This window comes from Podarcis raffonei, chromosome 8, assembly GCF_027172205.1.
Source record: "Podarcis raffonei isolate rPodRaf1 chromosome 8, rPodRaf1.pri, whole genome shotgun sequence".
Taxonomy (NCBI): Eukaryota; Metazoa; Chordata; class Lepidosauria; order Squamata; family Lacertidae; genus Podarcis; species Podarcis raffonei.
The window spans coordinates 75989594-76060649 of record NC_070609.1 but is presented as its reverse complement, the minus strand read 5'-3'; the positions used below and the strand labels follow the sequence as shown (position 1 = coordinate 76060649).

Sequence of the window (71056 nt, the reverse complement as noted above, 5' to 3'; positions counted from 1 at the left end):
ATCCGTAAATCTGCCTTTGCCTCCCATGATTAAAATTGAGGCCAAAAATTGTTCCTTGCAATCCTAAAGAGCAAGAGTGGATCTCATGGGGTTAAGTTATGGGGGGGTGATTTTGACGGAATGCTAGGGGGCAATTTGTGGTGGTAAAAGCATTGAGACAATGGATCTAATTCCCTAAGGATGGATGTTTGGGGATGAGAGGGTGAGTCTGCACCTAGTCTGGTTGACCAGCTGTGAGTGAGGATATCATGCTACAGATTTCTGACATGGGAAGGCATTAGACTAAAAGTCCCACCCAGATCTCAGATTCTGTGATTGCTACCTGCTTGGTAGAGATAGTTTCAGCTGATCTCTCAGAGGTATGCCTCCCCTCTTCTTTTTCCTCACAGGTGAAGAGGCAACTCTGGTCATGGAAAACTGAAAAGCAAACTAGAATCAACCCAAATGCCAAGCAGGTTCACCAAAATATCTCAAAGGCCTAGTAAATGCCACCTCTGCTTCCTTCTTCCTTTAACCCAGAACCCAGATTTCATGGGCACCCCAAACAACACCCCATTGCCTCAGAGAACCTGCCAGAACCATGAAATGGCAAATAAATCATGACCTTCAAACCTGCCGTTTGGTGTATTGAGTTTAAACCTACAATATGTCTGTCCAGGAGTGCCAACAGGTTTTTCTGGTCCCACAGACTCTCCTTAACATTGATTGCTTACTTCAGGTCCCCACGAAAGAGTTCTAAAACAGGCAACTTGAAACTTACATTGCAAAATGGGCAGAATGGGTATGGGCATCAGGTGGGTTGGAAACTTTTTCAATCCCAACTACCATTGAACCCAACATGTTTTGACTACCTCCCATTTTGACTTTAGGCAGTGTCACTGGAACTTAACCCCACCATAAGCTGAGAGTCACCTGTACCTACAAATGAGACACGTCATCTGCTAAGGAGGTCTCATTCCAAACAGCAATGCAATTTAACAGACGAACCATAACACAGGTAGAATCAATAGCCAGGACAACCTTGGCAAGATGGGGTGATATGGGGCGTCTGTTACAGAAAGTGTTTGCAGCATCATTGGGCCAAGAATGGTTTTGTTCCCTGCCTTGTGGTGCTTGAATGAGCTGGACATTGTCTCCACTTTGCTGCACACAGGGAAATCCAGCAGAATTGAGAACACATTGTCTTCTTCCTTGTCACCAAACAGAGGAGCAGAGGCAGTATTGAGAGATGCCACATGGACTGCAGGTGGAGGAGGATCTTGGGGTGAAGGATGACTCCAGCCCTGGATCCTATCCATTGCCCCTCTGCCTGACTTAAGTGCCCATGAAGAGAGCTGCTCAACAGCTCCTGGCCACTACATGGACTCTCCTTGGTGCCTGCCAATCACAGGTTGAGGGGGGTCTCCTCCAGGTGATGCATTCAAATGAGGCTTCCTCCCAATTTCCTTCCACAAAGCTCCGAACTTAAATGTCAAAAATCCCTGATAGAGGACAAGGATCCTGAGATCACGTTAAGGGTAGCTAAATTCTGTGCTATTGCCAGAAAACTTAGGAAATAAGCTGTGCTATCATAATAATTCGCCTGCCAACCTAGCAGTTCGAAAGCACCCCCAGGTGCAAGTAGATAAATAGGGACCGCTTACTAGCGGGAAGGTAAACTGCGTTCCGTGTGCTGTGCTGGCTCGCCAGATGCAGCTTGTCACGCTGGCCACGTGACCCGGAAGTGTCTTTGGACAGCGCTGGCCCCCGGCCTATAGAGTGAGATGGGCGCACAACCCTAGAGTCTGTCAAGACTGGCCCGTACGGGCAGGGGTACCTTTACCTTTTATCATAATAATTAAGGTTTTAAATGATAATTTTAGGTTATATGTTAGTGACTAAGTTTTAATTTATATATTTTTTAACTGTTGCTATATCTGTATTGTCCCTGTTATACCTAATTGCAAATTCAAAGGTATCCCTATCGTGTTTTATGACTTCCTTGATATCGTATGTGGGCTGGAACTGGTCTGTGACCGAAATAATAAAATTCATTCATTCATTCAATCAATCATCATCATCATCATCATCATCATCATCATCATTTATTTATACCCTGCCCATCTGGCTGAGTTTCCCCAGCCACTCTGGGCGGCTCCCAATCAAGTATTAAAAACAATACAGCATTAAATATTAAAAACTTCCCTGAACAGGGCTGCCTTCAGCTCACACAGAGGTCAGAGGATATCTGGCATTTATTAAGCATCCCTATTGGGGATGCTGTGTGGACAGTGCATGACAATTAGCATTCACCCCACATTCCTTCCTGATTTTTTTGCAAGGTATTTCTACACCTTCCATTTCATTATTTGTCCATGCCACACTTTGCAGGGCATTTTCACGTTGCAGTTCTAGCCATAAAAAGTGCATTTCTTTTCTAAAAATTGTGTGTTTGTGTGTGTGTGTGTTTGTGTGCCAGGGCAAGGGCAAGGGTGGCGACCCTCCAGCCCCAATGAAGCCCACTCAGACTCCCCATTTGGTCGGTGACACCATTCTGGGCTAGCCCAGTGGCGTAGCGTGGGTTGTCAGCACCCGGGGCAAGGCAAGTAATTTGTGCCCCCTAACCCATGGATTTGCGCCCCCTAACCCTAACCCCCAGATGTTGTGCACGGTGCGGCCGGGCCCCCCTGCACCCCCCACGCTACGCCACTGGGCTAGCCACACCTTTTAGCAAATGCAAAGGTGGCTGGGAGGGGCCAAAGAGAGTGTCTACAGCACTGGCAATCAGCTGATCAGTGGCCCTATGGAAGCCACAACTGTTGAGCTTCAACATGCAGAAAACCAGGAAGTGTCTCTTGATGTTCAGCTGAGCTCTCCCCTCCTCTAGCTTCATTCCGTAAGATCTAGCCCTGCTGTCTCTAGACAGAGCAGAAGAGAACAAACCTCCCCCCCCCTTTTCTCTTTGTTGGGTCCTTGTGTTTTTGAAGCATGCAATCACCGCTCCCTCTTCATCTTCTCTTCTCTAGGGGGAAACGTGCCCAGTTGCTCCAGGTTTTCTAAACCACTAACCGTGTCATTATTTCCATACCTCTGACCGTCTCAAATAACACTTCAAGCTAACAAACACAACAACAACAGCAGCAGCAGCAGCAACAACCTCTATAGTATCTTTATTAACCTCTGAGTCACTCTGGATTTCCCTTCAGATAAGGAAAAACACCACCTAAATTGTAGAATAACATGCAACTATAGCAAAGAGGGGACCCAGTTCCTTAGCATAATGAGCATGGATTATTATTAATATTAATATTATTCCATATGAAAATGAAACACAAAAGTAATATTGATTAAAGTATAAATATAAATTAACCTGCCTCCCTCCATGAACTATATTTCAGGATTCAGAATACATTTCTTTAAAGCACAATAAATTCTACAAGTAGGATTAATAATCTTCTATTTAACATTACATTCAATCTCCTGTAATTTATAAGACTAACTTTTCCTTGACAGCATTCATTGTTTTCTATAACATATAATCAAAACAAATGTCCCCATTAATTAGATCCACCAAATGTTATCTTAATTCGTCTAACTCTTTTGGGTCCTCTTTTTTCTCCTTAAAATACCAAAGTACTGTATGTTATATACATAGTTGGAACTGCTTTACCAGATTCCTGGCTATTTATAAAATCAAGACACAAATGCCAGTCCGCCCCAAACTTGTCTCTTGCTCTTATTACTATGACGTCTATAATTTTAGCTCATTGCCTACTCTTCATTCTGAGGTCCCAGGGCATGTTGCAACAATTGAAAATGCAGTTGTAAAACTTACAGTTACAAATAGACTTGGTCCTGAATGTGGTATAATCAGCCTCATATAACCAACAACCTTAACTCTAATTAGTGCATGAAGGGGTTAAGACCATAGAGTAAGCTGTCTGTTAGGTCACTCCCCATCACAATGGGAGGAAGTGTTATCAAACCCTTTGTTCCCCCATTCCACCAGGTGAACTCTACCAGTAAGGATGTCTAACCTGGCTGCTCTAAGCTTAGACCACATAGCTTAAGCAAGCCATCTTTGTGTTTCTATACAAATACTAATAATTTGGAAACTCTCACCACTTTGGAACATAAATCTTACTGCCTGTGTTTTCTTGCTGCAGTATGGAAAAACATGTGAATCTGACTTTTAAAGAGTTTGCAAGTAAACAATTTTTAACTTTGGAAAGAACTTGGTAGGGGGTATTTTAAAGGTCTAACAGTCTATATTTTCATGCTTGACTTTGCTGCATATTTTGTGATTTTAAATCTCTGCTGGGATTCTCTCACCAAAGACCTGGATCTAGGCATCCGAGGAATGCTCCCTTTTATTATTTTAACCAGAATCTTTTTTAAAAAACAAAAACAAAACAACAGCAGCAGCAACAACAACATTGAAAACGTACATCACAGGTGTCAAAGACCAAGGTAAAGAGGTATGGCTTCACTGCAAATTGTATAATGAGTTTGCCCTCTGTGGGGAGGGAGTTCCACATCTTAGGGGCTGCCACAGAGAAGGCCCTTTCCCAGGCCGTCACCCCACGAACCTCTGAGGGCGGTGGAAGTACTGATACCAAGAGGGCCCCACTGCACCTGAGAGTTTCTGTAGGGAAGGAGGCAGTATTTCAGTTATTTGGGGCCTGAGCACCTTGAATTGAGCCTGGAAATGAACCACCAAACCAATACAGCTGTTTTCAGATGGGAGTTATATGTGATTTAAACAGAACTCCAGCCTGTAATCTGGACACTGCATTTGGGGACCAATTGAAGTTTCTGAGTTGGAGGTGGGTTAAGTTCCTTCACTCCACACCTGCTGTGACCCTAATAATTATCGGGGACACCCTCAACCCAGCCTCTGGCTAATGCTCCCGTCCTTATTATTTTTAAACCTGTATGTCAAATGCGAAAAAATGCATTGAACTTGCTCATCTCGTCAACAAGAGCTTTCTTCCTCTCTTCTGTGGGGGGGGGGGGGGAGTGAAGCAGCTCTCTCCAAGGTGCTGAAACTCTGTAATTTCAAAGACTGCTATCACATTGCCTTTGGGGCGTCTTAACTGTGGGAGTCTCTTATCTTGACACTGCTGTGGAATGGAACAGGAGGCAATATGCGACAAAATAGCACAAATCCGACTCTAGACCAGGGCTGGCTAGATTGACATCTGGTACAAAATCACAACACATCACAAAATCAGCATCACGTTAAGCAGAAAGTTTTACCTCCAGTCTACTCAGTGCTTCAACATTGTTTCACTGTGTGTTTTAAAGGATGGATGTTTGCATTTTCACGTTTGTTCAATGGATTGTTAGAATTCATAAATGGCTCAGAGGCCTGCCATCAAGTGATATATACATTCATAATTTTATTGATTTATTTCGTCTACCAAAATTTATATACTGCTTGGTTGTAAAATAAATATATAAAGAAGCCTCTAGGCAATTTGCAACAATATGAAATAAAACATTAAAGTCATTGATTAAAACAGGTATTAATAATATCTAAAAGATTATTAAAAACGACAGTGGCTAAAAACAATAACAAAGCAGCAACAAAGGCAACAATAACCCACTGTGTATCCTTTACATGTCTGGATAAAGGTAAAGTTAAAGGGACCCCTGACCATTAGGTCTAGTCGTGGCCAACTCTGGGGTTGCGGTGCTCATCTCACTTTATTGGCCGAGGGAGCCGGTGTACAGCTTCCAGGTCATGTGGCCAGCATGACTAAGCCGCTTCTGGCGAACCAGAGTAGTGCACAGAAATGCCGTTTACCTTCCCACCGGAGCGGTACCTATTTATCTACCTGCACTTTGACGTGCTTTCGAACTGCTAGGTTGGCAGGAGCAGGGACCGAGCAACGGGAGCTCACCCCATCGCGGGAATTCAAACCACCGACCTTCTGATTGGCAAGTCCTAGGCTCTGTGGTTTAACCCACAGCGCCACCCGCATCCCACATGTCTGGATAGGTTTGCCTTAAAAAAATGTTTTAGGTGCTGAATAAAAACACTGTGAAGGAACCTGCCAGGTATCAATATGCAGGGAGTTCCAAAGTGCAAGTGCTGCCGCACTAAAAGATTGGTTTCTTACAACTAAGGAAAAAATATTATGTGCCACCTGTAACAGTAATAATTTTGGGTTTCGTCCAACTAAGTCTTACGCTGTGGCCCATTTAAATTAATGGACATAAGTTAGCCACAGTCCATAAACTTCAGTGTGCTTACTCTGAGTAAGATCAAAATTGAATACAGCCCCTTGTTAGCAATGATTCCCAAAGTCTTCATTCCTTATGGGTAGCATTTTTTAATATGCATTGAGCAATCCAATCCGCCCCCCCCCCCGTGTTCTCTTTTCAAAGGCTTACAGAGCTTAGCTGGGAGGCAAATTTGCAGTTGGTCACCCAGAGTTCCCCTTTGCCGACTCAAACAATAAGCTTGAAGGTAAGCCTTGCAGTTAATTAAATATGCAAATTAACCCGCAGCCCTTCATCGCGTCCGTTATTACGGGGAAAGGCGGGGTTCTCCAGAATCGCACAGCGTAGCTATGCAGTTGTGAACGCCTCCTGGTGTGTTGATGTCTCGGGAAGTGACATGCAAGAAGGATCCCCCATAGCACACAGGGCGTGGCAGAGTTCCACACGACACATTCAGCCAAGCCAGAGGAAGGACTGAATGCTATGGCAGTGAGAGCCCATCTCCTTGCTTTAGCTCAAGGCTATAAAAGACAGCAAATATACATAGGGTGATATATACTTCCCTTAAAAGAATCGAACCTGTAGAAAAATGCTTTGTATCCTTTTCATATAGCAGGCCCAATATTGTCAATAATAATAATAATAATAATAATAATAATAATAATAATAATAATAATTTGTACCCCGCCCATCTGGCTGGGCTTCCCCAGCCACTCTGGGCGGCTTCCAACAAAATATTAAAATACTGTAATACATCAAACATTAAAAGCTTCCCTAAACAGGGCTGCCTTCAGATGTCTTCTAAAAATCTGGTAGTTGTTGTTCTCTTTGACATCTGGTGGGAGGGCGTTCCACAGGGAGGGCGCCACTACCGAGAAGGCCCTCTGCCTGGTTCCCTGTAACTTGGCTTCTCGCAGTGAGGGAACTGCCAGAAGGCCCTCGGCGCTGGACCTCAGTGTCCGGGTAGAACGATGGGGGTGGAGACACTCCTTCATAATAATAATAATAATAATAATAATAATAATAATAATAATAATAATAATTTGGTTTTTCAAATTAAAATTTTACAGAGATATATCAAACATAAATCATAAAAAACAAGATTCCAAGGAATCTCCTGGGCTTCCATCCACCCCTTTGTGGGTCCTGTTTTTTATCATTTCTTTCTGCATCTTTTATGATAGCCCAAAATCTTTTCCATCTCCATTGTATCCAGAATTCACCCTTAAACTATAAGTGATATTCCAATCCTACTAACGGTTTTAACTGTTTGCAATGGTCTTTAAGATAAGTTATAAATTTTTCCCATTCCTTATTAAAATTTTGGTCTTCTTGATTTCTGATTCTTCCCATCATTTTAGCCATTTCAGCATAGTCCATCAACTTCATCTGCCATTCTTCTCTGGTGGTGACTTTGTCCTCTTTCCATCTCTGGGCCAATAACATCCACGCAGCCGTGGTTGCATACATAAATAGTCTTTTCTGCTCCCTTGGGATTTCAGCACCAGGCCCAGTATTGTCTACACTGACTGGCAGCAGCTCGCCAATGTTTCTTTCACAGCACTACCTGGCTGCAGACTTTTAGCCTTTGGCTAAAGTCTCCAATTTAAGTGCTCTAAACAAATACCTTGTTAAGCAAAGGATCCTTCAGAAGTACAACTGGCTCCCCCTTCAGACTTCGCTGGTTGGGACAGTGCCAGATGAGCAGGCACAATGTCAGGAGTGGTGCCCCACTCACTGCAAGCAGATTAAGGTTTTGCACATGGAATAACTCTCAGAAGGCACCGCAATAGTGTGTGTGTGTGTGTGTGTGTGTGTGTGTGTGTGTGTGTATCAGGGGAAAGAAACTCAATTTAACATCCTACTGGGACATCTTAGGTAACTTCCTCTCATTTCCAGGCCTCCAGTTATTGAGTATTTAATATTTACATTGCAATCACGAAGAGGACAATATTCTTTAAAACCTCTATTTATATGCAAGTGCAATTAGCTTTCATATGCTCTTTTTTAATAAAAATAATAATAATAACTTCAGCAGCCAGGCCTTGGATATCCTTTGCTTCATTTCACATACTTTATATTCACAACAGGAAGCACAGTAGTAGTTTTAAAAATTAAAGAAAAGAACAACAGGTGCCATCATGGTGCAGATGAAGAGGGGAGCAGGGGCCAGTGGGGTGTTCATGGATGCAGAAAAACAAACCTAGGCATTGCTCTCAAAAGATTTCCAGCCTAATGGGGAGATTGGCAGATTACAGAGCCTCTGTTGCACATTAAAGAGAGATGGTTTGAATTGTGGATGGGCTTAAAGCAGTCTTCCCCAACCAACCTCCCTCCCTGGCCATTGCGACAGTATCTTTTTTTAAAAAAAAAGATATTTATTAAAGTTTTCAATTTTTTATGCAAACAAAAGACAAACAAAAAATTTTTAAAAAAACATATAGTTCATAATACATAATTCTCAATAACATATTTCTCTGACCTCCTCATACGTCCCCTTCTTGTATTCCATTTCAAATTATTTGTTCAGCAAATCCTTAACTTAAAGCATTACAGCTTATAATAACACCTTGTTTTCTATCCAATCATTTTTTTCATATTCCTTTATACCATTACAGCTAGAAACCACTCAATTTCAATCCAGCATCATTCAACATTCCTTAATTTTACAATATTTCTGTAAGTAGTCCTTAAATTTTTTCCAATCTTCTTCTGCCAACTCTTCTCCCTGGTTACGGATTCTGCCAGTCATTTCTGCCAATCCCATACAGTCAATCAGTTTCATCTGCCATTCTTCCAGAATACTTTGCGATGAGTATTCTTGCTGCTGTTGTGGCATACATAAAAAACGTTCTATCCTTCTTTGACACCAATTGGCCGACTATGCCCAGGAGAAAGGCCTCTGGTTTCTTCAAGAAGGTATATTTAAATACCTTTTTCAACTCATTGTATATCATTTCCCAGAAAGCCTTAATCCTAGGGCACGTCCACCAAAGGTGAAAGAATGTACCTTCATTTTCTTTACATTTCCAACATTTGTTATCGGGCAAATGATAGATTTTTGCAAGCTTGACTGGGGTCATGTACCACCTATACATCATTTTCATAATATTCTCTCTTAAGGCATTACATGCCGTAAATTTAATCCCGGTGGTCCACAACTGTTCCCAGTCAGCAAACATAATATTATGTCCAACGTCTTGTGCCCATTTAATCATTACAGATTTAACCGTCTCATCCTGAGTGTTCCATTTCAGCAGCAAGTTGTACATTTTTGACAAAGTCTTAGTTTTGGGTTCTAACAATTCTGTTTCCAATTTAGATTTTTCCACCTGGAAACCAAATTTCTTATCCAAATTGTAAACCTCCATTATCTGATAATAATGAAGCCAATCTCGCACTTTATCTTTTAATTTCTCAAAACTCTGCAATTTCAGTCTGTCCCCTTCTTGCTCCAAAATTTCCCAATATTTTGGCCATTTGGCCTCCATGTTAAGTTTTTTCTGAGCCTTAGCCCATTGCGACAGTATCTTGAGGGCCCCAGGGTTCTCCAGCCTTCCTCAATCCAGACTGAGTGCCTGCCAGATCTTTTGGACTACTGCCTCTATCCGCCCCAGCCAGCGCAAGCATCCGGAGGGTGCCTGGTTGCCTAAGGCTGATGCAAAATAATGAAATATGTGAGGTTTCATTGGTAGCTCAATAAAGAAGAGGCTAGCTGATGGATAAGGCCAGTGGCCCATCTAGTCCAACATCCTATTCTCACCGTGGCCAACCAGATACCTGTAGGAAGCTCACAAGCAGGACCTGGGTGCAACAAGAACTCTCCCAGCCTGCAGCTCCCAGCAACTGAAATTCAGAAGCAAATTGCCTTCAGCAGCAGAGGTAGAACACAGCTATTGCGGCTAGTAGCCATCAATAGCCCTCCCCTCCTCCATGAATTTGTCTCTTCTTTTTTTAAAATAATTTTTATTCATTTTCCAAACAAATTTTATACAATCAACAAATTATTTTGCACTCATTCTTCAATTTTTGACTTCCCTCAGTTTCTCTGTCAATCTTTCGTAAAATTTCTATTTATTGACGCATTTCTAAACATGATATTGCCTTTCCCAACTCCTTTTCCTCTTACTCTCTTTTTTGCAATATTTCTTACTATCTCACAGAGTCTCTTCAAAACCAACAAGCGTTGTCTGTACATCACATATATTTTTCAGATATTCTGTAAATTTCCCCCAGTCCTCGATAAACTTTTGGTCTTTCTGATATCGAATCTTCCCAGTCAATTTGTCCAATTCTGCATATTCAGTCAATTTCCTTCTCCATTCTTCCACTGTTGAAATTTCTTCCTGTTTCCATCTTTGGGCCAGAAGTATCCTTGCGGCAGTCACTGCATATTGAAACAGTTTAGAGTCTCTCTTATTAATTTCGTTTCCTACCATTCCTAATAGAAAGGCCTCTGGTTTTTTAACGAACGTATATTTCAACATCTTTTTCAATTCATTGTATATCATTTCCCAGAAGTCTTTCACCCTTTTACACTCCCACCACATATGATAGAAAGTACCTTCTTTTTCTTTACATTTCCAACACTTTTTGCATGTTTTATACATTTTGGCCAGTTTAACTGGCGTTATATACCATCTGTAGAACATTTTCATTACATTTTCTTTCAACGCATTACATGCCGTAAATTTTAACCTTTCATTCCATAATTTCATCCAATCATCATACTGTATATTATAACCAAAGTCTCTTGCCCAGTGTATCATTAATGCTTTTACCTCTTTATCTTTTGTATGCTACTCCAGCAACATTTTATACATTTTAGACAGATTTTTATACTCATTATTCAATACCTCCACTTGGAATTTTGATTCTTTACCTTCATACCCACAAATTTTACAATCTTTTTTAAACATTTCATTAATCTGAAAGTAATGTAACCAGTCGTAAACAGATTCTTTCACCTCTTCATAAGTTTTCATTTTCCATTTCCCCCCCCCTCTTGTTACCAATTCTCCATATGTTATCCACCTCCCCCTCATATTAATTTTTTTCCACACTCATCACTTCTAATGGTGAAATCCAATGGGGGAGTCCATGAATTTGTCTCTTCCTCTTTCAAAGCATCCCAGTCGGAGGCCATCACTACATCTTGTGGGAGTGAACGTCATCATTCAACAATGCTTTTTAATTACTCCTGGATTAAAACCCAGAAGCAGGCTTTCAAAGGACACAGCACGAAAAAAGAAAACAACAGCAATCAACCTAACAGAGAAGAGAGGAAGGAAGTTTGCAAAGTCTGGGGCGACATACCCCAGTGGCAGTCAGGGGTATAAATATACTGAGCTAAGAGTGTGTCTGCTGAAGAGAAGAGCGCTAACCTTCAAAGGGGGGAGTGGTTCTGAACACAAGAGCCACACTGCATTCTCCAAAAGCACTTGGGAACACATGGAAGTTTAGGCATGGATCTGCACAGAAGGGTATCTCTGTCCCAAGGGGGAAAGCACATGTGTTCTGTTGCAGTTAGATATCACAAACAGGCAGCCCACTGGAGAATGTTATTATCAGATCCTGGGATGAAAAAGAGGTCCCTGAGTAGACAGGCAGCAACACCTATGGGGCAGCAAACAAAGCAGTATCCAGGGCCCATCCAAGATCAGAGTCCAAGTAAGCAGAGTCCAGGTTAGTGTCAAAGTCAGAGCAGTCCATGGTTGGGTTGTGCACAGAAGTGATACAGAGACTTTGTTCCAACAACTCTTCTATTTCTGCCCTGGGGTTTTTGATGTGGAGCTACTACAGCCACACCCCAACTCCTGTCAACTCCCTTCCCTCCAGAGGTCTCCTTAAGAGGAAGGCCCTACTCCCAATGTGTCCTTAACTGTAGTTGGGCATTCCTCTGGCTAGGCTGAGTTCCCATCCACCCTTCCCTTGTGCTTGGGACCAATTCTGCTTTGATGAATGAATAAAACTTTATTAGCGTCAGCCATAGGCCATAGCAACAAAAGAACATTGCAATATACACAGAACAGAAATAAAAAGTTGATTATATAAAACACAGCTTAGGGTCCTGAATCAGCAAATGGTGGATCTTATTCGGATTGCCCCAGCTACCTTGCAACCTGCTCATCTTGATCTGCCAAGAGAAAGGACACCCTGGCAGTGGTTGGGCGACCCAGAATGGGCAATAAAAGAGGGGTGATTATAATCTCATTCCTCAAGTCTTTATAAAGAGTGAAAGCCAGAAGGGGATGCGCCACCGATTCAGTACTGCCATCTTCACAGGGACATAAGCATTTTTCGTGTGGAATCTGTTGGAATCATCCCTCAAGTATAATACATTCAATCTTGCGAGAGTAAAAGCGCGTCTATATTTTGGAATTGCTAGGTTATGCAGATAGGATGCCAGAGAATCAAAATGGGAAGGCATGTCTTTCTCTGATGTCATTACAGATAAGGAGTGAGCTGTACATAGCAAATAAGCGAAGGGGAAATGGCTGCTGAGCTGCACCCACCATTGTGAGGCCTGAGGAGGTGATGATGATGATGCCTCTCCAGCTGCTGTTATTGGCTGTGGACGCCCTGTGATGTCACATAAGCACATGGCAGCTCAGTGGATATACAAAAGCGGCCCAAGGGGAAACCCAAGGCAAAGCTTGAAAAGAACACAGTGGACAACAGTTGTGTTATTCAGTACTTGGTGATCTCCTTCCGCATGGAGGTGAAGTGTCAAATGGAAGGAGGCCATCATCCATCAATGAGATGCCATGGAGCAACGAGAAGGCAAGTGTACCTGCTGAGCTTGAAAGCAGCAGATATCCATGGTTGGAAGCTGGTGATGGACCTGGCAGAAGCTGTGATTAGCATGTGGAAGCCCGGGATGCCGCAGGGCTGAAGGAGGCTGAAGTTTGTGCACGTAAGCTGGTTGAAATTCACCTTCAGAAGGCCACTGACAAAAGCTGTGTGGATATTTGTGGGCTAATTTTGCTGAGCTTTTAGATGTGCGTTGTTTTATGTTGCTTTGATACTGCTTCGATGTCTGAGGCTGAACTCACCCTGGGTGCAGTTGGCCCCTACTTAGCCTCATTGCAGGATCCCAGCTTCTCATTGCAGGATCCCAGCTTCTCATTTGCAGATGGAGCCTGAACCAAGGTAAAGGCAGAGCCTCCTGGACTCCCATTCCTCAGCTGAGACCTGGCAGGAGGCAGCAGCTAGTTCTGCAAGTGGTGGCACAAGAAAGGCTATGATCCATTGCAGGCTTACCTGGGAGCAACCCTCAATGAGCACAAGGGGACTTACTTTGGACCAGTCTTGCTCTGTACTGACCTGTATGTGTAACCTAGATGGGCTATTGGTCTGATCCAGCAGCCAGACTTATTATGTTCTTACACCGAAAAGAAGGTAGGACTTTCTCATAATACTGTGGAGGAACCATCCAAAGAAGCTGAATGTTGGAAGGTTCAGGGCAGGAAAAAGTACCGTATTTTTCGCTCTATAACACGCACCCAACCATAACACGCACGTAGTTTTTAGAGGAGGAAAATCCGTAGGCATGCCACCCGTAGGCATTCCCTCCATAACACGCACAGACATTTCCCCTTACTTTTTAGGAGGAAAAAAGTGAGTGTTATGGTGCAAAAAATACGGTAAGTATTTCTTCACATGATGCATAGCTAAACTCTGGAACTCCCTCCCACAAGATGCAATGAAGACCACCAGCTTGAATGGCTTTAAAAGAGTGTTAGGCAAAGTAATGGAAGGTGAGACTATCAGCTAACCATGATGGCTATGTTCTGCTATCACTCTAAGAGGCAGTATGCCTCTGCATGCCAGTGTCTGGGAATCACAGGTGGGCAGAGAGCTCTCATGCTCAGGTCCTGCTTGCAAGCTTCCTACTACGGCATTTGGTTGGCTCCTGAGAGATCAGGATGCTGGACCAGAGAGGCTTTTGTCCTGATGCAGGTTCTTCTCATGAGTCTGATTGCTTCTCGCAACTCAGCAAGATATGCATACCCTCAAAGCATCTCAGTTTTCCCGGGACCATCACGGACTTATGAAAGCCATCCCAGCTTCAGATTTGATCCCGGAATGTCCCTATTTCTCCCACCAGTGATGCCTCTGCTGAACTCGGGGAGGAGGTGGTGACGACTGTGAGGGAGCACCCTGTTGCCTCTCCATGGCCACTGCTGCCAGCCTCCTCCCTTGGGCAGCTTATAGAGGTGAAGAGAGGCCGCGGCCACTGAGGCCCAGCCCCATGTGAGGGCCAGCTCTGAGGAGCAGACAGAGGGCAGGGCCACTCTGGGGTGGGAAGAAAGGGGGAGTGGAGCAGAGCAGAAGGAGTCTTGATTTGTATTTATTTAAAAAAATGCTTTGTGCAGCCACGTCTGATCTTGCCCTCTTCTAAAATTTATCTGTCGGTGTGTGTTTTCCTTTTTTGTAAACCTACTGAAGAATACAATAAAATGAGGGTAAGGGGTTTTTCTCAGGATGGTGGAGGGTGTGTGTGCTGTGTCCTATTGGTGTAGTAACGGTGGCACTTGCCCTTCTTCTGACAGGAAATGCTGTGCAGGTGGGTGGACAAAGAAATGGGGGTTGGGGGGGGTCTGTTGGGGGTGAGTGAGAAATGTCCCAATTTTCATCTGAGCAGCGTTGGAGGGCACGGCTATGCAACCTCGTTCCAACTTCCGATGCATTTTAGGAGAGGCTAAGTAAAATAAAACGATTGCACGTCTCCCTCTGTTGTTGTTTTCCCTTCTTTCAATTCAAAATGTGCCCCTGGACTTGTCATTCCTCCGGATCACTAGTCTTCACCCACGGAGAGGCTCGTGCTGACTACCCACCAAAGTGCCATTGGCTTGCCGGGTGGATTTGACTGCCTGCGTCACTCAGGCACAGCTCAGGGAGGGCTTTATAAAAAGCAGGTGCCGCATCCTGCTCTTGAGGACAAGACTGGACTAGGGAACAGCTCTGTCCCTCTCAGCCTTAGAACCAAGGAGCTTCCGGGGGAACCTCTGCCATGCAGCTGGTGGCCAGGCTGATCGCTGTTCTGTTGCTGGTGTGGAGCATGAGAGCATCCGCCTTGCCTGGGGAGGATAAGTTTTCTGTACAGAGCAGCAGGGTGAGTTGAAAAGGGACAGCGTTCCTTAAAAATTCTAGGGTTTTGTGCAGAAGGCTTTTAAGGTTTCTGGTGCTTTAAAGGATGGGCAAAGCTGCCTGGTGGAGGAGAAGAGACTGTGCACAAGAGGGAGGCTTTTTGGAGAGGATGGAAAGGGAATGGGAGTACGAACAGATGTAAATAATGGGGAGATCTGAGGAATAAAGAAAGTGAGCAAAAGGGGAGTAAGTCAAATACCGAAGAAGGGTTTTTTCCAAGGTTACTGTCTTCTTTTCTTGAGTAAATAATACCAAACTCAAACTAAGGACTAGCATCGGAATGCAGAGAGAAGGAGATATTTTGCAGTGCAACCCCGGAGTCCTGCCTGGCTCAATTAGCAGGACTTATTCCCAGGTAAGTGGAGGCTGGATAGCAGGCTAAGGGAAGGAAGGAGAGGAGAAGAAACAGAAAGAAGGAGAGGGAAGGAGAGTGGGTCCATCAAAGCAAGAGAGAGGTGAGAAGGGCTTTTAGTTAAATGCATGCCTCTTGTTTAGAAAGGATGTCAGCAGTGGCAAAACAGTCCTCTGGGGGGACACTGCAGCTGAGTGGTAGAGCATCTTCTTCGCATGCCGGAGTTCCCAGGTGGAATCTCTGGCATCTCCAGGAAGGGCTGGGAATATCCCCTGCCTGAAACCCTGGATAACTTCTGCCAGTCAGTGTAGACAATACTGAGCTAGACAGACCAAAGGTCTGATTCAAGATAAGGCAGTGTTCTTCTAATGACTACCGTTTGTTTTCTCCTTTTCCTGATCGAAATCCAACAGGTGTGGTTCCCCAAAAAATTTTTTTAGAGAGGTGGGGACTACACCTGTTACATTTCTCCCTGTGGTTAAATGCACCACTGGGAAGTATGTGGGCAGGAGGGGGTACGCAGTACAGTCCTAAACATGTCGACTCGAATGTCCTATTGAAATCAATACAGTTTGCTCTCAGGTGTTTGAGATTGCAACCATAATTTACAAAGGCACAAAGGGCTAAAATAAAAATTGACTCACATATACTAAGGGTAGTTAGTGATATTAGCTTACTGTTGTGTGCCAGGGAATGAGCTAAGCTATTACTATTTCCAATTTTAAATGCCTTTTTTCGCTGTCACGCTGCGCAAATTAGCTCTGTCTCTTATGAACTAGCATCTTTATTTGATCAGGGAGATTAAACTACTAGGCAGTGAAGCCTGCATTCCATTTCCCTTCCACCACACATGCATTCTTTGCTAAGCATTAAGTCTATGAATCCTTAACAGCAGGGTGAAATGCAGAAACCCCATCTATGTAGCTTCCTGGGGGCATTGCCTGTGTCGAATCCCTGTTTGCTGTGCTGTTCTGAAATTATATTTATGTTTATAAAAAACCATTTGCATGTTTCTTCTCAGTCCAAAAAAGCAGCCCCCACCAAAGTGGCTCAAGTGAGGGAGGTGGCTGGATATATTATATAGGATAAAACCAGGAACAGGATAAAACAAGCAAAGCATGAATATCAGGCACAAACTTCAAAGGAAGCTAAAAGTGAGGGGGGGAGGAAGTCTTGAGGAAGGGCTGTAGCTCAGTGGTTAGAGCAGAACTTTTCAAACTAGAGCATCTGCTTTACATGAAGAAGGGCCCCAGCACTGATCCCTGGCATCACCAGGTAGGACTGGCCCCATGCCTGAAATTGCTTGAGAGCTGCTGCCAGTCAGTGCAGACAATACTGAGCTAGGCAGGCCAAGGATCTCGCTTGGTATAAGGTGGCACCCTATGTTTCTGTGTCTTCAGGAAAGGGCCATAGCTCATGCTTTGCATGCAGAAGGTCCTAGGTTAAAACTGTGGCATCTCCAGGTATACCCTCTGCCTGGAGAGATGCTGCCAGTCAGTGCAGGCAGTCCTGAGATAGATGGACCAACAACCTGATGCAGTATTGCAAAAGGCTGCAGTTCAATGGCAGAGCACCTGCCTTGCATTAAGAAGGTTTCAGATTCTATCCTGGCATCTCCAGTTTTAAAATATCAGGTAGAAGGAGAAGTGAGCATCCGGCTGATGCCAATTATGATAATATATTTCAATCCCACCTTCCTTCCAAGTAGCCATACCTGGTTCGTCTCCCCACCCCATTTCATCCTCACAACAACCTTGTGAGGTGGGTTAGGCTGAGAGAAGACAGGTAACCTAGTGAGCTTCATGGGCAAATGGAGATTCGAACCCAGGTTGCCCAGGTCCTAGTCCAGCACTCAAACCACTACACCACACTGGCTCTCAGCCTTTGTATGACCTGGCTGACTTTTCTGAGAACTGGGTGCTAGACAGTGATGGATCTTTGGTCTGATCCAGCAGCCAGACGCTTCTGACGTTCTCCATGTTTTTTATTTCCCACAGTGACTCTCTGTTTTTAAAACACCTTTACACTCTCCAGCAAGGGGGGAGTGACTCACTTTCCTGCTTTCTCTTTGCCCTCTGCCCTACTGCTTGCTTTGTGATTGCAGGAGCAAACCAAAGCCCGAAAAGGTCTGATCCTGAAAATGCTGGCAGATCTACTGGATGGGGTGGACGTGAGCCGTGATGGGACGGCTTCCTCCGATGCGGAAGACCTGTTCGAAAGCAACCTGGAGGAAGAGCCCTCTGTGTTGGGGAGGTTACCCCAGCTCACCCAGAGGGATCGCAAAGCCCCCTGTAAAAACTTCTTCTGGAAAACGTTCACTGCCTGCTAACACCACCAGCACCAAGCACTCATTCCCCAGCCTTCCCCTTGTATTTACTCATGGATCTGGGGGAGGGGGGCTCCGACTCTTCTCTCACTGTGTAGGGTTGCCAACTTGGTGGCAGGGGTGGGTGGGGATTAATAGGCCTGGCCTGCTCCCGTCTCTTTAACAGAAGTTTGATCTGCAGCTCTTCCTCCTCCCCCCTAGTCCCTCTTTCCTTTTGTGCTATGTATTTAAAACTGTAAGCCTGAGGGCAGGGATTGTCTTGTTTCAATTAGTTCTATGAAAGCTGTTCTTGGAAGACTTCTTGGCTGGACAATGGGGTACAAACGCCCTAAAAAAATAACAATGATAATAAATTGCGTCCAACATTAACTCCACCCAGAGTAGATCTGATTTGCACTTTCCAAAACAATGTGTGACCCGAAACACAGTCGTCTTTCAAAATTTGCGCTTCCCTGAATTTTGGAAATGCAGTTCTCCAGCCAAGAATTCTTGCAAATATGTTATATCGGGGCAAAGTGTGCATTTAAAAAATGTATTGTGTTACTGAAAAAAGCATATAAAAACACTATAAAAATATTAGGGGCAATTCCTTTGCAAAATGCTTATATCAGGCAAAACCATGTACAAAAAAATGTGTATATCAGAAGAAATTTGCACCCAAATGCTGTTGAATGTTCACGGAAACTTGTAGTGTGCTCAACATAAACTAATGTGGCAAATGGAACACAAGAAAAATAAGAAACAGTGAGAAACTGAAATTGACAATTTCACCCATTCCTCAGGCTAAAATTATTATTTGATTGTAATTACGGTAATCATGCAACCCAAGGACTGTAGGCCCCTAGCCATAGAAACGTAAGGGAAAGTAATGCATTTGCAGAAATTGTTTCCCTCCACTGAACGAAGAAAGAAACCTTTCTGGCTGCTGATGTCCCATCAGAGTTGCCAACTTTGTTACCAAACTATGCTCCTCTGCCTTTAACCATTGTTTGATGTGCAGGCATTGGTATATAGCACTGCTTATCTCCATGCTGCAAAAAGCTTTCACCCGCTGCTTTCTGCAAATCAACAGGTGCTGTTAAAGGCATAGGAGCATTCCAGATTATTTCCCCCCATGAGTTGGCAACGTTATCTTCTACACGGCTCCTCAATTCCCACATCTGGGATAAATCACTGGACTAGGGGTATTCAGGATTTGTGGGTTGCAGTCAACTTTTACTTAGAGTAGACCCACTGGAATGTAAAAGCATGAATAAAGCCACATTCACATATTTGAAGCACTATGATACCACTTTAAGCAGTCATGGCTTCCCGCAAAGAATTCTGGGAGCTGTGGTTTGTTAAGGGTACTGAAGGTTGTTAGGAGACCCCTATTCCCTTCTTGGATCTACAATTCCTAGAGTGGTTTAACAATCAAGAGGGAACTCTGCAAACTGCAGCTCTGGGAGGGGAAGAGGGGTCTGCTAACAACCCTCAATTCCCTTAACAAACTACAACTCCCAGGATTCTTTCGGGGAGGCCAATGACTGTTTAAAGTGGTATGATACTGTTATGATATGAAGGTGGCCTAATTTAGGTCCATGCATTTCAGTAAGTGTACACCAAACAAAATTTAAAGACGTCCCACTATTTTTAATAGAAATCCATAGATGAGGGTGTGTACTTTTGTGACAGAGACTGGAATGGATTTCTTTTAGCTGGCATGGAGCAGATTGGGGGTTGTTGCTGGGGGCCTTTGCAACACAGAGCGGAAAATAACCGACCACATGTCAGTCTCTGCAGATCAAACAGGGCTGTTGAAAGGAACATGGAAACAAGGGAGCAGTTGAGACAATGGCTCTGCCCCACATTGTGCATCATCTCTGGCCTCACTAAATTACTGTACACAAAAAAAACAACACCTCAACCAGCCATTGTTTTAAAAAGCATCTGTCCATCTTCGTTTGCTCTCTCCCCTTTTTTTTTAAGAAATAAAAAATCTTCATCCAATGTTTCAAACTTTTGGTTTCATGATGGTTCCATCCACAAATAAAGCATGACCTATGGGCGCCTTGGGAATACGACCTGAAATTTGTTTTTTCCTTTTTTTTCCTTACTACCGCGGCACGTCCTTCGAAAGCCTGCTTCCAGGCTTGGATTCCGGACAGATCAAAATGCACAGAGTAAAATGATAATGTTTGCTCCCATGTGAGGGAGCAATGGCCACCACTTTGGATGGCTTTAAAAGACATGACCAATTCATGGAGGAGGGAAAGGCTATCAGCTCTGGCTGTGCTCTACTGTCCAAGGCAGTTGGCCTCCATTTGTCTCACTAGACAATGGAGTATGCTTCTCCATTAGCAGTGACCTTCCTGGGGTGCGAGCCTGGGCAGCGTATATGAAGGTCCTGGGCGGCCCAGACAACAAACCCCCTCTTGGCCTCACTGATGTGGTCCAAAGGAAAGCAGAGCAGTACATTTGGCAACAGCTTGGCTGCAGGACCTGCTGATAGGAGGCATACAATCATCTTAGGGACTCTACTCCAGATTTGTGAAGGTTTATGCGTTAGTCTTTTCTTCTCCTGAAGATATCCCTCAAGGCAGCAGAGGTTTAGGATCAGAGTTTTCCTTCTCCTATTAGGGCTTTCTTCCCAGGTTGATGAGACCCATCTGCCCCCCCCCACTTCCCTTTACAGCATGTGCAGAAACCACCTACTTGACTGTGGTGTGATGGCCTGGGATTCGGAGTCGGATGCTGAACCTGAGGAATCCCAGCCTGCACAGGGTTCCCCGCCTCCAGAACCAGCTGAGCCAGGGCTGGAGCTTGAGCCTGAAGGGTCCTCACCTGTGCTGGATCCTCAGGTGCAGGCACCAGCTGAGTCTGCTCTGGCTCCTGAGGTGATGGAGGACCCATTGCCTGCAGGTGCTCCACTCTCAGCCCCGTCAGAGGAAGCTGAGGTTGCCTCTGGGTCCAGTAACCCTCCAGCCTCTCCTGGGCTGCAGAGGCTCAGGGCAGAGAGGCAGAGGGAACTAAGTTCCCTCAGGAGAAGTGCTCGCCTCCAGGCCGGGAGAGGCAAGTCACCTGAGGATCATGGCCGTCCTATGCCTCAGGGCAGATAAAAGCCAGCCAGCCCCAGACTCAAGTTGTGGAAGCAACATTGTTGGTCGCCAGTTCCTGCCTGAACCCTGCCCTGCACCCAGCCTCAGCTTTTACGGACTGCTTCCATATTGCTCCTTCAACCTCAGACTGGACTAGGACCTCGTCTCTCAATCTGCCCATGGGACCAGCACAATTGGCCTTGTCTGCTCAATTCTCCAGAGACTGGATTTACATGCAAGGGAAGTCCCTAACTCATTTAGTGTTTGAGACCCATCAGATACCCCTCACCATTCAAAGCCGTTCCCAGGGTGTGGCCACTGCCACATGCTGACAGCTTCTTGGAGCCATAGGTGAGTGAGAGCTGAGTGCAGGGTGAGGACCTAAAGGGGACAAACTACCCCAGAAGGAGCACAATATGTCCCCCACCAGAGGTACTATCCCTCCCCTAACATCCCATACTGCCCGTAGCCTCTGAATACCAGTCACAGGGAGCTGTTGCACTTATGTGCTGCTTTCAGTCCACTGTGAAAATAGACTGCTGGAACCGGCAGCCAAGCTCTTCTTATGTTCTTAAGTTGGCTGGCTTTTCCAAGCCTCTCCAGACAGAAGGCTAAAAGAGATTGCTCATCCTCCCCCATGCTTGGGAGAAGGGCCTTCCCAGGTAACTACCAGAAATAAATGGACCCTCCTTAGCCATAGGCAGCCCACCTCCAAATTCTAGTTGTTGGGAATCACAAGTATAGTGCTATTGTGACAAAGGTTCATCTTTTCCAACATCTGGGTTGCAGCTGCAAAGAGCTGCAAAAATACATAGTGTGGGGACTTTCAGAGCATATCCCGAGGACTAGGAAGAGGGAGGGATGGAAGAACACATTTTCATCCGTTTCATTACAGCAATGGCTGGGTTAGTTTCTGGCCCTCCTGATGTTGCAAAACCCACCATTCCTGACCATGCTGGCTGGGGTTAATGGGAACTGTAAAGGGTGTGCTTATTTCTCAAGCATTTCAGCTCCAATTATCACTGACTGTAATTTCTGTATCCCATTGCCATTTAGCTCCCACCTGAGTTTGCAATCCTTGTGAACGATACTGATGCCAACAAAGGAAACACACTGAATGTTAATTCACCACGGACAATGAACCAGCAGCTACAGACAAAGGACATTACACACACACACACCAGCAGCAGCAACAGCAGCATCCCCACCACTTTTGCCTTGTCCCTATTATGCTTGCCTAAAAACCTACACAGAAACCAGTGCCAGGATGGAAACGCTCTGCAGCAGCCTCCTCCCAAGAGGCAGAAGAACCGCACAGCCAGAATCTCCAGCAGTCAACGAGGCATCGAAAAAGCAGCCTGACAACCAGCAAAGTGCCAATGAGAAATGTGCCCTTTGCAAAGGAAGACGGGTGGTGTGTGTGAGGGGAGGTGGTCACATTAGTGGGAATTGCTCATCACCCTAGGGGTGAAGTCAGGAGCCTTGCAACCAACGCAGATGACACTGAAGGTGACGGAAGGCTTGTACCGATCCACGCCTCCCTCTGCCCAGCGCTGGGCCATAGGGCTTTTGCATAGTCAGTTTCATGTGAAGAGAAAACGCCAGAGTTGGTTTTTTTTAATGTGCACTTCCAAGTTACTTTCATTTTCTTTCCTTTTTTATATAATTTTTTAATTGAGTTTTACAATTTAACAATCACTCAAACAACATAATGTGACAATTATCATATAAAGGAGAAGAGGAAAACTCCTCCCCATGTCTTCCCTCAGCTTCCCCTTTTGGTTCTTTAAATATTTACTACTTCTGCTTAATTGTTATCTTACTTTTATGATCTTACACCTAAATGCTCTATATTCTAATCATCTTCATCCCAAATTTTCTTTCATAATTACATCTTGCACTCAGTTACATTCCATATTATTATTTCTTGACCTTTGAACTTATTTTCTTGTCTGTAAGTGTTTAGTCAAACCCTGCTAGTGAGTCCATTTCTTTGCAGTATTTCTGTAAGTACAATATGAAACCTTCCCAGTCATTTTTAAAGTCTTCATTGTCATTGTCTCTGATTCTAGTTGCTTTCATTTTCAAAGCGAATTTCTCCAAATCATCGAACGGTTATAGCTCCCGTTGGTAGAGCATGATTCTCTTCATCGCAGAGTTGTGGGTTCCAGCATCACATTGGGCAAAAGATTCCTGCATTACAGGGGGTTGGACTAGATGACCCTCATGGTCCCTTCCCACTCTGCAATTCTATTATTCTAAGAAAACTCAGCTAGTATGAGGTTAAATGCTTTTAAAGGTAAAGGGTAAAGGGACACCTGACCATTAGGTCCAGTCGCGGACAACTCTGGGGTTGCAGTGCTCATCTCGCTTTATTGGCCGAGGGAGCAGGCGTACAGCTCCCAGGTCATGTGGCCAGCATGACTAAACCGCTTCTGGCGAACCAGAGCAGCGCACGGAAATGCAGTTTACCTTCCCGCTGGAGTGGTACCTATTTATCTACTTGCACTTTGATATGCTTTCGAACGGCTAAGTTGGCAGGAGCAGGGACCAAGCAACGGGAGCTAACCCTGTCGCAGGGATTTGAACCGCCAGCCTTCTGATTGCCAAGCGCTAGGCTGCTGCCTTATCCTGAGTCAGACCATTGGCTCCATCTAACTCAATATTGTCAATATTGACTGGCAGCAGCTCCCCTGAGTTTCAGACAAAGGACTCTCTCTTAGCCCTACCTAGATATGCTGATAATTGAACCCAGGATTTTTTGCATGCAAAGCAGATGCTCTGCCACTGAGCTATGACCCTTCCCCGAGAAAAGACGTCCTCTCTCCCCATCACTGTATCCATTTCCAAACTCCAGTCATAGTCCCAGGTGAGCAAACGAATCACCAAAATGATAGGGGAGGGGAGCAAGAATCTGATCTCGAACCTGTGCTTCAGCACAAGGCCTGCGAGAAGGCAGGCTGCCTCACCCACCCACCACTGGGAGCTAGCAGAGTGGAAAAAGCTGCCTGATCCCTCTTGCAGAGCAGAAAATCCAGGCCAACACTGAGCCGGGGATCAGCTGGCAAGGATGTGGGTTGGTGAAATCCAGGAAGGACTGAGCTGGGGAAGGCTGTTTAGTGTCCCCAGGAATGCAGCTTGAATCACAGGCGAGAGATCCAAAGGGACCTGCACAACAAAGACATAAACTTCTGCAGCTTGTGAACGCAGCAGGATGGAGGGAGGGTGGAAGGTCACCCCATCGCACTATTTCCCCCCAGTATGGCTGGAGGTAAAGGTAAAGGTAAAGGTACCCCTGCCCGTACGGGCCAGTCTTGACAGACTGTAGGGTTGTGCGCTCATCTCACTCTATAGGCCAGGAGCCAGCGCTGTCCGAAGACACTTCCGGGTCACGTGGCCAGCGTGACGAAGCTGCATCTGGTGAGCCAGTGCAGGACACGGAAACACCGTTTACCTTCCCGCTGGTAAGCGGTCCCTATTTATCTACTTGCACCCGGGGGTGCTTTCGAACTGCTAGGTTGGCAGGCGCTGGGACCGAACGACGGGAGCGCACCCCGCCGCGGGGATTCGAACCGCCGACCATGCGATCGGCAAGTCCTAGGCGCTGAGGTTTTACCCAAAGCGCCACCCGCATCCCTAGTATGGCTGGAGAGCTGCATCTGAATAGCAAAAGGCTTTCCAGATGACGCAGGAGTCTTCCTTTTGCGGGAGCAGGAGAAAACAAGAGACTTGGGTTATTACCGAAGTCATCCCACTAATCTGAAAGGCTTCACGCAGAGCAAGCTCCAGGCATGATGTAAGACCAGAAGAGGAGCCCTGCTGGATCAGCTCAGAGGCTCTCCTGGTCCAGCATCCTGGTCTCAAAGCAGCCAATTGTGGGGCGGGCACTAACAGGAAGCTCAGAAGTGGAGTGCAACCGCAGTGCCCCTGCCTGCTGTTTGATGCTCCTTAAAAGTCATAAGAACTTAAGAAGAGGCTGTTGGATCAGGTCAAGGGAACATCGGAGTCCAGCTTCCTGTTCCCGGGGTGGCCCACTAAATACCTCCTGAAGCCCAGAGGCAGATCATGAAGGCAACAGCCCCTCTCCCATAGATACCCATAAGAAGAGCCCAGTTGGCCCATCTAATCCAGTATCCTGTTCTCAGAGCAGCCAGCCAAATGCCCCCAAAGGAAGCCCTCAAGCAAGACCTGAGTGGAGGGTCGCAGATACCCACATCCTTACCCCAGAGAGACTCATTCCAGAGGGTAACCATATTAGGTCTTCCGTAGTGAACACACACACCTTTTTGCCTCTCAAGGAGCAAAAAACTTATTCCTCCCTATGTATGCACGTTTGCTCCTTTGGATAGTGGAAAGAGGGTGCCATTTTCCACCATGGAAGGGACAAAGGGTGATTTTGGGGGAAAAGAGAAGAAGCAGCAGCTAGACCATCATTCTTGTTGACACCGGATTAATCTCTCCCCGCTTCTCATCTGGGCTCTACTTAACAGCACCGTAATGACCAGAAATTGCCTCTGACAAATCAATGGTGAGGTTTGCCTAGTCGCAGCTGCCATGCCGATGGACGAGTCATTATTCTTTCAATTTAGCCCCCTGATGCCTCTTAGCATGCCTTTCGGGCTCCCCGTATGGCGTTCCTTAGCCTGGCTTGCAGGGCAACTTCCCAAGGCTGACCCCCTCCACCCACACCCTGGAGAATGGCCTAATGAGAATGAATGGAAAGCCCTTTCACAGCAAATGGGACGCAGGTGGCTCAAAATGGCTTTTTCTCTTGGCCACTTTAAAACCGGGAGAGGGGGGAAGGGGGAGGGAGGCAAAACTATTCACACCATATATTGGAGGGACTCAGATACCACTTTAACCAGTAATGGCCTCCCGGCCGCCCCCCCCCCCCGAGTTCTGGGAGCTGCAGTTTGTAAAGGTGCTGAGAGTTGTTCAGAAGCCCCCTATTCCCCCACCGTACCCTCCAACATTTCTCTGCTGAAAACAGGGACAGCCTAAGGAAAAGCAGGACATTCCGGGATCAAATCAGAAACTGGGACGGCTTCTGCAAATCCAGGACTGTCCCTGGTAAAATAGGGATGCTTGGAGGGTCTGCCACCCCAGAGTTACAATTCCCATAGTGGTTTAACAATCAACCCTTCTTCATGGGGAGTTCTGGGGACTGTAGCTCCATGAGGGTCGCTTAAGAAAAGCACACACCCTCACCTATGGATTTCTATTAATATGACTAGGTCATCACCAATGAAGTTTTACTCAGCATAGAGCCACTGAAATAAAAGGAACTAAGTGAGGACACATTCACCCCATACATTTAAGGCACTATACCATGTTAAACAGCCATGGTTTCCTGCTCCCTCAAAACAAAACAAAACAAAGTATTCTGGGAGCTGTGGTTTATCACAGGTGCTAAGAGTTGAGGAGACTCCTATTCCCCTTACAGCGTTACAATTCTCTGGGAAAAGGGATTGACTATTAAGCTACTCTAGGAATTGAAGCTGGGCTCTTCCTGACCGGAAGAGTCCGCGACCAGAAGGAGGAGGAGTATCAGGAAGAATGGAAGAAATTTAATGATTATTTAGTTAAATTTGTTAAGTTAAACTAACTGGAAATAGCTTGCAGATACTTAATGGGTTTAGGATTTTATTTATGTTAAGTGATGAATTAATATGTTTAATTCTATAAGGTGAAGATTTAAGGATGTTAATGTTTAAGTTAAATTTCATAAAAATTGGGATTTGGAAAACCATTAAAAGGACATGGAATGAAATTCAACCAAGGGGATGCGAGGAAGTCACTTAACAAAGTTAACAACTGTATTTTTTAATAAGGCTATGATTTATGTTTATTTTGATTGTTTGTCTTGTGTGTGTTTGTTTGTTTGTTTGTTTGTTTATAATATTGTGAAAACCAATAAAAAAATTTGGGGGGGATAGGACTTGAAGCTGGGGTGGGGAGATAAGGATAAGGGGATAACTCTCAGCAACTGTAACAAACTACAGCTCCCAGAATGCTTTTGGGGGAAGCCATGGCTGTTCAAAGCAGTATCATAGTGCTTTAAAAGCATGGGGTGAATGTGTCCTGAGTTCCTCAAGCGTCCCTAGATTGCCAAGCTCCCACAAATTCTTCTGGCAGTCCAGCAAGCAGCACCTAGCACATGCCTGATCCTAAGACTCCTTTTCAGCAGCAACAGGATCAACAGTCATTTTGCGACACAGAATCCCCATTAGCTACGAAGTTGAAGCCCATCTTATTCCTTCTGCCTGCGACACTTCATTTTCATCACATATATATTTTCCCCAGGAAAACTTCTGCCTCGAAGGTGCGAAATTGCAATTATACACTTCAGAAGTTGTTTTGAGAAGCAGCAAAGTGTGTGTGTTGGGCGGGGTGGGGGGAACGATGGCTCTCAGATCTTTCAGATTCCATTACGGTCCTTCTGTGAAAACACATCGACTCCCATTAGAGGGATGCCACTCACCCACAGAACCTCCATTTCAAGGCTGAGAAAAGTGATTAAGAAAAGTTGAAAGAAACAGCCTCTCTCTCAGCCAGTCTGGATCTCCTTGACCTGCCAAACGAAGGTGGTAAGTGGTAGGGTAGTGGAACTTTCAGAAGCGCAGAGTCCCTTGATGATGTTATTAGTTATATGCCGCCCATCTGACTGGATTGCCACAGGATTGTTTATCGCTTTGACATCTGCTGGAAGGGCGTTCCACAGGGCGGGCGCCACTACCGAGAAGGCCCTCTGCCTGGTTCCCTGTAGCTTTGCTTCTCGCAATGAGGGAACCGCCAGAAGGCCCTCGGCGCTGGACCTCAGCGTCCGGGCAGAATGATGGGGGTGAAGACGCTCCTTCAGGTATACTGGACCAAGGCCGTTTAGGGCTTTAAAGGTCAGCACCAACACTTTGAATTGTGCTCGGAAACGTACTGGGAGCCAATGTAGGTCTTTCAAGACTGGTGTTATATGGTCTCGGCGGCCGCCCCCAGTCACCAGTCTAGCTGCCGCATTCTGGATTAGTTGTAGTTTCCAAGTCACCTTCAAAGGTAGCCCCACGTAGAGTGCATTGCAGTAGTCCAAGCGGGAGATAACCAGAGCATGCACCACTCTGGCGAGACAGTCCGCAGGCAGATAGGGTCTCAGCCTACGTACCAGATGGAGCTGGTAAACAGCTGCCCTGGACACAGATTTGACCTGTGCCTCCATGGACAGCTGTGAGTCCAAAATGACTCCCAGGCTGCGCACCTGGTCCTTCAGGAGCACAGTTACCCCATTCAGGACCAGGGAATCCTCCACACCTGCCCACCTCCTGTCCCCCCAAAACAGTACTTCTGTCTTGTCAGGATTCAACCTCAATCTGTTAGCCGCCATCCATCCTCCAACTGCCTCCAGACACTCACACAGGACCTTCACCGCCCTCCCTGGTTCTGATTTAAAAGAGAGGTAGAGCTGGGTATCATCCGCATACTGATGAACACCCAGCCCAAACCTCCTGATGATCTCTCCCAGCGGCTGCATGTAAATGTTGAAAAGCATGGGGGAGAGGACAGAACCCTGAGGCACCCCACAAGTGAGAGCCCAAGGGTCTGAACACTCATCCCCCACCACCACTTTCTGAACACGGCCCAGGAGGAAGGAGCGGAACCACTGTATGACAGTGCCCCCAGCTCCCAGCCCCTCAAGACGGTCCAGAAGGATGTTATGGTCGATGGTATCAAACGCCGCTGAGAGATCCAGCAGAACTAGGAAACAGCTCTCATCTCTGTCCCTAGCCCGCCGGAGATCATCAACCAGTGTGACCAAGGCAGTTTCAGTCCCATGATGAGGCCTGAATCCCGACTGGAAGGGATCCAAATGGTCCGCTTCTTCCAGGCGTGCCTGGAGTTGTTCGGCAACCGCTCGCTCAATCACCTTGCCCAAGAATGGAAGATTTGAGACTGGGCGATAGTTGGCCATCGTGGCCACATCTAAAGATGGTTTTTTAAGAAGCGGTTTAATAACCGCCTCTTTCAGCGGGTCTGGGAAGGCTCCCTCACGGAGGGAAGCATTCAGCACCCCACGAAGCCCATCGCCCAGTCCTTCCCGGCCAGCTTTTATAAGCCAGGATGGGCAAGGATCCAGGAGACAGGTGGTTGGCTTCACTCGTCCAAGCAGCCTGTCCACATCCTCGGAGGTAACAGATTGGAATTGATCCCACTCAACTTGACTAGACAGAACTCTAGCACTCTCCCGCCCCGGCCCTGCTCCCACGGTGGAGTCTACTTCTTCCCGAATCTGAGCGATTTTATCTGCAAAAAACTTTGCAAAATCATTGCAGGAGAACATGTGGCCCGTACCACCACCACCCCTCAATTTGTGTGCAGTTTGCATGTGTGAGCGGAGACCAACTGTGAGCAATGATGGAATGCAAAAAAGATAAAGTTTCACATTGCAAGTTTCCTACACTAGAGTGGTATAGTGCTTGCAATGTTGGACTAAGACCTGGGAGACTGTGATTCTAAGTCCCCTACTCAGCCATGAAGCTCAGTGGGTGACCTTAGCCCAGCCTCTGTCTCTCAACCTAAACTTACAGGGTTGTTGTGAAGATAAAATGGGAAGAGGAAAAACATGAGCTCCTTGGAGGAAAGGTGGAATATAAATGCAATCAATCAATCAATCAATCAATCAAAGCTGGTACCAAGAAGTGTGGAGATCAGCACTAACACATAAACCAATAAAATGAACAGAGGCAAGCGTATTTCAGAAGACTTGTTATTGCTTTATTGCTTGTGCAAATAGGGAAGAAAATAGTTGGCAGCCACTGGCAGCTCATGGACAACTTTGGCTGGGAGATCAGGGGCGGTTCCTGTAAAAACACAAAGAGATGCTCATGAATTTCTAAACTGAACTTGTGACCCAACAAGGTCATGCCAATGTTACATTGTAAGTCCCTCCCTCATAATGTGTTGTTGTTGCTGTAAATGGTACAATTCAGCTAAAAACATCCTCCCCCCCCCGAAAAAAGTTAACTATGTTCTGTATTTAATGTAGACCCACTGAAATCAATGGGCATCACTATTGATTTCAATGTGTCTATCTGAGTAAAACTTGGATACAACCCAGTATCTTCCCAAAAACCCACAAGTGAAAACTGCATCCTTTTACAAAAATCTTGTATATGGGCTCTTTTAGCTCCCCCCCCCCCCAATCACTAGTTGCCTTTTAAAAGTAATGCAATGCTACAAACAGCAAAAGCAAATAAATGAATCATAACCCAATATAGCAAGACACGCAAAATAAAATTTATAATGTGCTTAGAAATGTACACTTTGGGGGAAAAAACACATTTGAAACACTTTCTTTTTTTAGGGAATTTCTTTATTGCTTCAACAACAGAACAGAATAACTTAAAATGCCCACATATCTCAATGCAAATGTTTCAAATTCACAGATGATTGTACTGTCAAGGGCCAATGGGAGTTGTAGTTCAGAACATCTGGAGGGCACTGGGTTGCGAAAGGTTGCTTTAGGCATGAAAATTATCTCGAAACTTATTCCTCTGTATGCTTGGAACGGAATCTTCTGCTTATCATCGGCATCATTATTAGCGATCAGTTCTCAAATATTTTCCCTCTGGTGAAAAATATCAACTTGCTTCTCCGAGCTGAAGGGCAGAGGAGGCTGGCACAAATCTGCAGGTGACAGGCAGTGTTTGCTGCCTCACAAAACAGACACCTCGGATAACAAGGGCTGACTGTGATAAGCTGGAAGTGTAATTACAGGATATCTCGGTGCAATTCATCTCTGGAGCAAGGCGGTAGCTGTCACTGTAAGTCAGAATCTCTCTCCATCGGACCTTCTGAGCATGTGGGCGTAGAGAGGAAACAGGCGATAATGCGCAGGAGATTATGTTCAAGTAATTAGAAACGTGGCCTCTGTAAATAAGAAGGGGTGTGGGCGCAGTGGCAGAGCACCTGCTTTGCATGCAGAAGGTCCCAGGTTCAATCCACAGCATATCCAAGTAGGAGTGCGGAAGTCTCCTGCCTTAAACCATGGAGAACCATTGCTACAAGTCAGGAAAGGCAATACTGAGATAGACGGATCTACTCAATGCACAGCAGCTTTTTGATGTCTCAGGGGAAGGATCATAGGTGTCCTGCAGATCACACTTTGTACACAAAAGGTCTGCGATTCAATCACAAGCATCTCCATGTAATGTCCGCTGGAGAGCCACTGCCAGTCATTGCAGGCAATGCTGAGCTAAATGGATCAATAGTCTGACTTGGTATAAGGCAGGTTCCAGTGTTTATTGGCCGTATCCACAGCTCACTGGTAGAGCATCTCCTTTGCAGGCAGAAGGCCCCAGATTCAATCTCCAGCATCTCCAAACCAGATGGGTAAAGACTCCTGTCTGAAAAATTGGTCATCCTTGACTACTGGCCACAGTGGCTGGGGATGATGGGAGTTGTAATACATCAACATCTGGAATGTACCAAGCTGGAGAGGACTGCCACAGGGATGTGGAGCCTCTGACATGCAAGAGAAATAGACTAACATATCCATCCCAAATCGGTATAAGGCAGAACTAATACTTTCACTTTTCTTTTTCTTTTGTAGGTATGTACGCATAGAAACACGTAATTATTCTTAATTTTCAGCTAGATTTGTGATCAATGGTGAATAAAGTAGTTAGTACATTACATTACATGTAAAAAGGAATTGTTAATATTTACACTGTCTACTCAATTTTCAAAACCCACATCATAGCTATACGTTGCCAGTATCACTGCAAAGTTCCTTTATTAATTCTAGCTTAATACCAACTGATAGCACCAAATACTACCATGTACACTACAAGCATAATGTAGTAAAGTATCATATAGGCAAATATTACAAATGCAATCTTATACAACCCATAAATACTGTTTTTAGTTAGCTTGAAGAAAATTTGGCAGTTAATATCTATTCCATATCTGATTGTCAAAAAGTTTATAAATCAGACCCAATCACCCTTAAAGTATTGGGAAGGGGGCTCCCTGCCACCTTGTAACTGAATGCGCTCTGTATCTTTTGCCATGAATTGGGGAAACCTTTTTTTCAGGCTGAGGGCCACATTCTGTTCTGGGCAATGCTCTGGGGGGCCACATGTCAGCGGTGGGTGGGGCTAGAGACAAAAGGAGGTGGAGCAACAAATGTAAATGTTACCTTCATACAACAGGCTAGTCTCTATACACACATGCACACAAATCCCCCTCCAAGCAAGCAGGAGGCATTATCAAAGTTCAGAGACACATTTCCACCCACGGAGGGTGTGAAGCTGAGGCAGTGAGGAGCATGGCCTGAGGTTTGCCCTGTGTAGGGGAAATTAGCCATGGTTTGCATCCAATATTGGGTCATACGCAGAGCAGACCAATTGAAAATAATGGGCATGACTTAGTTCCGTTCATTTCAATGGATCTGCTCTGAACCGGTGCGGTGTAGTGGTTAGGGTGCTGGACTAGGACCTGGGAGTCCAGGGTTCAAATCCTCACTTGGCCAAAAAGCTCACTGGGGTGTCCTTGGCCCAGTTGCTCCTTCTCAGTCTAACCTACCTCACAGGGCTGCTGAGGGGATTACTTGAGGAGGGGGGAAACCACATACACTACACTTGGGCTCTGTGGAGAAAAAGAGAAGATACAAATGTGATAAAATAACTAACTAACTAACTAACTCACTCACTCACAGCTGGATATAATCCCTTTCTTCCTTTTTCGCAATTGAGGGACTGAAAGTACTGTGTTTAAAATAGCTAAACATGCAAAGTCTGCCTTCCGGTTGTGAATAGCACAGCTGAGGCTACACAATCAGCTTTTCCTCCCCTATTACCCATTAAAAGTCATGGTGGTTGAAAAGATCAGGGCTTTATTCCCAGGCTTTGTGAAAGGAGTCAACTTCTTAAGTGTGAAAGCACACATAATCTGGTGTCAGGTATATTTGTCTCTTTTCCTTAATATTTTTTTCTTTTCCTTTTCCTGTACTTAGTTGCAGAACATTGGATATATTTCTCGCTGTGTTTACCCATCTTGCACAAGAATGGGGAAGACCCGGCTGGCGAAACAGAGCTGCTATTGCCTCATATGCCTCTGCTTTGTCCTCTCCCAGCCAACCACCAGAACAAATCACGCGCTTCTCTACATCTCTCCCCACCTTTTTACCCTTCTGACTCTGCTTTCCACTACGCGGCTCAGCTCAACTTTTTCTCTGAAAACCTTTTAAACTCAGCACTTGCCCTTCGACTGTGTCCCACCTGAACTTTTCATTTTCTAAGAGAGAGAGACAGAGAGAAAGCAGATTGAGGAGTGCACATGCTTACTTCCAACTATCAGTCCTGTTTCATGGAAGCTATTGACCAGTCTGATGGGAAAGGAAGAGATAAAGGTTGGAGTTCAAAAGAAAGATAAATAACTGCTGAACAAACAGAAGGGTGGTTTGGTGTGTGTTTTCCCCCCAAAACAGTGCAAACATACAAGAGACAGCTGTTGATCCCAGAACACAAAAGGACATAAAGAGGGGCATTGCAAGAATGAGGTAAGTTCTATCCAAGATATCTTTCTGAAAGGGATCTGGAACACTACTAGATGTAATTTTGACAGCAAAGTGGAATTGATCCTTGTAGGACTGCTGCAAAATTATGAGACAATCAGGACTTTGCAGTCTGCTCTGTGACAAATTGAAGTATGGGTTGCATAGATTAAATTCACTCAGATTTCTTGGGCAAACCCTTAATCTGAGAATCCTGCAGAGCAGTGGTCTGTTTCTTGAAGTGAAGGGATAGACTGTACCTCTGCTGTAAGTAGCACACTAAAGGAAGATCCAATTTTGCAGCTCAGCATGCAGTTTGCAAAACGGAACTGGTAGTTCAAATCTCTTTTTGTTATCATTATAGTTCATCAGAACCCACTGATCAGATGTTTACTTAAGAAATAACTGACATACCTCCTTTTTTGTGAAGTATAAGCTTATTAATAGCTACCACTGGTCATGATAATTATGGTGTATGCATCTGAACACCAGATCCCAACAGTTGGGAGACTGTTGCTGTTGTGCTTAGGCCCTGCTTTGGGGGCTGATCCAGCAGTTAGGTTCTTTTAATATTCTTATTGCTCACCAAGTTGGGCCCTTCTGCTATTTTATTTTTAATCATAGTCACAAAACAACACAACAATGTTTCAACTGACAGAAAGGCAATATTTGGCAAAAACGATAGGTTTGATGGTAGTTGTAGTCCAACATGTTGGCTGCTCCTGGTGTAAACAGTTTTCCAAAGAAAATGCACGTGCATATCAGGAATGAGGAGCAAATCCATTTGGTTCACATTTTTAATGTTCTATAGATTTCACAGATCTGTAAGTCGGGGCACTGCATTTTGGGCAACCACCATGGGTGAGAGCTTAGCTCGGTTTCCATTTAAAGCAGCGCTGGTGCCCACCCCACTGCTAAAAGGCTGCCCAGGGGGCAGCAGGGAGGGTGAGTGGGGGGTTGTTGTTGCCACTGCAAGAAAATACTGCATGGTCGTGTGCCCATGATGGGGCCCTGCAGCAGCACTATGCTGGGGAACCCCTGAAGTCCGTTGCCAACTCTGCCTAAGTCTGGGTGCAAAAGGACGGTGTTAATAGGTCAGCCTACTTGGATGTTCATCTTGGGTTGAGTCAGCTTGGCCTCACCACCCTTTCTTCATTGTCTCCCCCGCAGACTTTGCCTCTTCCTCTTCGCCTTTTCCCATGGGGTGCTCAGTGACCTCGTCCAACTGGAGAAAATGTATGGAAGGATTGCATCCCCCGACTTCCCGAACATATACCCCAATGGCAAGGAGAGGACATGGAACATTACTGTGCCCCCTGGCTATGGTATCCGCCTCTACTTTACCCACTTCAATCTAGAGCTTTCCTACCAGTGCGAATATGACTATGTGAAGGTATGTGACATCATGTGAGCATGCTTTTAACAGGTAGTGTCAGGATTGCTGCCCAGGAAGCTCATTCAATTCAGACCCAAGCAACCAACCAAAGTGATATCCTTCACGCCTGGTTAATTTCCAAAGGACTCTTGTTTTCTCTGATCTCTTTGAATTCTTGCAAGTTCATTCCCCTCTTTGTGTGCAGAGGTCCCAGGTTCAATCCCAAGCATCATGTCCAGGCAGAATATACCTTGCCGTATGTCAGTGTAGATTATACTGTGCTGTGTGGTCCAATAATCTAACTCAACTTCTTCATGCAGCACGTATTTAAACTGTGGAACTCGCTCCCACAGGAAGCAGTAATGACCAACCTGGATGGCTTTAGAAGAGGATTGGGCAATTCATGGAGGTGGTCATCAATGGCTACTTGCTGTGCTGTTTATGCTCTGCCTCCATGGTCAGTGGGAGCAATGCTTCTGAATACAAGCTGCTGGAAACTACAGGAGAGTGCTCTCATGCTCAGGTTCTCCTTGGTTTCCCACAGGCATCTGGTTGGCTACTGAGAACTAGATGGGCCATTGGTCTGATCCAGTAGGCTCTTCTTATGTTCTTATAGTAGAAGGCAGCTTCCCATTTTCCTGGGATAACCACTGGCAGGTCCACTTAAGGGCAGGCAAAAAGGCGTTATCATTGCATTTATATATAGATATGTATCTCATTCATCTCCCTGCTTTCCAGTTGCGTTCAGGAGGGACGGTCTTGGCTACCCTGTGTGGACATCAGAGCACAGACACTGAGGAAGTCCCAGGGGACAGGACGTACCACTCCATCAACAACAACCTTGCTGTGACTTTCCGATCAGACTATTCCAACGAGAAAGAATTCACTGGCTTTGAGGCCTTTTATGCTGCTGAAGGTGAGAGGTTGGAGGTGATGTTCCTCTTCCATGCAAGCAAGGCAGAGTGGGCATGTCAATGGCAAGTGGTCATCATAGAAGAGTGGTAGAGCACATGCACTGCATTTCGGAGGTCCCATGTTCAGTTCTCAGTATCTCCAGGAAGAACTAAAATTTTCTTCTTGAAACCCTGGAGTTTCACTGGCATCTTTAGGTAGGGCTGGAGGAGACACCCATATGAAATCCCAGAGAGCTGCTGTGCTTCAGCATAGACATTACTGAGCTAGATGGACCAATGGCATGACTCAGTATTCAGTAAGACCCAGATTTGGGTGTTCGTATGTTTTTCTTTGCCCAGAAGAGGCCTGATTCTGCCATTACCCCATTTCCAAAGGGACCAGAGTAACTATTCTCATGTGGTCTAAGATGAAAAGATACATGCACCATGTTTTCCAGGGCTAATGCAGATCTAAACGTGCAAAAAATGTCCCAACTACATTTTACAGAGTAGACCCATTGAAATTAAAGGCCATTAGCCATGTCAGCCCTTAGTGGGGCTGGCATTAGGTGCAGCCCTCGGTCTTTCCACCCGTGGCACCATCTCAGCCCCTGCGTCACATATGTGGCCACACCCGCTCCCAGAAATCCCTCGCCAAAATGGTTGCAACTTGCTTTGGGAGAGCTACATCCAAGCCCGTTTCTCCTCCCTTTCCTCCAGACACTGATGAATGTGAACAGCTCCCTGACAGTGAGCCACTTTGCGATCATCGTTGCCATAATTACCTGGGCGGCTACTACTGCAGCTGTAAAATTGGCTACCGTCTACACAAAGACAAAAGGACCTGTACAGGTGAGTCTCTTGGGAGCTGGTGAGAGCTGCTTACAAGTGGGTTTTTAAAACAAACAAACAAACAAAAACCTGTTTCCTTGACCAGCTTAAGTTAGAGCTGTGCTTTATTTAGGTATTTGCTGATTGTTTACTTGTTTTGTTTAAAATTAAGGTGAGGAACTTTAGACCTGGGGGCTAAATGTGGCCCTCTTGGCTGTTCTGTCGGGCCCTTCAAACTCTCCCTACACCTCTCACTGGCCCTGCCTTGCACAGCAAGTAGATTTGCCTGGCTGGGATGTACTGTTGGATTCTGATAATGCCTCTTGCTTGACTGGATGGATAGAGACTGGGGTGTGTGAATATGTGTATAAGCTGGCCTACTGTACTAAAGTCAAACATACAGTTGTTGCTCCACCCACTTTTGGCTCCAGCCCTGCCCACCAGGGGCATGTGGCCCCTGGAGGGTTGCCCAGAAGGAAATGTGGCTCTCAGGCTGAAAAACGGTTTTCCACCCCAGTTTCAAAATTGTTATATAGTGCTCCCCAGCAGAGCTTCTAAGGCACTCCACAAAATTCAGATAAACTAACACAAATAAAATCTCAGCATTTAGAAAGAAAATACATTAAACTACACTAAAACCCACAGGTTGATTACCGGTTTCATTTTTGTTTTATAAATTAAGTTTCTAGGCCTTAAGACTGTAGGGATATTTGGAATACCTGAGGTCCAGAAAAAAGCTTAGAATTGTGTCGGGAAACCAATCAGCAGCCAATAGGTTGCATCCAACGGAAGGCCTATGTTTTAAGTCTGCAGTATGCTAGGCACAGTCTTTTATTTTTCTGCCACCCAGGAAGGCTTATTATTCACCAGCTCTTTTTTCTCTTTCCTTTCTTCTCCCTCTCTCCTCCCTTCTTTATTTTGCAGCATGAAATAAATAAATTCGCTTCTTCGCGGCTTAGGGAGAGATGGAGCTAGATGTGTCAACATTCCCTCCTGAACTGCCTGTAGCCTCGTGCGCAATCATACAGAGCGCTATGCTTGATCCGTGACTAGCTTGCGTCTTCTTCCTCTTCCTCCTGCCTAGCACTGTCTCCTGCAGCAAATAAAATGGCTTTCTCTGTTTCTACCAAGCTTTCTGCAAACCTTTCCTCTGCAGCCTCCGAAAGAACATAGGAAGTTGTAATATATTGAACCCAACCCACTGGTCCATAGTACGGCTTACACCAGGCTTCCTCAACCTCGGCCCTCCAGATGTTTTTAGACTACAATTCCCATCATCCCTGACCACTGGCCCTGCTAGCTAGGGATCATGGGAGTTGTAGGCCAAAAACATCTGGAGGGCTGAGGTTGAGGAAGCCTGGCATACACTGACTGGCTGCTGTTCTCCACAGTCTCAGGCAGAGAGTCTCTCCCAAGCCTACCTGGCACTCTCTTCCAGGAGCTATGATTTAGAGGCAGACTGCCTCCAACAGTGGAGGTGGAATGTAGCCATCATGTTTAGTAGACATTGTTTGCCTAACTTTTAAAGTCCATAAGCACACTGGAATTTTTGACTGCCTAGGGCACCACTTTTCTCCTCCCTTCCCCTCCCCTGGATAAGTCACCCTACAAAGAGACAAGAAGTGTACAAGTACAACTTCATTTCCCCAAGAGATCTGGGTAAAAGTTGTATCCAGTAGAATTAATCTAAGCCTTGAAAAGCACAAGGAGCCATAAAAAGGAAGTGGGAAAGGGCGTCATTTTTCCAACTTTTGCTTTCGCATGCAGGTTGTCCCCAGTTCAACCTCTGGCATCTCCAGCTAAAACAGGGGTGCTGAACCTGTGGCCTTGTTGGGTTCAGCAGTTAGGGATGATGGGAGTTGTAGTCCAACAAAAGCTGGAGGGCATGAGATTCCCCTGTCTCTGTGTTAAAATGATCAGATTAAGGGAAACACTATTCTGATGTCCTGGAGGGTCCACAGCAAGCTGGAGTAAGATAATGCTAGACTGTGTGAAGAAATAGTCTGATCTAAGGAAGCTTCTGAGCAGCAGTGACACTTTCAAAAACGTAAAATGTGTTCATTTTAAAACTTTGCTCCTTTTCACAAATTGGTCTTCAGGGCAACAGGCTGAGAATCATGTCTTTAAACAGAAACACACACACATAGAAAAGTAGAATGTCAAGGAGTAGCCTTTTATATGCACGAGCTACCTATATCAGAAAGATAATTTAAACATGGAAGTTCTCCCTGCCTGCAATGAAATGGCAAAAGCCATGCACGTCACCCACCCACTCCCACTTTGCTTTCACTCTTCAAACTCGCAACAACTTCCCAGTTACTCACTAATGTAATTCACAGCCTACTGTTAATTTTGGACCTAATGATCCAGCCATCCAGCCATCACGAGTTCACCAGTTGAGGCAGGCTCCTTCCTCAGAGTTCAAGTCTCTCGTGGGCAGTATAGTGTTACTCTAATAAAAATATAGGCCTAAGTGTAATTGAACACTCTCCCGGCGCCACTAAAGCCCAGCCAGTTTACAGCCGAGGCCGGTGTGAAAAATTGTCCCATTCCTCTTGCGCAAGCCATTTTTTCAAAAAACTGCTTTATAGATTTTTCTTGCCTGATCTGTGAAATAAAAATACAGCCCGTAATAAAGGCAGCTCCCTGTGGCCATATCCAAAGAGCTATAAAACACAGGAGAGTCAGTTCAAGCCGTTCCATTGTCGTGACCACAAGAAGCTGTCTGTTCTCACTGTGTAACAGACGGGGAGAGCTGGTCCCACTTTGTCCCATCAATTGTGACAAGGAGTGCTCTACAGAGCACGGCAGCATGAGCATCACAGGCACATATCGGGGAATGCTGTGACACCACTTGTGCCAACTGGGTAGCATATGTGATGTCCCTGCCTCATTAGTGCCGGTTCAAGAATGACTGTGATGGAGCAGGCATGTATTGCACAATTGCTACAAACTATGATGGCTATGTTCTATCACCACTGTCAGAGGTAGAATACCCTCTGAATACCAGATGGTGGGAATCCCAAGTGGTGAGAGCTGATGTTGCACTCAGGACCTGCTTGAGGGTTCCTATTAGAGCATCTGGTTGGCCACTGTGAGAACCGGATGCTGGATGTGGTTCAGGCCTTCAGGGCTCTACTTATTAGCACTATTGTCTACACTGACGGACCAGTAGCTCTTTAAGGTCTGGCTGGAGAGATTTTCAACCCTACCTGAAGATGCTAGGCATTGAACCTGAGGCCCCCGGAAAGTTGCTCAGAACAGAATGCGGCCCTCAGGGTGAAGAAGAAGAAAAAATCCCAAACACTGCACTAAATCCTCTTGTGATGTTGGCAGGATGTTTGAAAGTCACAGTAAAGAAAGAACTGCCTGACTGTCGACTGTCAGAAAGTCAGAGACAAAACAGAAGCTAACACCAGCATTTAAAATGTGGTTGGGTAAAGCTTGTTGAAATGGCACAAGTTGCAGAATACATTCAGTTATGCAATAGAAGGAGGGGAATCTCAGAAAGTCTGAAGGACAACCGGGTCTTATTTACAAACACTATGATGAATAGATATGGATTAGATATCAACTGCTACAATTCACTGAAACTAATTTAAAGCAGTATTAATGAGTTGTTATGAAGGCCAGTGTTTGCACTTAAATATTTCAGTGCGTATCTGCATTGTGCCATGTTGTTGGAGGAGCTAGCTACACCCCTGCCGACAAGAAAATAAAACTTTTTCTTTCCAAGGTTATATGTGGTCAAGGGGGAAAGAAGCAAAATAGAGGGAGTGCGGGAGAAGAGGCTTAGTACTTGAATGCCTTTCTGATTTTGAGTCATCTCGAGCTGCACCACTGCGAAGGCAGAAAATATTCCTGGCCTACGACTCAATCCTCCTCCATAAATCAGCAAGGAAGTTGCTGCAGTTCAGATTCAGAACCTGCAGCTGCCTGGCCCTAGCCAAGTACCAGGCGCTGTCAACAAGCAAGAGTTCCTTCAGGCACTCGGTAACCGATCAATCCTGCCTGCTGTGTCCAGCGGGAGATGCCATGACTCCGAGCATGACAGTCAGAGTTACAGCTGGATTTTGCAGAGCAAGGATGATTTCCACTCCTACACACGCCTGGCGACCAAGAGAGCCGCTGAGGGGTGGGTTGTATTTTTGAAAGCATCGGGAAGGAAACAGGGAGGGCAGCTGCCATCAGAATTGCACATGTAAATCAGTTGGGGAACCTTTGGCCTTCCAAATGTGGCTGGACTCCAACTCCCATCAACACCCCCTGCCCACCCGCCAGCATGGCCAATGGATCAGAGATGATGCAAGTTGTAGACAGACCAAAGATTCCCCACCCCTGATGTAAAGAGAAGGCATTAAAGAGTAAGATCACTGGTCTATCTCAGTGCTGTCTACACTGAATGGCAATGGCACTGTGGAGTTTCAGACAGGGGCTCTCTCTCTACCTGGAGATGCCAGGGATTGAACCGGGGGCCTTCTGCAGCCAGAGTAGGTGCTCTGCTACTGAGCTACAACCCTTCCCCTTTAAACAAATGGAAGGCCGATTCAAAGATGACAGTCACGTAGGTAGCAGGGTTTGCAGCTATCGGTGCTGGTTGCTGGTGCCCAGCTGGAAAAGGTGTACCAGAGGTCAATTAAATTGGTCAAGGCATTAAAGCACCTTCCCTGCATGGAGATGCTAAAAGCATATGGAACATTTTAGTTCAGGGAAACTTTGAGCAAAGCTGGATAGCCAAGGTCCACCATTGTTGGAGCTGATGGTGTAGCTCACAACTCCCACCTAGCAGTCGTGCTCCAAGCCAACTGGAAGGCACCAGTTTGGCGGAGGTGTTTTTTAAGTGTTTTTAGAATTATGAAACTTTTTTCCTCCCCTCCCATTTTCAGATTTGGATTGGGGTGCATTCAAGCAACTGATAAGCAATAAACTGGGGGTAGGGAAAGTGACATCCTTCGCAGAACTTCGCCACCAAAAGATGTTGCAGCAATGGCCATTGGTTAAATTGATTTTTTAAAAAAAGGTTTAGGTAAGAACTAATTGAAACCCCATTGAGATGCAGTATATTTCTACCCTGTGCTAGGGCCAAATGGAGGACTGCTTGATATGCCACACAGTACAGCTATCTCAACAAACGCTTAGTTATCTTATTGCTACTGACTGTTTGGCATTGGGGTTTTTATGTATTCATTGTATGTTTTGTTGGGGGGGTAGGAAAATAAGGGGAGACTAAATTTTAATTAGGGAGAGGGTCCCCAGCTCAGTGATAAAAGGATCTGCTTTCTATGCAGGAGGTCCCAAATTCAATCTGCAGCATTGGCAATTAAAAAGAACAGCAAATAGATGATGGGAAAGACTTTTCTGCCTGAGACCCTGGAGAATCACTGCCAGTCAGAGTTGACAATACTGAGCGAGATTATCTAGTCACCATTATTAAAGAATTTATGAATATTCATTAACATGCATCTCAAGGTGATTTCCAAACATACCATAAAAACAGATGAAATTGTTTGAAAAGCAGTACAAGAACTAAATTTCAGAAATTCATCAGACCTGCTATGATACCGAGGCCTAGCCAAATTCTTCAGAATTGAATTAACAAGTCATAGCTTTCTCCCCTTTTCCTTACATCGGACAACTATTTGCTTATTGTGGGGTCTTCAGATGTTGTTAGACTACAGCTCTCATTAAACCCAGTCAGCATGGCCAATACTTAGGGATTTATTATTATTTACTGCCTTTCATCATAAAATAGCAAGGCGGCTTACCAAATGAAATCAAAACAATGTAACAATCAGATATTTTTTAAATAGGAATGCCAAATATCCAGGAACTCCCCAAAGAACTAGCACTAAAAATCAGTGCTTGGGCATCCCATCAAGAGTAAGGGACAATGAGAGTCGTAGTCTGATAAAATCTGGTGGGCATTAGATTCCTTGTGTTCAAAACACATTCGGAATCCTTGAATACATTTGTACAAATGCATTTGAACTGATGGAAGACACCATGAGGGATCTGCAGGCAACAGAAAAGCAGGGTAAAAATGGCCTCATTAACATAACAAACTGCTCTTTTGACAAATAACTTTATAAATTTATTGGCTTTCCTGAGAAGAATTTGGGATTTATTTTCTCTCTCTCCACTTTTCAGCCAATTGCATAGATAAGGTGCTGACTGCAAGATCTGGAGAGATTTCCAGTCCACGTTATCCCAACTCATATCCCAAACTCTCCCAGTGCAATTATGGGATCCAGGTGGAAGATGGATACATGGTCGTCTTGGAATTTGTGGAAAGCTTTGATATAGAGACCCACCCAGAAGTGGAATGCCCCTATGACATCCTTAAGGTCAGTTGGACCTGCTCACCAAGTCTTCTACTACTAAAGAAACTTGTTTTCTGTACAGTCGGCACCAGTTAAGTTGTATCCAATGCTAGTAGTCCTATTCTGAAGAACAGGCCCAATGAAATTATCGTAATAGGCATGGCTAACTTAGGCCCAATCAGTTTCAATGGGTCTACTCTGAGTAGGACTTGGTTGGATACAATCCTACACCAATGAAGAGCTGAGGACACTGCAATGCCCCAATGCATGGCAGCAAATTGCAGTTACTTCTGGGGGCACCTAACTGGAATGCTTGAGCTGTTATCAGTTTTCACATCCGTCTTCCATTACAAAGAATTCAGATACTCTTAGATCCACACTAATGTACTGAGAATGTTGAAGTTGGTTGCATGTATTTATGGACCAGGTGGCTACAAAATTGACTTGGGGCAGATGGCTAAACTGGTGCATCCAGCCCAATTATCTACTCTAGCTGGTAGTGGCTCTCCAGGGTAGCAGCCCCCAGGCATTCCCCTCTTGGAAGCCCAAGTTATGTCTACCATAAAGTATATATCCTGGACCCCCTAAGCTAGTCTGCTGTCCCCTCACAGTAGGGGTGGGGATACTGTCCCACTGCCAGTGTTTCAATATTTGGGTGCCAAACTGGGAATCTTCTGTATTTGGAACCAGTAGCCCTTATCCCCGGAGTTGCTGAGGAAACTTTAACAAGCAAAAAGAAAAAAAACACAATAAAATCAGTGCAGGTTTGAAGGGCTCAGTCTGCCATCTTGATTCAAAACAGGCATCCAATTTTATGCAAGGTAAAACCCTGCTCATGAATCTCAGGAACCATCATTCAAAACTTGGTTACAGTATCTTAAGAGGTGCCCAAATGCATAGCGAACAAGCCATTTTCCAAAATAAACAGTAGATGGAAACGGGGGGAGGGGGGATACTGTCCTTTGCCTCAAGCAGCAAAGTGCTACTGGTCACCCCTGGTTACCTGACAACAGCTGCTGGCCTCTTGAGGCAAGCAACTTAAGAGCCAAACAGCTGATACTCGATCAGCCCGTGATGGAAGAAAGGTTGGGATGTTTCCCTTCACTGTTTCAGATCAAAACACCCAAGCAAGAATTTGGCCCGTTCTGTGGGGACACCCTCCCTATGAAAATTGAAACCCGTAGCAACACCGTCAACATCCAGTTCACCACAGACCTCTCTGGAGATCACACAGGATGGAAAATCAGATATACCACAACAGGTAAGATTATCGCTTTGAACCAAAGAGCAGACAGCAGTGAAGTTCTGCTGGGTACACATATCATTTCCTGGCTCCTAGGGAGCCCTGGGAATGGTAGCTCTGTGAGGGGGCCAAGTTATGGTCCACCAGCTCTGGGGCACAAGGATGCCAAGCTGCAGGAAGCCACAGGATCCTGAGGAAGCTGCTTCTTATTAGCTGTTGGTCAACTGGCTCAGTACTGTCTACCATTGTGACAGGAAAGGCATAAGGTAGGGATACCAGCAGTAAGTGCCAATGACAGGCAGAGCCACCTGCTGACTAGCTGTACGTAAGGAGGAAGGCAGGTGTGAGCTGACTGAGAGCAGACCGAGGCTGTTGAGGCTGGGCCCCAATTCCCCTAATAGATCAGCTTCCACCTTCTACTACTCTATCTGTTATCAGCCCTCCAGGCTCTCAGGCAGGAGATTTCTTTCCCCATCATGGATGTTTTAAGAAATAATGCCAGCTGGAGACTTGTCCCATGTCTGCGCCTTCTAAGGATGCTCATTTTCCTCCCCAGTTCTTTAACTATCAACTGGTAAAGGACCTAAAGAAGTTGTCCTATATCCAGTGCTATTTTTCTAGAAAAGAGGTGCTGGAACTCACCATCAATGCCTTCCTTGATCTCTTAAAATGGCAATGGCACCCACCTGAGAGTTGCCAGAACCCACCTGTGCCAGAACTGAGTTCCCCCATGTTCTGGCTGAAAACCCCCCTGCTTATACCCAAAGTTTATCAAGATTTGTAATGGCTACGTTGGGTGGCAATAGTTCTCCAGGGCATGCCCAGGAATGAACCTGGAACCTTCTGAATACAAAGCACGTGTTACATAACTGAGCTAGGTCGTTCCCTACACAGGCTAAAGTCCATCTAGCTCACTGTTGTCTAATCTGAGTAGTGGGCAAGCTCCAGCAGGGCGCTTATTATTTATATATGCTCCTGCATTTTTTGAATTACAGCTCCCATCATCTCTGACCATTGAGTCATGCTGGTGTGGTTGATGGAGCCCAACAACAGCTCAAGGGCCACAGGGGAGCCGCAATCCAGAGCTAGATGGACTAATGCTCTTCTAAGGCACCTTCCTATTCACAACACAAGCAACCGCAGAAGGAACAAATTAGCCATCATTTCAACTGTGGGGTTAAGCAGGATGTAGTGTGAGAGCGCCACCTCCCCCACATATTAGTATGGACGCAAGATTTGAATCTGCTTTGACAGGAAATGGCAATGAGGTGTTTTTTGTTGTTGTTCAACTTTCTGCAGCATTGCCATGCCCCAACCCTGAAGCGCCACCCAATGGCCACATCTATCCAGTGCAAGAAAAATATATTATGAAAGAGTCCTACAATCTCTCCTGCGATATCGGCTACGTACTCTTGGAAGTAGGTAAAACCATCCCTTGCGGTGCACATGTGAGCATATGGGTATACTATTTAACTGAGGAACCAAAACAGCTTTATGTATTCACAGCAAATATGACTTTCCGAGTGCCATGGCCAAAACAACTTGAGGGAACGCCAGCCTTGGGAGAGAGAGGAGGAGACTACTTAGTGGGCAACTGGGGGTGGAAAATCAGGGGGTATGGAATGGAGTATCCTGGAAGAGAGCATGGCTGGCTAGATAGCATATCTGCACCTAAGACTGAGGCATAAAGGCTTGAACTGGCCTCACGTTATCAGGCAAGGTTCAAGTTTCTTGTACTAATTTGCAAGGCCCTTAGCAACTTAGATCCAGGATACCTCAAGGACTGCCTGATCTCTTATATCCCTCCTGGATCACAGATATTTTGGGTAAATCGCTGTTAGCTGGTCTCCCTGTGGCTCCAGGGCCGTAGCTAGAGGGCAGCAAAGTGGGGTCCTGCCAGGGGCACAAAATCAGCTAAAAATATGTCTATAAATAAAAATATTGATTACTGCCTCATAAGAAAAGGTTTTAAATAGAGGGCGAATTGAAGGGGGGGTTGAAGAAGTGGAAAAAAGAGCTAATTTGTCAGTGGCTAGGGGGCACAATCTGGACAGTTCTGCCAGTGGCGCAAGATCCCCTAGCTATGGCTCTGCGTGGCTCAGAGGTAACAATCGGAAGTCATACATTTAGTAGTGTGGGTCCAAACCTATGCAATTCCCACTGTGGCTGATTTTAGACAGGCTCTCCCCTGCTGAACATAAGGCACTTGACAAACCCCCTCTAAGTTTTTGTCATATTGATCCAACCAAAGCATATTTAGAGTAGACCCATCGGTTCTATTCGGGGGGTATGCAGGGGTATGTGTTTTCGGGGGGTATGCATACCCCTAAACATTTTGTGAATCTAAGTTTGGCCTCATTGAGGGGCAGTATTTCAATAGGAATAGGAAAATGAGCCCCTTCATGGATCACTGCCTTGCCGTGGCGAAGGGGCTTGAAGAACTCAGAGAAGCTATGAACTACGCCGAGCAGGGCACACAAGATGAACAGGTCATAGTGGAGAGTTTTGACCAAACGTGATCCACCTGGAGGAGGAACCGGCAAGCCACTCCAGTATCCTTGCCAAGAAAACTCCATGGACAAAGACAACAGGCATATAAAAGTTATGACGCTGGAAGATGAGCCCCTCAGGTCGGAAGGCGTCCAACATGCTACTGGGGAAGAGCGGAGGGCAAGTACAAGTAGATCCAGAGCTGATGAAGCGGCTGGGCCAAAGCCGAAAGGACGCTCAGTTGCGGATATGCCTGGAAGCGAAAGGAAAGTCCAATGCTGTAAAGAAAAATATTGCATAGGAACCTGGAATGTAAGAACCATGAACCTGGGTAAGTTGGAGGTGGTCAAAAATGAGATGGCAAGAATAAATATTGACATCCTGGGCATCAGTGAACTAAAATGGACGGGAATGGGCGAATTCAGTTCGGATGACCATCACATCTACTACTGTGGGCAAGAAACCCGTAAAAGAAATGGAGTGGCCCTCATAGTCAACAAAAGAGTGACGAAAGCTGTACTGGGATGCAATCTCAAAAATGATAGAATGATCTCGATACGAATCCAAGGCAGACCTTTTAACATCACGGTAATCCAAGTTTATGCACCAACCACTGGTGCTGAAGAAACTGAAATAGACCAATTCTATGAAGACTTACAAGACCTTATAGAAGTGACACCAAAGAAGGATGTTCTTCTCATTATAGGGGATTGGAATGCTAAAGTAGGGAATCAAGAGATAAAAGGAACAACTGGCAAGTTTGGCCTTGGAGATCAAAACGAAGCAGGGCAAAGGCTAATAGAGTTCTGTCAAGAGAACAAGCTGGTCATCACAAACACGCTTTTCCAACAACACAAGAGACGACTCTACACATGGACATCACCAGATGGGCAGTATCGAAATCAGATTGATTATATTCTCTGCAGCCAAAGATGGAGAAGCTCTATACAGTCAGCAAAAACAAGACCTGGAGCTGACTGTGGCTCAGATCATCAGCTTCTTATAGCAAAATTCAAGCTTAAACTGAAGAAAGTAGGAAAAACCACTGGGCCGGTAAGATACAATCTAAGTCAAATCCCTTATGAATACACAGTGGAAGTGACGAACAGGTTTAAGGATTTAGATTTGGTGGACAGAGTGCCTGAAGAACTATGGATGGAGGCTCGTAACATTGTACAGGAGGCAGCAACGAAAACCATCCCAATGAAAAGGAAATGCAAGAAAGCAAAGTGGCTGTCCAACGAGGCCTTACAAATAGCGGAGGAGAGAAGGCAAGCAAAATGCGAGGGAGATAGTGAAAGATACAGGAAATTGAATGCAGATTTCCAAAGAATAGCAAGGAGAGACAAGAAGGCCTTCTTAAACGAGCAATGCAAACAAATAGAGGAAAACAACAGAATAGGAAGAACCAGAGATCTGTTCAAGAAAATTGGAGATATGAAAGGAACATTTCGTACAAAGATTACCATAATAAAGGACAAAAGTGGTAAGGACCTAACAGAAGCAGAAGACATCAAGAAGAGGTGGCAAGAATACACAGAGGAATTATACCAGAAAGATATGGATGTCTCGTACACCCCAGGTAGTGTGGTTGCTGACCTTGAGCCAGACATCCTGGAAAGTGAAGTCAAATGGGCCTTAGAAAGCACTGCAAATAACAAGGCCAGTGGAAGTGATGGTATTCCAGCTGAACTATGTAAAATTTTAAAAGATGATGCTGTTAAGGTGCTACACTCAATATGCCAGCAAATTTGGAAAACTCAGCAGTGGCCAGAAGATTGGAGAAGATCAGTCTACATCCCAATCCCAAAGAAGGGCAGTGCCAAAGAATGCTCCAACTACCGCACAATTGCACTCATTTCACACGCTAGCAAGGTTATGCTTAAAATTCTACAAGGAAGGCTCAAGCAGTATGTGGATCGAGAACTCCCAGAAGTGCAAGCTGGATTTAGAAGAGGCAGAGGAACCAGAGACCAAATTGCAAACATGCGCTGGATTATGGAGAAAGCTAGAGAGTTCCAGAAAGACATCTACTTCTGCTTCATTGACTATGCAAAAGCCTTTGACTGTGTCGACCACAGCAAACTATGGCAAGTTCTTAAAGAAATGGGAGTGCCTGATCACCTCATCTGTCTCCTGAGAAATCTCTATGTGGGACAAGAAGCTACAGTTAGAACTGGATATGGAACAACTGATTGGTTCAAAATTGGGAAAGGCGTACGACAAGGCTGTATTTTGTCTCCCTGCTTATTTAATTTATACGCAGAATACATCATGCGAAAGGCTGAGCTGGATGAATCCCAAGCTGGAATTAAGATTGCTGGAAGAAATATCAACAACCTCAGATATGCAGATGACACAACCTTGATGGCAGAAAGTGAGGAGGAATTAAAGAACCTTTTAATGAGGGTGAAAGAGGAGAGCGCAAAATATGGTCTGAGGCTCAACATCAAAAAAACGAAGATCATGGCCACTGGTCCCATCACCTCCTGGCAAATAGAAGGGGAAGAAATGGAGGCAGTGAGAGATTTTACTTTCTTGGGCTCCATGATCACTGCAGATGGTGACAGCAGCCACGAAATTAAAAGACGCCTGCTTCTTGGGAGAAGGGCAATGACAGGCCTAGACAGCATCTTGAGAAGTAGAGACGTCACCTTGCCAACAAAGGTCCGTATAGTTAAAGCCATGGTTTTCCCAGTAGTGATGTATGGAAGTGAGAGCTGGACCATAAAGAAGGCTGATCGCCGAAGAATTGATGCTTTTGAATTATGGTGCTGGAGAAGACTCTTGAGAGTTCCATGGACTGCAAGAAGATCAAACGCATCCATTCTTAAGGAAATCAGCCCTGAGTGCTCACTGGAAGGACAGATCGTGAAGCTGAGGCTCCAGTACTTTGGCCACCTCATGAGAAGAGAAGACTCCCTGGAGAAGACACTGATGCTGGGAAAGATGGAGGGCACAAGGAGAAGGGGGCGACAGAGGATGAGATGGCTGGATAGTGTTCTCGAAGCCACAAACATGAGTCTGACCAAACTGCGGGAGGTAGTGGAGGACAGAGGTGCCTGGCGTGCTCTGGTCCATGGGGTCACGAAGAGTCGGACACGACTAAACGACTAAACAACAACAGGAAAATGAGAGTACCCCTAAACATTTTTGGGGGGACCACTGGTTCTAATAGGTCTACTCTGCATTAGGGATGGGCAAATATTGTTTTGTTTCTTGTTTTTTCAGTCTTAAGTTCCATTTTCCTCACTACCATATCAGTGTGTGGTTAATTTAAAGGCTATTGGAATATTCATCAGCATTTAATTGTGAATTTCCCAATACATATTTTTTTATATGCAATTAAACCTAATGTGCATTTTGCAAAGCTATTTTCCTTATGCAATGTGTTCTTTGCATTATTCTTAGTAATTTATTTAGAAGCACACATTACATTAGTCTATGCATTTTACTTGGCTGGAGAACTACATTCCATAATTCAGAGAAGTGCAGATTTTAAAGGAGAGCCATGTTTCAGTTCACATATTTCAGAAAGTGTGAATCAAGTAAGTATGCCATTAAATGAAAAGTGAATCAAAATTCTCTCTGAACCCTATCTTGGACATAACTAACACTGAATATCACCCATTATTGAAAACTAACAGCAAACACGTTCTCGCAGGCTGAACTAGACATATTTCCCCACCGGGGAAAATCCATTTGGGCTGTCAAAGCTATGATTGTTTTCAAGAAAATAGGATTTCTGTTTTCCTCTTTCCCTCCCACAGAATGAGATGATTGTGGAATCTTTCATGGCGATATGTCAAAAGGACGGCTCCTGGAACAAGCCAATGGCTCAGTGCATCAGTAAGTCAATGCGAAGGAGTGGGTGGAGGCAGGTCTTTGGATTTGTAATATTCAGATGGATTACTGGTTTAATTATTTCTTGTGGGAATCCATATTGTGTTTGACAGAATGAAGCAGTCTTGCACACAAAAAAAGCGTAGGAGGCAAAGCATGCTTGAATCAGAGCATAATAAAATTTGTTTAAATTGGAATATTATCAGTGGGAGTACAGATCAACAGGCACCCAAAATTCAGCTGCAGAGTTGCTATCAGGGTTTTAAAAGTTTCCATCATTTTCTTCTGGCAGGGCTCCTACGCTTTTAATGGAAAAACCTGGATTTTTCCACTTGTTTTTCTTCTTTAATTTGATTTTAATATCCAAAAGCCACCTTGGAGATGGGAAAAAGTAGGAAGCTGTAAAGTTAGTTATTTTATTGACAATATTTAGGCTGCGCAGGAACAAGAGTTCTCACTGCAGCTCCAAAATGTTTTATATTTTAAATACTTTACGTAGGCTTGCCATGTCAGGAAAATTCCTGACAAGTCCTGTTTTGGGGTGTAAAAATGGCATCGGGGCAATTTTGCCGAATCAGCAACATGATGGAAAAAGCAGCAGAAACAGCTCAAAAAGTTTAAAACCGCTATTTTTGGGTTAGGTTTAAAAAAAAAAAAGCCTCAAATTTGTGGGTGGCAGGAATTTTACTTTTTGAAATATGGCAACTCTATTTTGTGGACTGCAGCCTTCAGAATGAAGAAATCCAAAGCTTTGGGGTCTTTATAAGATATCTGCTGATTCCCCTTTGAATTTGGATTCTACTGGTTCAGTTGTTCTATAAGGACAGGACTCCGGGGTAGATATCAAGGGCACAATTCAACAAAATGAGGAGTGGACAGGTCTCTTGAATTGCCATCCAGAGCATGATCAACAAGGAGAATTGAGGCAAACAGGTCCCACCACCAGCACCTGGGTCAACATGGGCACACTAAGAACCACCAAGGCTGACACTGATTGCCATATATTTCCCCCCCAAAAAATGTTTTATAGTTGGGGCAGCTCCCTGGGCATGTGCATGGATGAGTATGGATTATTTTTATTACTTTAAAATATGTTTTAGCCCTCCCACCAACAAAATGGTTGTTTATTCAAAAGTTGAATGTGATTAGCATGAGAACAGAAGAAGCCAGCTCCTCCATTTTATTCCTGTAGTCATGATGGTGCTCACTGGAGCATGTTTCATTAGGTTTGGAAAACTTTTTAAAAAAATCAAACTCATAATCAGAAATGTAGTTCTTGTTGCAAAGCATGAAATGGCAGTGAAGGGGAGAAATGTTAAGTGTGTGCTTCACGACATGGCCCTTCAACAAAGAGTCTTGTAAGATCATTGGGCAGTAAGCAATGAAGGAGTTCCATTAGTTAGCGGTTAACAGAACTATATAGGGACGCGGGTGGCGCTGTGGGTTAAACCACAGAGCCTAGGACTTGCTGATCAGAAGGTCGGCGGTTGGAATTCCCGCGACGGGGTGAGCTCCCGTTGCTTGGTCCCTGCTCCTGCCAACCTAGCAGTTCAAAAGTACGTCAAAGTGCAAGTAGATAAATAGGTACCACTCTGGTGGGAAGGCAAATGGCGTTTCCGTGTGCTGCTCTGGTTTGCCAGAAGCGGCTTAGTTATGCTGGCCACATGACCCGGAAGCTGTACGCCAGCTCCCTCGGCCAATAAAGCGAGATGAGCGCCGCAACCCCAGAGTCGGCCACGACTGAACCTAATGATCAGAAGTCCCTTTACCTTTAACAGAACTATGATGTTAGGTAACTTTAGATGATGGACTCTAGGGGTAGTATCTATCTGTACCACTTTCTTCAGCAGACTTTTAATCTATCTAACTTGGATGTGCAGCCTACAGTGGAAAAACCTGGATTTTTCCACTTGTTTTTCTTCTTTGATTTTAATATCCAAACGCCACCTTGGAGATGGGAAAAAGTAGGAAGAAAACAGTCTGCAATGGTAAAGGATTTGCTTACAAGAATACAATGGTCCCACAAGCGATGCTTGCTCCCACACGCTGACCCCCTACTTTCCACAGGTCTACTTTTAAATTCAAAGGCTGACCTGCTAACGTGGTAAGCCCATCTGTGAACCCACCGCAAGTGTAGGGAGTGAATGCCCATATAAAATGTGTGTGCGAAATTGCATTTTCACTAGCACCAGTTCATACTGTACTGGTAAGATACAGGTTGAGTTAAGAACATAGGAAGCCACCCAATAGTACTTCTGTTTATCCATGTAGCTGAAGATTCAAGCAAGGATATTTTTTGTCAACTCCTATCTGATTCTTTGCACTAGGACAGCTTATCTCAATATAGCATCCTCCAGAGGTTCTGAACTACAATTCCCATCAGCCCTGAGGCGCACAATATGGGAGCTGTAGTCCAAAACATCCATAAGGTAGCTAAGATGCAGGAGGTTGTTCCAGATACCAGGGACTGAATATAGCACTTTCTACATACAAAACAGGTAACCTGTTACTGAAAGCTTTGGTTCTTTTCCCGTCTAGCTAGTCCTAGGTTTCCCTCACCCAGTCTTACAAAGCATTTTAAAACTGTTGTTGCTCCATTCTTTTCAGTTGTTGACTGTGGTCCAGCCGAGGACACAGCAAACGGTGCACTTGTGTACGTCACAGGGCCTGATAGAACTACATACCAGACTGAGATCAAATACAAATGCAAGAGCCCCTACTATGCTCTGAAAGCCGGACGTTCTGGTAAGAGAAATGAGTTTAAGGGAGCATGGGCTTGATACGCACATCTTTAAATGTAAACCCCATTGTCCCAAATGGGACAATCACACTAGGACCTACTTTGCAGTATTCTTGTTTAGCCAGCCATGACCTCTTTCAGGATACTCCGTTCTATCTCCCCCTGCAGTCAGCCAGCATTCCATGGCCACTGAGCCTTCTTCGTTGGGCTGTTTTACGGTGCTTCCATTTAGAGGTTTCTCCCCGGCTTCCAAAATGTTCTGCCTACTTCTCCAAATGTTTAGTCCTAACAAGCCTGAAGCTACCTCCTTTCTTGGGCTTGCATGGTGTCATTTTGGCTACCAGTGAATCAACACTTGAGGGCAGAGTTCTCTATTGGTCTTTTATGATATCGCATCAGTGTTTAGTCATGCCTCTTGACTGAAAAGCAAAGGGCCATAAATGTATCTGTAATGGGCTCAACAGTGGTTGACATTTGCATGCATATCCTCCACCCAGCAAGTGGTTGTGCTGCTGTGATGTCACAGCATGTTCACACACATAATCCAGAGTCACTGCAGCATACCCGAGTATTCCTCAACCAAGCAACTCATGATTATCCAGCCAAGACACCTCACGGGGTTTAGGGAAGATAAAAATGCAAAACTGGTAGGAAATAGATTTACATACTTAGGAACAGCAAAGTCTGAAAGAGCTGGATTTTTCAGTGATTTGAAGAAGCCAGCTGTATATTGGGGGCACATTTAACAACATTTATATACCTCTTGATTGTAGTAAAACCTCCAAGCAGTTTTATTGTAGAGTGCTTTGCTCTGTGCAGACATCTAAACTGCTTAACTTTTTAATGTAGACAGGTACCTGTGCGCCCCTGATGGCTACTGGAGAGATTCCATGGGAAACAAAGCACCTCCTATATGTGAGCCAGGTAATGTATGAAACCACAGGTTCCCCACTCCTGCCATACATAGCCAGGCGACAATCCACAAGATAAATGGCCTCGAAAAATCTTGTTTTCTCCCCCTCTCCAAATTTACTTCAGAAGCTGAAATATTTTTGACTGATGTTGAATGTATGAAGTACTGCATCCCATTTTGTCACCCTCACTCCCACCTCAGTTTTGACCAGGAATGGAGAACCTGTGGTTCTCTTCAGCCCCATCCACCATAGCCAACAGCCAGGGACAGTGGAAGTTACAGCAGCTAGAGGACCTCAGGTTCCCCATTCCCAACTTTTGTCTTCACAGACTTTAAAATGGTGCAAAGCAGCCTTTATACCTTATCCTACCCATCAGCCCCCTTTCTCTTAACTCATCCAGAGCTAGAGGTCCAACATCTGGAGGGCTGAATCTTCCCTACTCCTGACCAAAGACAATGCCATGTCCCAAAAGAGAAAGTTACAGCCATTGAGTTAGAGGGAGATGTTGCAGGCCATCTAGCCCAACTTCTGCTCACTGCAGAAAAATCAAAAGGTACAGCACCTTTAACAGATGGCTGCCTGGCCTCTATATGAAAGACTTCCAGCAAGGGAGAACCCACACCCCTCCAGGGAATTTGTTCCATTTTTAAATTGCTTCCACCATCAAGAGCACTTGCTTAATGTTCACTTAAACTCTACCCTCCAGTATAACATAAAACCATTAGATCTAGCCTTGCCTCCTAGGGTAACCAAGAACAAATCCCCTCTTCTATACAACCCTTCAAGGTATCTGAAGAAAGCTATCATGTTCCACTCAGGTGGAATCTAGACCATATAAAAAACACGGAAAATGCTTTTTTAAAAAAGTTTTGAAAAATATATTGAATTTGCCATAGCTCGCCATCACCATCTAGTGTCACATTTGTATAATGCACTTTACAACACACTTAAAACATTATATTTGCAGCTGTATAGCTGCCTCCATAGCCTTCTGTTGTTCAGGCTAAAAAGTATCCAGTTACCAAACAGTTCTAGGTAATACAATTTTTTCCCTGCAAAAGGGAAGGGAGAATGGCCTATCTTAAATTGTTTGTGTGCCACCTTTCATTTCAAAGCAATGGCAAAGAGATCTACAACAAAATGAGTAGCATATATCAAAAACATAATGAAAAAGTCTTCACCAAAACTGCAGTAAAAACCCCATTGCAATCAGTTAAAGTAAGTAGCCAAAAATGCCCGGAACTGGCATTAACACCATAAGGATGTTACTACCAACAGGAACACACAAAAATCAGTATCTCCCTTATCTCCAAGAGATTATTCTACAAAGTAGATGCCACAATGGAATTAGCCATTTATTCTCCATACTACAGTGGTACCTCTGTTTAGGAACGCTTCTGGTTATGAACGCTTCAGGTTATGAGCTTTGCTAACCTGGAAGTAGCTGCTCCTGGTTTCGAACTTTGCCCCAGGATGCAAACGGAAATCACGCGCAACAGCGGGAGGCCCCATTAGTGAAAGCGCACCTCATGGTAAGAAGGTTCAGCTTAAGAACGGACCTCCGGAACGAATTAAGTTTGTAACCAGAGGTACCACTGTACTGTAAAATTGACAGCTTGAGGCTGGGTTTTTTTGTTTTCAGGCATACTGCATCTTTCAAATGAGATCAACCTTCCACAACTTGCTGCCCTCCAGATGTTTTGACTACAGCTCCCATCAGCCCCAGACAATCTGGACAAGGGTCAGGGATTGTGGGAGTTGTAAATTCAAAATGGAAACATGGGATTACCATGAAGTGTTCTTCTGGTCAGCAGGGAGAGCAGAACATGCAAGAAATGATTAAAACCTCTTCTAAAAGACAGAGTCAACAACACAAAAGAGTGTTTACTGAGGCCCTCAGGAAAAGGGAACATATTCCCCAGTCCCATCTTGGCCATAGCTTTGAGGAGAAAACCTCCATACACTAACTAGAACAAACACAAATTAAAAGCAGTACAGAAACAAAAATGAAAGTCAAAAGGGCCACAGAGGAAAAATGCCAGGACCCTAAATAAAGAGGAACTGTGTAAATTTGAGCATATAAGGCAATTCACATAACATCTACACACCAGGTTTAGCTCATTTCTATATATTCCAGACAACTGATTTCTTTGCCTACAGAGGTTTCGAGATTCAAGCCCCAACATATCCAAATAGATATGAGAAACCTCCTGACAGAAACCCTGGACTCACTATCAGACAATGAAAGTCTATACTAGACACCAGATGTAGGGAAACTGTTTTAGGCTAATGGCCATGTAGCCTTTGGGTGAGTGCACTCTCATTTTGACCCCTGGCCTTGATACTCCTCATCCCTGCTCCAGGCAATATTGAGTTAAATGAACCAAATGTCCAGCTGCGCACCAGGCATGCATATTATTCCTATGAAAATACCCCCAACCCACACATGATGCAACCCTCCCACAATTGTGTTGAACACAGGTAGGGAACACAGGTAGGGTACTCCAACTCAGAAGCTCCCAGCATAGGGTAAACTACCCTGTTAAGAAATTGGCCTGACATGCCAGCTTTTTCTGGGCAGAGAATTTGAAAAGGACAGAGTACAGGCTGTCCCTCACCTGCCCAAGCCACTCCCCTCTTTGGATCAGGCTACCATTCTACAGCTGTTCTCACTTAAAATTCAGGACTTCTTTCAGAAACATTCATTTTCAACTATAAGCAATATTCATGACAGTTAAAAGTCTTGCTTCTCTAATGGAACCCTAACACTATTCGTTCTCTCTCTCTCTCTCTCTCTCTACGCCCCCCCCCCAAGTTTGTGGAATCCAAACTTCAAATACTCTGAAGCGCATTTTTGGTGGAAAGAAGGCACTGCCTGGCCAGTTCCCTTGGCAAGTTCTGATCACTAATGGACAAGGAGCAACTGGGGGTGGAGCTCTTTTGTACAACAACTGGATCTTAACAGCTGCCCACGTCGTCCCAGAAGCAGACGCTTCGTCCTTGACACTGAAATTGGGGCTTCTAAGAAAGCGAAGCACTCACTACCACCAGGCCTGGGCAGAATCTGTTTTTGTGCATGAAGGGTTTACCAACGATGGCATCAATTTTAACAATGATATTGCTTTGATCAAACTGAAGAACAAAGTCCCCATTAATGCAAACATCACTCCCATTTGCTTGCCAGGACAAAGCAGCAGGTTCCACATAAACACAACCAACACTGGTGTAGTAGCTGGGTGGGGGAGAACAGAGAAAAGGATGCAGTCACACAGCCTGATGTACACTGAGCTAGATGTGGTTGATCCAGAGAAGTGTAAAGCTGCTTATGCAAACCAGACTTTGGAGGGGAAGCAACTAGTGTTGACAGAAAACATGTTCTGTGCTGGATATGAACAAGGAGGAAGAGATTCCTGTAGCGGCGATAGTGGCGGGTCACTGGTGTTTTTTGATGCCGAAACAAAGAGGTGGTTTGCAGGCGGCATTGTGTCCTGGGGTCCTCCAGAGTGTGGTTCTGCAGAGCTGTATGGTGTATACACTAAAGTGATCAACTACATTTCCTGGATTGAAGACATCATTTCCCAAAATTCTTGATTATTATTTTTTACCATTTCATTTGTATCACATTACCAAGAAAAGCTTTACACAGAATTACAATTACGCAAGAAATAAAAAAATATAGTACATTAACTGGGACTTCAATTTTAGGTAAATATGCCGAAGATCAAGCAGTAAATGCTTCCAGGTTATTCAATGTACAGCAGAACCCTGTGCATGTTTACTCAATATCATATGCTACTGAGGGAATTCAGTGTTGTGAGCTACCGAAGCAGGGAAGGTAGCATGTTTTCAAAGAAAATGAAGCACACTCCATGTAAAATTAGGTATCATTTCACATGCCTCTCGTGTGCTTGTTCTACTTTTGGGGAATAGGGGGGAGCTGTCCCCCCCCAAAAAGCTGGACCTTTAAAGTTGTTTTTTTTCCCTACTCCCCTGGAGCAAGTGCCATACAACAGTTTCATAAGTTCAATGCAACATGTTTCTTCTTCCAAATTTAAATGTTAATAAAAAAAAACAAATGTGTGCACTCTATTGCTCTCCTCAGCAGAGGTACATCGGGATTTCTGTTCCTTCTGGGGATACACGAGTGGGTCTTAATGACCATCTGAAAAGTTTCCTATTAATGATCCTCAACAAAGAGTTATAAGAGATGTAATATGTTGATCATCACAACCAGATGGTTCATAGTGGTAAAAGAATCCAGTCCCTAAAGTCACTTAGTACCTCTTAGTGACATGCTTCAAGATTCTAAGCTGTTGCTTTTTTACCACTTCCATTGCCAACGACAATATTACCTTCTACAAATTCCTCCACTCACTGTCCAAACTGCAGGCATTGGTCCTAATGGTATTAAACTTCCTTCCGGAACAGATTAAAGAGCCCAATCTTAACTAGCTGGTGATTAAGTTCAAGGGCTTCGTTTTCTGTTTTGTCAATCTACATCTAGTAGCTCCCCAAAATTATGCAAACTCTGACAAAGCTGTAGCACCCATGGAACTCCCCTGTGCCCTACTACTGAGAAAAGATTTCAGAAACTATTCTGTTCTTATAAGCAGGGTGTACTGACAGCCAAAACAGATACATACAGCTCAGAGGAATAGGACAAGACCCCCAGAGGTGTTGTTTAATCAGCTGCAACATTACATTTGCAACTGCTGAGACCAAAGCACTCCAAGACTCAATTCACACCCACACAAATTTGGACCGCAAGAGGAAATTGTCAACACTACATCTATTTGAGTAGCATCGCCTCAGTAATTAAGAGATGCTCAGTAGGTAACCGAAATACACAAACACATTTGCTCACATAGGGCCTTTGTTAAATTACTATGCTGTTTATTACTAAATGAAGCTCATTAGCAAGATAATCCTTCTAGCGGTGTTAAACTGACTGTGCTCCTTATTTGACACTTTAAATCACATTAGCATAATAGATGCAAGTCTATTGAAAGTTAAAGCAAAACAAGACTCGACACTCAAGTTATGAGAATACCTTTTATTAACTTGCTTTAACACACTGGTGGAAATAAAAATTAAAGATATGAATAATGTTTGAAAACATTTCTTAATACACTTAGGTATCTGAGGGAGGGGAGAGAAGAACCCTTAGTGATCTACTGGGATTAAAATATCACAGCATGTGTTCCCCCTTGGCCCTAAACTTTTTTAAAAAAAGACAAGTTAAAAATAATTTAAACCATGCCAGCGATGTATTAAACTTACCCTTATGATCCTTCCCGAGATGACACAGTTTAGCCTTTGGAGGTCCGAGAATACCATATTAAGTGTTACTCAGCAGCAGTAGCTGGTATTAGTGCAAGTGCTAAAATGCAAAATTCAGATGGTACAGAGTTTGGCAATGGATGTGACTTAGGTGCAGAAAAGGTTAAGCAATTTATTCAAGAATATCTGTTCTCTGGAATAGTCAGATTTGTTTTACAATGAGAGGCAGGTGCTGGAGTATGTGTGGATTTTAGCATTAAACAGCAATGCCAGTATGAACACCCAACAACACGTTTTAAGTGTCCATATCAGTCTTTTAAAAAGAAAGAATATAAACTGCAGATTGAAGGGAAAATGGAAGCTAACTTTTCAGGGTTTGGGGAAAATTCACAATGAAACAGCACTATACCAGTTTTCCAGAGTCTGCAAAATGGAAGCTGTAAAATTTAAATCAAGTAATGGAATGACCCTCGTGATTTAACAAATTTAACAAGTTTTTAGGACTACTGAGTCGACAACCTTGTCGATTCTGCTCCTTTACACAGGAAAACCTAACACTTCTACTAACACATGGTTAAGTGGATATCCTTTATGGTGAAACCAACTGAGGACTTAATACTGTAGCCCACCAATTCAGTCACATAAAACAGAATACACTGGAGCCTCAATACCACAGGCATGCTGAGAGTTTTGGCTCTTGTCTCCAACACTCAGTCTTCTAAAGGGAACTGCTCATCAGGGATGGGATACCTCATTTGGCAGAACCGGATTTCAGATGTGTATCATCACAAAATGCTACGCAGATGGGACTTGAGTGGAGCTACAGGGTTCAACTACATTGATGGAACAGCAAACTTAAAACAGCAAATAAATTTTTACAACAGTTTTATCCCAACATAAGATATAAAAAAATAAAGTTAACTGCTATGAACTCTTTGCATTTGGGGGCTGTCAAACACACACACATATTACTTAAATCAGTTTTATTTAAGAATGTCCTACATTGACAAATCTTATAAAAAGCATCCAAACACAGAACTGCAGCAAACAGCATTCATATGGATATCTTACAGACAGAAAAAATCTTCCACCCATAAGGGAACCCCCAAGCTCGGAAGTGAGCTCTGCTACAAAAAAAAAAACAAAACCAAAAAAAAGACCCACAAAGCACACCACAAGCTGGATGTTCCCATCAAAAGCCCCACCTTCAGTTCACGTTACCACACTTACAGGATCATTAAACAGAAAAGAACACACACCATACAGCATTCACAGCAGAGTTGACATAAAGGAGAAAAAATATATATACAGATATTCATTTCACTTAACACATCCAACTAATCGGTTAACTAAGTAAAAAGCCCCCCCACTTAAGTTCTTCCAGATCACGATGTCCTTCTGAATGCAAGAAAAACACTCGTACGTCCGCTCCCAATGCTCTCTCCGCACACTCTCACCAAAGCCACAGGATCGAGGGACATCGTGCCAAGAATTTTTGTTTTTATTTTTTAAAAAATCCCAAAATGCACCACCAGGTCTCTCTCTTGCATGCGCCTCCTCCTTTTTCTCGCACATACCAAGCCCTCACATGCCTCGGCACCACCAATCCAATCCAATCCCACACAAGGTTTTTCAAAAGTTCAAACAAGCCTTCTGGTTCCATCTCACAGCCTTGCGTTCATAGCGTTGAATACGACTCCATGAAATAAAAAGAGTAGCGGATAAAAATGGAACACCCACCGTCTTAAGACGTAGCATGTGCAGTGTGATGAAGGAGTCTTGGATGAGGAAAGCATGGAGACAGGAGTATTCCTAAGGCAGGTTTTTTTTAACTGCACTGCTTTCAATGAAGTGCTTCTTCCATACACATTTGAAATGAGATGAACTGCAAGGATTAAATGAGGTCTTCATACCGTACTTTAGTATGAGGAGGGGAGACAGTGTTAAAAGGAAAAAAAGCCGACACCAACATTGCATTCTCCACACAGGACATTTGGGGGAGGGGGAGGGAGAGAAAGAGAGAGAAAAATTCTTATGGCGGGGGATCAAATTAAATTTTTAAAGAAAAAAAAACTAACAAGGAAAGGATGCTGTTTCTGAAAAATGGCTTCCATTTTTGAAACATGCAAAGATCTCAGCTGACTAGGAAATGAGGAATCAAATTTTTACGAATTCCTATCAAATTGCAGAGCGTCCGTTTACCAGTCAGGCGAACAGCAGTTCACTTTCAAACCACTCAATATCCCAACTCATGTATTCCAACTCATTGTAACAAAACCTATAAAACTCCATTTAATCTTCCTTTTATTCCCCATTAGAAAAGAAAAATTTGTCAAAAATATTGTTGAAATATACTACACGCTGAACAAATTTGGATTTTTTTTTGTTTAGTTTTGTTTCAGTATATGCATCTTATAATATACTTACCAGGAGCTCTAGAAAAAAAATCTGATTTCCCACCACAGAGTCAGTTATTAGGTTGCCTACATTCCCCAGCCAGATGATTTGGATTCCATGCTTGAGCCAAAACCACCATTAAAACCACTGCTAGAGCCCGTATTTGATGAGCCCCACCCTATTGCTGCACCCGAGTTAGAGCCTCCATAAGAATTACTCCCTGAACTAAAGCCCTGGCTCTGCTCCCTCTGCATGTTGCCTTGTGGCTGGTTGTTCCCCGATGGCCCAGACTGGTTTTGCTGGCTAGCTAGCATGCCCATCATCCCCCAACTGCTTTGGAGCGCTGCCTGAGCTGCTGCCATCATGGCTGGGTTGATACTAAAGGCTCCAAAGTTCATCCCACCACCCATGTTACTGCCCTGGTTGTTTCCCAACCCTCCACCTCCACCACCTCCCCCCCGGTTAGGAAATCCACCCTGATTCCCAAAGCCTCCTGGATTACCACCAAATCTTCCACCTCTTTCTAGTTGTCTACTGCTATTATGCTTAGGTTCAGCATTGGATATATGGACGCTGATTCCTTTTATGATCAAGTCCTCGCCACAAAGGGACTGGGCAACCTATAAGAAATAAGGTACACAGACTGAGTAACTGTGAAAACAAAAATCAGGCACAAGCAAGCAACTTTAAACCGAAGTAGCATACAAAACTATAGGGCTTAATTTTATGTTTTATGCTTATCCTGGTCTATGACAGTAAAAAAGTACTTAGGATATGTACACAGCACTACTTCAAAAGTAATATTGGTCCCCTCATTGCAATTGAAAATTCAGTCCTCGTAAAGAATGACACTGTAGAATGAGAACATTCCATTTTAAGTGCACTGGACCTCTTTACTGTTTCTGCTCAATATGAACAGCCAAGGGAAGAAGCAGCACATTTGCTCACATCACCTTCATTTAAGATTTCTAAGACAAAGATGCTATCTTTATATCAATAACAATTTATACAGTTTACTGTTCAGTAAGATTACTTTGCACAGACTTGTAAACAGTGACTCAACAAGTGGTCTGTGGCAAGAACATACTGCTTCTCAGCAACAAGCTGAAAAGGTTCTAGAACTAGGAGTTTTTTCCTCTTCACCCCTCAGTCTCCTTTCAATCAGTTGGTGTGCTACAAATGCGCAATATGTATGCTTAGACAATTAAGGCAATAAGTTTAGAGGCTACTAATTCCAGTGGACAAGGCTTGCCTTGTGTCTAGCTCTGCAACTGAACACTGACAAGTTGGATAAGTATTCAGCTACATCTGTTAAGCAAGTCAGTGAACAGGGGTACCTCCAGGGTCAAGCTTTCCAAATTTCCACCTTAAGAGTGAACGTGATATGCACCCAATAGGAATGCTATTAATAGATTCATAGAACTGTAGAGTTGGAAAGGATCACCTAGTCCAACCCCCCACAATGCAGGAATCTCAGCTAAAGTATTTATGAAAGATGGCCATTCAATAGGACAACAATTAGTCTGTCTTAACACTCATAAGCCTGCTGCACAAGGTTTTTATACACAATAAGTAAACAGAAACTTAATGAACAATGATTAAGAATAAGTTGCCCACACATCAGCAAAAAATCAGGGCCCTGAATGAATACCTGATCATCAGCAAACGTAACAAAAGCAAAAGCTCTGAAGGGTTTGGGGATGAAGACATCAACCACTTCTCCATACTGGGAAAAAAACTGACGGAGCTCATCTGCAGTCATGTCGTCGGTGCAACGCCCAACAAACACCTTCCTGCTACGCAAAGGTTCATCTGGACTTTGCTGGTGTCAATGCAGAACAAAAAATTTCAATTAATACAAATGTTTTTGTCTAGCTATTGTAATAACCAACATACCGACACAGTTGTACACACCACAAGAGCCGACAGATTTTCCAGCTAAACAGAAACTAACCATGAAACCCATTCTAGATTCTGTATCTTTTGATGCTCAAATGTATAGTAACATAGGATTAGAAACAGACTAGCAAACAAGGAATGTTACAATCTAAACACAGAACTTGTGCCAAGCTTAGAAGACACAGTTAATTATACTGTAAACATTTTTGAGAAACTGGGAGAAGCAGCACAACCATTTCTTGTTTCACCTGCACTCCTAGACAAACGCTACAAGAAATTAACATGACATGCTGGCTACAATAGTAAGAACACTTCCTTGAAGTTCTTTTTCAGAAATGGGAAACCTCAGGCTTGGGGATCAAATGTGATCCTCCAAGCCCCTCTACTTGGTCCTGGAGATTTCACCATGCCATACCTGTACTTGGCAGCCCATATCCTTCATCAGCCTTGCTTTGCACCCAAAACTGAGCATTTTTACCTGGCTGAAATGTGTGCTTGAAGTCTGATAATGCTTTTTGCTTGCCTAGAATACAGGAGGCTCTGTGGGATGTGTAGAAACTAGCCCATTGATAAAGGCAACACCACAATATTCAGGCTGCATTTGCCACTAACCCCTCCTACCACAAGCATATGGCCCCTGAAAGGTTGCTCAGGTGGTCTGAAAAAGGTTCCTAAGCCCTGTTCTATATGGAACAGTGAGTGAATAGCCAGAACCCAAAGAACTATTTCAGTTGTGATCAAAGGGACTTGTTTGCTGTTCCTCTTTAACCAATTTTGAAAAGTGCCATCAGTTTCAAAAGTGATCTGCTATGTGGCATGGAGGGATGATGCTTATGCAGTATTTTGAACCCCAGTCAATGTATTTAGAACTAAAGAACATCTCATTTTATATGTTATTTGGGGCTCATTCTTGACAAGTTTGGCTTTACATACTTACAAAGCCTAGAACAAGTTACATTAAGTACCTTAGAATTTGGAAGTTTGCAGTCGCACCATCTTCCATCTATCATGTGGCGCTGAGACATGACTTTCACCTGGGTTTCATAGTCAGTGAATCTTACAAAACCAAACCCTTTTGAGTGGCCAGTTTTGATGTCCTTCTTAACCTGGAGTTAAGAGAAGAGATTACATGGCTAGAACAACAATCACAATGTGCTGGCATTTATGTACTACTTCTATTCAGCTATGTTATCGACTGAATTTCAAAATGTAGTGCAAAAAAAGTTCAGAATATTTCACCTTGCTTTAATCATCTTCCCTTGCTAACAGCTATAGCACAGAAACCAGGCTTCTCTGTCCCTCCTCAACCATCATTCTATCTGGCTGCAGCCGAGGCATACAATGGAGGGGCCACTCCATCAGCTCTACTGAGAAACCAGCTCAGCTTGGCTCTTTCTGGACTGTTTCCATTCAAGCTGATCATTATATGAGCTTTGTAACTTTAAGAAGTGGTGTCCAAATTGGCTTGTTTGCTTCTTCCTTCCTCATTCATTGTTAGCTTGAGTCATGCATTTTATATTGTAAGCCTGAGGGAAAGAACTGGCTTGTTTGTTACAAATCTTATGTAAGCTGCTCTGAGCTTCTCTGGCTGAAGAACAGGGTATAAAAAGCTTCAAATAATGTTATTTTGACAATCAAAAAGTTAAATCAGTGTGTGCAAGTTTCAATTCAAGCAGAAAGGTTAAATTCGTGGCATATGCCATTTAACTTTCAAGGTTCACACACAAACACATGACTCAGATTTAGATGAACAATTCCAGCTACCAGCATGAAAAATGTCACAACTATTCATTTTTACCACATTAAATTCAACTGACAAAACTCAATACCAAAACAGACTAAAACCAGGAATTGAGCCAAATTATGAAACACATATAGCTGCTCAGTACCACTGGCTTGCCTCGGAGGACAACACAAAGGAAATCAGATGTCTGAGGATAGGAAATGGCACCTCAACAATTCTGTTACCAAAAAGAAATTTCTGTTCTCGATACCAGGTTGGGATACAATTTTTATTGTGAAATTCTTTTGAAAGTCATTTTGAGAACCTCTCAGCACTATAAAGTGGTATATAAGTAAGGTAAAGGTAAAGGGACCCCTGACCATTAGGTCCAGTCATGACCGACTCTGGGGTTGCGGCGCTCATCTCACTCTATAGGCCGAGGGAGCTAAGCCGCTTCTGACAAACCAGAGCAGCAAATGGAAAAGCCGTTTACCTTCCCACCGGAGTGGTACTTATTTATCTACTTGCACTTTGACATGCTTTCAAACTGCTAGATTGGCAGGAGCAGCTCACCCCATTGCGGGGATTCGAACCGCCGACTTTCTGATCAGCAAGTCCTAGGCTCTGTGGTTTAACCCACAGCGCCACCCACGTCCCTTATATAAGTATTCAAAAGTAAATAAATGTACAGCAGCTTTATATATTTGAATTAGGCAGTCCAGTGGGAAGTGCTTCAGAGAACTTAGGCAGGGTGGCAAGTTGTAAGGGGGGAAAATAGGAAATCGCTAACTTCACCATTTTTGCAGTGGGCCAAGCAATATCTAGCAGCACTTCTATGGTTTAACTAATTGTGGCTCATGAAAGGGTAGTTACTCCTGTTGCCAGCCTAAATGCAAACAGAAGGAACAGACTGAGTTCTCTTCCTCCTCTCCGTAACCAGAAGCAATGGTCAGTTGTTTTACTTAGGGACAACACAGCATTCATGATAGGGAGTACAACAGTTACCCTAAAGTCCAGGGACACAACTGTTTATCGAAAAGAAAGCTAGATACCTGCACCATAAGAACTTCTCCGAATGTGCTGAAGTACTCCTTCAGGTCTTGCTCAGTTGTTTTCCACGGAAGACCCAGAACTATCAAATCTGATGTTTTCTGTACTGCTCTTTTCACCTTAACAGCTGATGAGGCATCTGCCTCATCCATTTTCCTCTTGTTGTCTAAAGATAGATGTGTCCATCAAACAGTCAGCACTTTTAAAAATAACTAAACAAATAATCCCATTAGTTGCAATGAAACATTTTAGTGGAGCAGATCATTCTAGAGCTACATGCAGCCCAATCCTAAATTTACTCAGAAGCCAACTCATTAATGTTCAATGTAGGGCTTTTAAAAGGTTTCCCTTAAAATGCATGTACTCAGAAGTACTACTGTGTTCAATGAGGATAATTCCCTAGTAACCGTGTTTAGGATTCCAGCCTTAAAGTGTATTTGCTATAAATACACCAATTGCTCCCACTTGTATTTTGGGGAAAGTCTTATTTTAATCCTTTTCACCTTTAAAACTGCTGCCACTGGTAACTTGTATCTAAAATAATAAAAAAGGTATACTACCATTTATTATTATTATTACCACTACTACTACTATTACCATTATTATATTTATATACTGCCCTTCATCTAAAGATCTCAGGGCAGTGCACAAGAAAAAATAATAATCTAGTTGATCAATGTGGGGTATAAAAAATAAAAGTTGCTCAATTGCCTAACAATTTGATCAACTTATAGGGATTTGGAATTCTAAGGCAAACTAAAAGAAAATAAATTACCCATACATAGGTTTTCATTTTCAAAAATTATTCATGATTCTTTCTTTTTTAAAAGCAAAAAATAGCACATACAAACAAAGCACACACCTTTGGGATAGTTAACAACATACACCAGATTTCCCCAGCCATTATCTGGTGCATGCAGAATTCCTTCCACTAATCGGACCCCTCTCATACACTGAGACACGGGGTTCCTGTAACGCAGGCCACATGCTCCTGGAAACTGAGCAGTAACTGTGGAGAGCAAGACAGTCCCATCATCCTCTGAAGGAATCTCAATGGGTTCCTCATTTTCATCTTCGGTAACCCGAATGTATTCTGACATTTCTGCCGTGGTGTTGCTAAAGAATAAAAAAAGAGAAAAGTGAATAATATCTAGTTTTTAAAAACTGTAATCGTTGGTAGTAACAAGTTACTGTAGAAGTGGTTTACTATATGTACAGCACTCTGAAGTAAAAACAGTTGTCCCTCCGTTTTCCTAATTAAGTAGTACAGATAAACAATTATCATAGTTCTATGGTAGAGCACATGCTTCACAAGCAGAAGGTCTCAGGTCAATCTGTAGAATCTCCAGCCAAAACAACATGGTAAGGTTATGTAATAGACCTCTACCTGAAAGACTAGTCACTATCACTCAAAGTAGATAATATCGAGCTAGATTTACAAATAATCTGGACTAGTGTTGGAGAGCTTCCCGTGTTCTTATACATATTATGGGTTATAGCTACCAAAGTCTTACTAAGAGTAGACACACTGAAATTAATGGATGAGAGTTGGTTGTGTTCACTGAGTGAATCGGCCAGCTCTTATTTTATTCTGCTTTTCAGATGAAAATTGTATCCAAAATCAGTTCATATCAATCAGTAATCTTCAGGTCCTGACCTCAGCTTACAAATGTAAATAAAATTAAAAACAAACAAGAGAAACATATGGAAATGAGCTAAGCAAAGCCAAAGGAAAATGGCAAGTGGTGCAAGCATTTATATCTGGTTTAAGAGGTTCAACTACCTTGTGGCCTCTGCTGCTCTGGCTGGCAGCATTAAGTCAGACAGCACTTTCTCTCACTTCAGCAGTCCCAAGGGAAGTGGCAGTTGGAGAAGAGTTCCTCCTGCCAGGGAGGGGGGAGCTCTCTGTAATTATTATGTCTCCAGCTGATGGCTGGGGGCCAGAATGACCTTAACCTTTTCTCTAAAGTACAGAATACACAACCTTTCATTGGCCTTTACTCCTCTGTCTAATGGTAGAACTCAGAATGTGCTTCCCCTTTCAAAAAATGTTAGAAAACAAGGATGAATATCCCTAGAAAAGTTATTTTTGCAATCACAGAATTGTCGAATTGGAAGGGATCCTAAGGGTCATCTAGTCCAACCCCCTGCAATGCAGGAATCTTGACTAAAGCAGCCATGACAGATGGCCATCCAACCTCTGCTTAAAAATATCAATGAAGGCGTCTACCACCTTCCAAGGAAGTCCATAGCTCTTACTGTTAGAAAGTTCTCCTTTCTTGTAACCTGAAGCATGTAGAATAATTTGAGATCATTAGAGAAAATGCACCTTTATTTGTTTAAAGTTGTGCATTTTAGTGTTGAATTGTTGTATATTTTATTGCTTATAAGCCTAGAACAGCTCTGTTAGTAGAGAATAGGACTCTTCATCTCAGGGTCATGGGTTCGAGCCTCACACTGGGCAAAAGATTTCTGCACTGCAGGGGGTGGGGCTAGATGACCCTAGTGGTCCCTTCCAACTCAATAATTCTATGATGTTATGAATCCCATCCTGGGATGTACAGATGGGGTGGGTTACTCTTTTAAAAAGTAAAAGAAATCCAGCCAGATGGGCAGGGTATATAAAATTTGTTGTTGTTGTAAAATAGTAACCTATAAATTATTATTATAAAATAGTAACCTATAAATTAAGGTAATCAGTAACCACCACCACAAATAGTAGGAGTTAGAAATACATTATTATCAACACACCTAACAAAATTTTAATTCAAATAAAAAAAATTACATTAGTAACATCAAAATTTAAAACATTTAAGAACACATTTGATGCATTGATACACCTCTTTAACCTGGCCCACCCTATTCTCTTGATTGCAGTGTATTTTAAAATTTTTAATATTTTATTTTTAAGTTATTGTAACCCATTCTGAGACCTCATTGTGTAGCATGAATAAGAATCAGAAATCATCATCATAATCATCAACATAATATTAACATTTACTTCGGAGTAAACACACAGAACGTTCAACTGTAAAGACATGATAAATATAATACTTGCCCTTATTAAGAAAGACCATGCTTAGAATAATAAACACAGTGTTTACAATTAATAATAAAGACTGTTCTTGCCATTATTAATAAACATAACGCTTTCTATTAATACTAAATATAAATCTTACCAACAATTTTAATGCATACCACTACCAATAATAAAAATTGCGTTTGCTATTATTAATACTGTAAAGAATAAATAATCAAGGATCGACTCCCCTCCCCCCCGCCCCAGCGCGTTTAACGGGTCAACCCTCTGCGCTCGTTTACTCTGAGGTAAGCTGCGCTGCGGCCAACGGCCTTTATACTGTACGTATACAGTATATATATAGATAGATAGTGTATACTGTATACTTATATATGTGCTTCGAATCGGACGTCCTGAGCCTAGTTTATTCCACAAAAGATACACCGTGTGCGACGACGGCCCTCCACGTTTCACCGCTCACTTTCCCGGCCTTCCCGCGCTAGGCCCGAAAGCCACTCTGAGGCCTCCACTAGGCCGCCTCGTCCCACCCCCAAGCCAGCTCAGGAGCGGGGCCCAGGTTTCCTCTCAGCCTCGGATCCCGCTCGCTTACCGTCGGCGTGAGGCCTGTGGGAACAACCGACCAAAGAACGACGACGACGGTGAGTTCCAGCCCCTGCGTGTGCCGCGCGAGGAAGAGGAGGGGGACTCTCGGGCCTCCGCGGTTTTTCCCTCCCTGCCGACAAAATGGCGGCGCCCTCTTTCCCCTCAAAAGCAAGAGGCTCGAAGGCGCGTTCTCGGAACGGTCCATCCTAACCGCGCGGGGAGGCGACAGGGGTTTTTTCGAGACGCTGAGGAGTTATCCGCTCCGAGGAGAGCTCCGTAGACTGAAAATAGGGCTTCCAGTTTGGTGGTGCTTTCCCAGCCCATGCTTATCGGGGGTGGCCCCGTTTAAATAATTTGTTTGAGAGGAAAGTGGATGGCACTCCCCTTCCTCTAGCCATAAACCGAGAGTGGTATGGTCCACTCAGCTGCGTACTGCGCTTGCGCTCGAGGAAATGGTGAGCTAAGGAAGGGGAGGAGGAAAAAGGAGACCCGAGCAAAGCTCGCTGGGTAGCGGTGGTTGGTAGTGCGCGTGCGCAGCAGTTTGTCGGTGAAGCGTGAGAGAAAACCGTTGCACAATATGGCGGGGACGGGGGGGGTGGAGGGAAAAGTTCCATTGAAGCGCATGCGCAATAGCCGAAGCGTTTCTGTGAGGTAATTAACAGAAAAATGTTAATTTTTGTTGTCCAAACTTGATTTTGAGGTATTTTGTTCTGTTTCTCCTCAGCACCAGACAGGCCAGGAAACCTCTTTCAAAACCCTTGAGGAGTTTACACATATGGA

The 71056-nt window shown here is 44.2% G+C and overlaps 3 protein-coding genes and 1 long non-coding RNA gene across 10 annotated transcripts in view; 3 read left to right on the top strand and 1 right to left on the bottom strand.

Annotated features, from left to right (window-relative positions):
- The window catches only part of LOC128419801 (uncharacterized), a 2300-nt gene extending 1691 nt beyond the window's left edge, over positions 1-609 (top strand). The window contains exon 4 of the long non-coding RNA XR_008331926.1: positions 390-609. This is a non-coding gene — a long non-coding RNA (uncharacterized LOC128419801). The remainder of the gene's footprint in view (positions 1-389) is intronic.
- A 14467-nt stretch (positions 610-15076) lies between these two features.
- LOC128419799 (somatostatin-2-like) lies at positions 15077-19918 on the top strand. The gene is made up of 2 exons (XM_053400941.1): positions 15077-15325; positions 17817-19918. Exons 1-2 carry the CDS (start codon positions 15224-15226, stop codon positions 18039-18041), a joined length of 327 nt encoding a protein of 108 aa, XP_053256916.1. The 5' UTR covers positions 15077-15223; the 3' UTR covers positions 18042-19918.
- A 9935-nt stretch (positions 19919-29853) lies between these two features.
- On the bottom strand, positions 29854-70445 carry TARDBP (TAR DNA binding protein). 7 transcript variants are annotated; one of them, XM_053400935.1, is made up of 7 exons: positions 70284-70444; positions 67517-67770; positions 66657-66820; positions 64847-64987; positions 63634-63804; positions 62485-62602; positions 29854-29961 (listed from the first exon to the last, which is right to left on the bottom strand). In XM_053400935.1, the coding sequence occupies exons 2-7, from the start codon at positions 67752-67754 to the stop codon at positions 29876-29878; spliced, it is 918 nt and encodes a 305-aa protein (XP_053256910.1). In that variant the 5' UTR covers positions 67755-67770; positions 70284-70444; the 3' UTR covers positions 29854-29875. The 7 variants fall into 7 exon arrangements, with proteins under 7 accessions (XP_053256910.1, XP_053256911.1, XP_053256912.1 ...); XM_053400936.1 differs by having other exon boundaries at positions 62500-62602; XM_053400937.1 differs by lacking the exon at positions 29854-29961 and adding an exon at positions 61243-61563 and having other exon boundaries at positions 70284-70443.
- MASP2 (MBL associated serine protease 2) lies at positions 33024-58733 on the top strand. Its single transcript, XM_053400933.1, has 11 exons — positions 33024-33662; positions 34827-35049; positions 35770-35947; positions 36645-36776; positions 42903-43099; positions 44189-44336; positions 45618-45736; positions 50579-50657; positions 53259-53396; positions 54241-54315; positions 57121-58733. Exons 1-11 carry the CDS (start codon positions 33658-33660, stop codon positions 57894-57896), a joined length of 2070 nt encoding a protein of 689 aa, XP_053256908.1. The 5' UTR covers positions 33024-33657; the 3' UTR covers positions 57897-58733.
- Positions 70446-71056: the final 611 nt, after the last annotated feature.

Excerpts from the sequence above, each read along its gene's own strand:
- TARDBP (XM_053400934.1), bottom strand. The coding sequence starts at position 67,754 with ATGTCAGAATACATTCGGGTTACCGAAGATGAAAATGAGGAACCCATT. Across the intron at positions 64,988-66,656 it reads GAGAAGTTCTTATGGTGCAG|GTTAAGAAGGACATCAAAAC; the intron begins GTATCTAGCTTT and ends TCTTAACTCCAG. Across the intron at positions 62,603-63,633 it reads TTACGTTTGCTGATGATCAG|GTTGCCCAGTCCCTTTGTGG; the intron begins GTATTCATTCAG and ends TATTTCTTATAG.
- MASP2 (XM_053400933.1), top strand. Across the intron at positions 35,050-35,769 it reads GCGAATATGACTATGTGAAG|TTGCGTTCAGGAGGGACGGT; the intron begins GTATGTGACATC and ends CCTGCTTTCCAG. Across the intron at positions 36,777-42,902 it reads AGACAAAAGGACCTGTACAG|CCAATTGCATAGATAAGGTG; the intron begins GTGAGTCTCTTG and ends TCCACTTTTCAG.
- LOC128419799 (XM_053400941.1), top strand. The coding sequence starts at position 15,224 with ATGCAGCTGGTGGCCAGGCTGATCGCTGTTCTGTTGCTGGTGTGGAGC. Across the intron at positions 15,326-17,816 it reads TTTCTGTACAGAGCAGCAGG|GAGCAAACCAAAGCCCGAAA; the intron begins GTGAGTTGAAAA and ends TTGTGATTGCAG.